Source organism: Mytilus californianus, unplaced genomic scaffold, assembly GCF_021869535.1.
Source record: "Mytilus californianus isolate M0D057914Y unplaced genomic scaffold, xbMytCali1.0.p SCAF_6, whole genome shotgun sequence".
NCBI lineage: Eukaryota > Metazoa > Mollusca > Bivalvia > Mytilida > Mytilidae > Mytilus > Mytilus californianus.
In genome coordinates this window covers 85,999,904-86,071,992 of record NW_026262712.1, presented here as the reverse complement: position 1 = coordinate 86,071,992, position 72,089 = coordinate 85,999,904, and the positions used below count along the sequence as shown (strand labels likewise).

Sequence of the window (72,089 nt, the reverse complement as noted above, 5' to 3'; positions counted from 1 at the left end):
TTAATTTTACTGCTATATATGGCAAGTAGCTCAAAATAAAGCAGAAGCTAACGACGAATGCAATCCGTGTAACCTTTTTGGATGTTTTCATTTTTGAAGCTCTCTTAGAATTTCCGTTGGATTTCTTCTGATCATTATTTTTAGGGGTTCCTGGTGTTGCAATTGTTTTAATAGCGATGCTTTTCTCGTCCAATGTTTCACTCTGATTTTTAATGAGGTTGGTGCTGTGATGTTCACATGAGGTTAATTCAGTAGCAACAGATGTCGTTGATATTGCATACCTTGTTCGATTTGAATTTTGATATTTTGCTCGTTCAAGCAATCGCAATCCAACAATTGAATACATAATCACAAGTGCAACCATGCATGAAAGGTAGACTGTTAACAGGAGAGTACTATATATCGTACCGTAATCTTTCATGCTATATCGGTCTGAAAAACTGCAATCATACCCTGTCAAGTTATAATCTAACTTTTCTAAACTTATCCCACTTAAAGCTCCTTCCGGCCAACAAAATAACACGGCAATTCCTACTGTTATTGCAATTGTTACCAAACCTTGATTCGGAGTTAATTGTTTGTTCAGTGGTTGACATACCAGTCTGAGACGATTTCCTGACATGGCAATCAAAAGTAGAGACGATGTCAAAGATAAATGTACACTTATTGCTCTGAAGATCTTACATCCTACTTCAGAATCAAATGTCAACTGGTGCGTTTGTTGGAATATTTCAAATGGTATTGCAACCGTGCACACCAGTAAGTCGGTGACGGCTAAAGCCCGGATGTACATCCAGTGTGTACCATCCCTTCGCCAGAGGGATCCAAAGTACACTATTATCACTAATAAGTTTCCAGGAATTCCCAAAATCATTACAACAGATAAATAAACGATTGCAGATGTTCTTTTTGCTATTTCTATGTTATTAAAGTCTTCTAATGTCATCTCAACACTTGTATGATTTCCTGCCATTTTGCAATATTCTACTTGACAGCTGCAACAACAGGTATTTTATACGTTCCGCAAAATGTTTTCCTTTTAGTAGTTTACATTAGATTTAGTGTTCTCATCATATTGTATGAATATCAGTCGCAAATATACAAAATCCGGCATGATTTTGATTCATTTTACATGTTCGTTTGTACAACTCACAGGATAAAACAATACTTATCTCAATAACTTCCTTCCTATTGTATATTATCCTAACGAAAATTCTGTAATAATAATTAAGAGTAATTATAACACGGAAACAGGTTAAATAACAAAACAATCGATGTTATTACAACAGTATAAAAAAAGCAGATTACTATCCTTCCATATGTTAACGTGACATGCAAACCTTTGAAGTTCTGGTGCACCAACTACACAGTGCGTAAACACTGGACACTTTTAATTTGCAAAACACTCATTTGCAAATCCGCCGCCGCCTCTCCTTAGAGCTACAGTGTCGTGTATATAACCAAAATGTGCGGAATTACATGGGATTCAATAAATTCATTGCTTTTCTGCTGTTATTATTATATCTATTTTGTAATTTGATTTAGAAAAACATGGGATTTTCAATATCCCATGGGATAGGGCAAATCCCATGGGATTGACCATTATCCCATGGGATTTTGGTTAAATCCCATAGGATTTTTTTGGGTCCCATGGGATAATTGTAGTCCCATGGGATATTTGTTGTCCCATGGGACAAAAAAAATCCCATGGGACTATAATTATCCCATGGGATTTTTAATATCCCATAGGACAAAACAAAATCCTATGATTCAAATTATAAATATACAGTAAATAAATGTGTATGTTACAATGAATTCTGTTTGGTAGTAAATTGTTTTAAGATGAATCTTTTTAGTTGAATATCTTTTTTTTCCTTGGAAATGTTAATGCAATTATATTGTTCTATAACTGTTCAAAACTAAACTTTTAAACAACAAAGCAGATAATGTAAGTATCAATATATGTTTATTTATGAATTCTAGAATACTTTTTTGAAACACAATTTTTTCCCATTTGAAATCAATGAAAACTCTATTAATAGGCTTAACAACACTTTTTACATAAATCTATTTTTTTTTCAGGATATCCCTCCACCCAAAAAATTAATAGTTTCTTATCATCCAGCATTGTGTGATCGTAATGTATAGTCCACTTTTTTGCCATTCAGCACAGAACATTGTCATTATTGTGGTTTTAATATCTTTAGATATTTAATAGAACTTCAATTCATTGGCTGAGTGATGAAAATAATAACTGATCTGACTTTTGTCTTTGAATTTATTTTGGTCATGTTTCTGTGTTTTCTCCTTTTATTCTCAGTGATGAATTTCAATCCTTCTGAAAAAGAACCAATAAAATCCGAAGTTATGGATAATAAAAAATTGTTTGCATACATGTAGCAAGAACATATGATTTTCAATGAAAATAGCTATGTGGTATGGATTTTACTGATTGTTGAAGGTTGTCCAGTGTCATCAGTTGCTAACCTCCTACATCCTTTGGTCTCTGATGGAGAGTTGTCAAATTAGCAATATACCACATCTTCCTATTCTAATATTATATAACAATCAATTTATGTATTCTTCTTTATAACAATTGGGTATTTTCCCCAGTTATATATATATAGATCAATGTTAAAACTTTAGGCAATTACAATAAAATTCCATTTTTCACAAGAATTTGCAATGTATTATACAGAAAGCCAACAATAGAAACAGCACTACTTTAAGCTTCTGAAGTTCTGAAAGAGTTCCACTTGTGTTTTATTTCAATTAGAAAATACATTGGGAACTCTTTGGACATGTTGGAAATTATAACATTGATGCAAAAAATTATATTGGTTTTTTTTTCTTATTTTTGTGTTGTTCGGTTGCTGTCTCATTTTTATATATGGTTATACATATACCCTAAATCTTCTTTTTTATATACTTAATCATTAATACACAATGTAGTAAAAATGAAATATTTTTTATTTTGATAATCTCAAAACATTATTATTCTATCAAATAACTTATTTCCAAGTTCACAAAACACCAATGTGTCAGATATTAATTTTAAGACATGTATAAACATGATCAACAAGCAGTTGACAGGATGTCATGCAAAAATCTCACTAATATTAAACTTTCACAAAAACTCCATACTCAGCGAGTACTATTAAAGTTCTTAGTACAGGACAAATTCCTAGTACAGGACACAATGCCTGGCAAACACTAGCATGTGTCAATGTCTAGTCAATCATGTAATCAGGCTCAAAATCTTAGTTTGGCACTGAATTTAAAAATTCACCACATAATGAACATGTGTATGAAATTCAACTTCATGGTAAGCTATGTACCTTAACCTAAAACTTTAACCTAAGAATGTACTATAATTTCACATTATGACATTTCTATGTTCAGTAATCCATAAAATCAGGGTAAAAACAGTAAATGTGGTGTTTAATGTATACACAAGAGTGCACACGCTGAAATGTTGCGCCTTCTTTACTAATCAATGATATCATGTTGATAGTCCTAAATATAAAGCTTTACTGCAACTATCACATAAACTCAACATGATCCAAGAAAATGAATTCAAGGTCATATAAACCTGACAAGAAATATATGTACACCTTACAATCATTCAAATTACTAAATACAGTTGACCTACCGGTATTGCTTATAGTTTCTAAGAAGCAGACTTAACCAAGAAAACTAAACACTGACCAATGAACCATGGAAATGAGGTGAAGATCAGATGAACCATGCCAGGCAGACATGTACAGCTTACAATCCTTCCATACAACACATATAGTTGACCTATTGCTTATAGATTAAGAAAAACAGACCAAAACACAAAAACTTAACACTGAGCAATGAACCGTGAAAATAAGGTCAAGGTCAAATTAAACCTGCGGGACTGACATGTACATCATAAAATGTTTCAATACCAAATATAGTTGACCTATTGCATTTAGTATTAGAAAAAAAGACCAAATTTCAAAAATTTAACTTTGACTACTGAACCATGAAAATGAGGTCATGGTTAGATGACACCTGCCAGCTAGACATGTACACCTTACAATCATTCCATACACCAAATATAGTAGACCTATTGCATACAGTATAAGAAAAAAAGACCAAAACTCAAAAATTTAACTTTGACTACTGAACCATGAAAATGAGGTCAAGGTCAGATGACACCTGCCAGTTGGTCATGTACACCTTACAGTCCTTCCATACACCGAATATACTAGACCTATTGCTTATAGTATCTGAGATATGGACCTGACTACCAAAACTTAACCTTAAATATAAAAAAAGAAGATGTGGTATGATTGCCAATGAGACAACAACTCTCCACAAGAGACCAAATGACACAGAAATTAACAACTATAGGTCACCTTACGGCCTTCAACAATGAGCAAAGCCCATACCGCACAGTCAGCTATAAAAGGCCCCGAAATGACAATGTAAAACAATTCAAACGAAAAACTAACGGCCTAATTTATGTACAAAAAATGAACGAAAAACAAATATGTAACACATAAACAAACGACAACCACTGAATAACAGGCTCCTGACTTGGGACAGGCACATACATACAGAATGTGGCGGGGTTAAACATGTTAGCAGGATCCAAACCCTCCCCCTAACCTGGGACAGTGGTGAAACAGTACAACATAAGAACGAACAATAATAAAATGCTCCGCTGGGGCGCAGCTTGATACGACCACAGAGGTCGAACCCTGAACAGTTGGGGCAAGTATGGACACAACATTCAAGCTTGATACAGCTCTGAATTTGGATTGTAATTAAATATTTGACACAGCATAGGTTTCTGACACAGAATGAATGTGGTCTAAGACCTTAAAAAATTTTAATTTACCTATTCAAACCATATCATTATTATTTGCTTTTATATATAAATCAGAAATAACCAATTTAAAATGGAAAATTTTAAAGAAAAAAAAAGGAAAAAAAAATCCCCCCCCCAAATTTTTTGAACCCCCTTATGATTTATCACCCCAAAACTCAATAACAGCCTTCCCTTTGTGGTATGGTACCTTGCAGTACAATTTCAGAGAGATTCATACACTTGAACACAAGTTATTGTCTGGAAACTAGAAAAATGCTTGTTTTTTGGTCCCTTTTTGGCCCCAAATTCCTAAACGTTTAGGGCAATTACCCCCAAACTCAAACCCAGCTTTCCCTTTGTGATATGGAACCTTGTAGTACAATTTCATAAAGATCCATACACTTACACACAAGTTATTGTCCTGAAACTAGAAAAATGCTTGTTTTTTGCCCCTTTTTGGCCCCTAATTCCTAAAATTTTGAGGCAATTACCCCCCAAACTCATTCCCAGCCTTCCCTTAGTGGTATGGTACCTTGCAGTACAATTTCAGAGAGATCCATACACTTACACACAAGTTATTGTCATGAAACTAGAAAAATTCTTGTTTTTTGCCCCTTTTTCCTAAACGTTTTGGGCAATTACCCCCAAACTCAATTCCAGCTTTCTCTTTGTGATATGGAACCTTGTAGTGCAATTTCAGAAAGATCCATACACTTACACACAAGTTATTGTCATGAAACTAGAAAAATTCTTGTTTTTTGCCCCTTTAAGTTTTGGCCCCTAATTCCTAAAACCCCCCCAAAATCAATCCCAGCATTCCCTTTGTGATAAGGAACCTTGTGGTACAATGTCAGAGAGATCCATACACTAACACACAAGTTATGTCTGGAAGTTACAAAAATGCTTATTTTTGGCCCCTTTTTGGCCCCTAATTCCTTAACTGTTGGTACCATAACCCCCAAAATCAATCCCAACCTTTCTTTTGTGGTATTGAACCTTATGGTAAAATTTCATAGAGATCCATTCACTTAAACTAAAGTTAGAGTGCGAAAACCAATGTGTCTTCGGACGACGACGATGACGACGCCAACGTCATACCAATATACAACCGCGGTCGTATAAAAATCAGTTGAAAGAGGCTTAACTCATCAGATGGATAAAAATACAAATACTACAAATACAAGTGGACGTGGCCGGGTACTTGTACATCCAAACAACAAAAAGTGGCCGGGTACTTGTACATCCAATCAACAAAAAGACACTAAGTACAGATCTGAGAGTACTCGCAGTTACTGACAGCTAGTACAAAGCCACTAACAACTAATAAAAAAAAATCATGCATCTAAGACTAAGTTTTTGTTCACTGATCTATGAAATGAGGTCTAGGTCAAGTGAAAACTCTCTGACGAGCATGAGGACCTTGCAAGGTACGCACATACCAAATATAGTTATCCTATTACTCATAATATGAGAGAAATTAACATTACAAAAAATCTGAACTTTTTTTTCAAGTAGTCACTGAACCATGAAAATGAGGTCAAGGACAATGGACATGTTTCAGACAGAATTCGTATCATGAGGCATCTATATACAAAGTATGAAGCATCCAGGTCCTCCACCTTCTAAAATATAAAGCTTTTAGGAAGTTAGCTAACGCCCACGGGGGGGTCTCAACATGGGATTTTGGGTACAGTTGTGCAGCTGGAATTTAAAAAACACCCCCCATTCATATACTGAATAATTGTGAAATCCCTACCTATACATATATTTCACAGCGAAATCATAACCCATTAAGTGAAGATCGTTGCACAACAAACTGAAAAATTATGACCCATTGATATATTTCCTTGGTAAAATTGCACCCCATTGATATATTTGATGCATCAAAAAAGGGACCCATTCCAGCGCCACATATGTATATACCTTAATATAGGAAGAGAACCCCCCCCCCCCGTGCTAACGCCACCGCCGTAGCCGCCACCGGATCACTATCCCTATGTCGAGCTTTCTGCGACAAAAGTTGCAGGCTTGACAAAAATACATGAACATTTTCAAGTACTAAATTTTGAGTATATACATGTAAAACCACAAGTTACTAACTGAAGTTCATGGTGAACTGTAACCAAAAACTTTAAGTGAATACAATTTAGAGAAAGACAGATGGATGCACAAACACTATCATAACAGAGCATAAAACTTACCAAACAAGATGTTTTACATTTATCCTTCAGAAGCAGGAAAACTGAAGTGTTTCTTTTCTTTCTCTGCCCTCCATGATATAAACTTCAAATTCATTCATGCAAAATATGAAAATCTGCAAAAGTAGGACCTTGTACCGCAGCTTATCCACATTTTGACTTTTGAAATGCATTGTTCTTTTCATCTTGCTGGCAACCTAAACATAAAAAAAAAATGATAAACACATAATTCTGGATTAACTTTGTGTATTTATTTTTGTAGGTACAAACAATTTTTTCCAACGTTACTTTAAACTAAATCTGCCTCTGCTTTAAAAAACAACTGAAAACCATGTATTTATCTTAATTGAAAACAATTTCTTGAGTTTTTCTCATTTGTATCACCCTGTTATTATATATAAATTTTATTTTTGTCCCTTTTGAAAAATAAGAATGGTTTAAATTCCTCAATAAATATGATAATTCTAGTCAGTCATTTAAAAATGTATGAATAAATTATTTAACCTGTCCTACTATCATGACTATTAATATCAATATATTTCATTTTTGATAAAAACTAGGCTCTGTGTTGAAGACCATACCTTGACCTATAATGGTTTACTTTTATAAATTGTGTGACTTGGATGGAGAGTTGTCTCATTGACACTCATACCACATCTTCCTATATCTACAAACAGATTCTATGGGCTAGCAGACATTATACCCTGGAGGTGGTTTTAAAAAAATCATACGACTTAGATGTACCATAAGCATGGAAAAACAATTCAGCAGTCAGTTTCACAAAAAAACTTACAAATAATATTGATAGTAATTAAGGGGACGACCATTTGATATTCTGGGGGGGGCCAGGAGGATTTTGAAAATAAATAACTCAGCCTTGATAATCACAAAAATAAATGGTTTGTTCTGTGGTAGTTTGAAAATAAATTACCTGACTTGCAATTTATTGAAAATAAATAACTCAGCAGGTCTAATCGAAAGTATGAGATGGCACCAGATTCTTCATAAATTCATCTTTTTTCCAAAAAAAAAATCGAGAAACACTTCCCATATCTTTTAAATTAATAATAAAAGTATAAATATTATTTAAATATACTTGCTGTGACCTATAATGGTTTACTTTTATAAATTTTGACTTGGATGGAGAGTTGTCTCATTGGCATTCATACCACATCTTCTTATATCTATTGAAATGTCAGAAAATTGGTTTCATTTAACTTGAGGTTAATTGTCTCAGGAACACTTACCTCACTTTTATTAAATCAGGGCCGTAACTACATTGAGACAAATGCCTCATGTAGGAAATTTCAAAACCAAACGCTTGTCTCCATATCAAATTGTGTTCACCGTGAGTGCCTTGCAAGAAGCAAGTTCTGTTCTCCCTCAGATGTAGCCCCTGACTTATCGGGATCAATGTTTCTTATTTATTTGTCTTTTGTTCATTGATTGCCCTTCTGTATTCTGTTAGTGTTGCATTCATTTTGTAATTTAGTAATTTTATTATTAACTTGATCATGAGTTTAAAAAAACACAGCAGCCACAGACTTAACTATGTGAATTACATTTTTGCTTTATCATGCATATTTGTCTTTTGATGTTGTTCCTAGAAACTTAAGTCTTACACTGAATCTATAACGTGATTTTGCTTTGAGACCAAAATATTGTCATAAAATTATTAAAACAGAACTTGCATTTTCAGTTTAAGAAAGGGTCTGGGGAACACCCAGAAGGCATGATTTTGCATCATTTGTTCTATAGCTTCTTGGGCCTTCAGCAGTTCAAAAACCCTTCAAAAAAATTTTGCCTCGCTCTGCTCGGCAAAACATGTTTGCCAATACTTTTAAAAGAGCCTTAGTTACAAACAAATTTTAATACTGTGTATGTATGCAATACATGTATATGCATTGGGGAATATAGGAGATTCATTTCTGCAGAGGATAATAATTAATTCTGATTAAATGGTACATAATGACTTGGCTATACATGAATTATTTATAATAAACAAATAATTTAAAAATTGTATGTTTTCGAATATAAAAATATAGTTGTGAAAATAAATAATCATGCAGTCCCTTGCTTTAATGAAAATGAAAAATCTTGCTTCAATAGTGCAGAAAATAGATAATCTGTCCTCTTAGTTTACAAAAATAAATAACCGATCCAAAACAAATCCTCCTGGCCCCCCCCAGAATATCAAATGGTCGTCCCCTAAGTCATGTACAATACAGTATACTTACGATAATTGTAAGTTTTTTTTTTTGTAAAACCGACTCAAGTATACTTATAATCAATCTTAGTCGTAAGTATTAAGTATTATTCATCTTTTGGATAATTTGTTGGTTTATTTTATGAATATACAGTGGCAGATCCAGAAATTTTCATAAGGGAGGGCCGGCTCCAGTCATGCTTCAGTGATCCCTATATAATCAACCAAATTTTTCCCAAGAAAGCCCCCCCCCCCCCCCCCCTCCCCCCCGGATCAGCCTATGAACTTTACACTAGAAAAGTAATGGATAGTTACTCATTTTGGAAACTTACAAGTTCACAGCATGCCGGTGCCTGTGACTGTGTTCAAAGTGGTGGGTTTTCACCCTCGTTGACGTTGTATTGCGGAATAACGATTTAGGCAAATTGAGAAAAACATCATGTCTGTGGTTGATAATAGTGTGTGTGCATTGATTTAATTTTCTATACCTTCTTATTTAATATTTTTCCAATTTTGAGTACTGACGGCAAGTGTTGTAACCAATGTCTTGAGACCAATGTGCTATTTACAAGTGCGATCGAGAAATGCAGGGGAAAGAAACTTATCAATTATGTTTATTCTTAACACAAAACTGAGCCGCCGTAAAAAAATGAACCGTGTCGAGGAGGTTACTGACATAGGTTACTGTAATAGGGCAGAGACATATTTACACATATGTGTATATATGTCTCTGTAATAGGGTCATCCCTCGAGAACATTAACTAGTACATTGATAGTTTACTATGCAGTCAGTATCCCGAAAAAAAACCGTAAGGATGCAAAACGCTTAGTGGTTTCGGCTGACTACTAATAGTATACGTGCACTTTGTCTAAAAATATCCCGGCAGGGGGGTCTTCTTTTTCTGTGTTCTTTATTTAATTTTTTTTATATATTTCTACAAACTTACACTTTTTGCTCATTACTCTCTATTTCAGCATTTCATTATTCTTTAATCTTTATTGTTTGCCCATTATTCTCTATTGTGTAAACCCCCATCCATACCCTGTTATGTGGACTTAAGCTTTCGGTAGTTTATTTTATCCTATTTCTGTCTAAATACATTATTTATCACAAAACAAAAACATACTAAATATTTTTTTATGAAGTCCTCACCAGTTGCGGTACCAAAAAATGTCATAAGGAGGCACTAACTGTCATGCATAAAGAGGGGGCCCGCTTCAGTAATTCTCTAAATAATCAACCAATTTTTTTCCAAAAAAGGGGCGGGCCCCCATGCCCTCACCTTAATCCACCTCTAAACCCTTCCCACCTCGTATCCTTGACTTCAGATTCAAGATCTCTCTGACTAAAGTAAGTAAGTAAGTCACATTTGCTTATATCAGGTTTTTGAATTGAACTGGCGGATAGTTGTTTCATTACCAATCGTACCACATCTCCTTATTTATATATATACGAAAGCTTTATTCATATTTTTTGGTGTATTGTTGAATGTGTAAAGATGCAGCAATTGTAATACATTTTAAAATACAGCACAAGAGATGCAGATTATATAAAACCAATCTCACTATACAAATCCTTGATAAAACTTATAAGTCGAAGACATATATACTGACAAACGCCATGGCAAAAACTTAAAAACGACCAAATGACGTACAACAGACTATAAAACTTGACTATAGCATTTAAAACACATAAGAAGCACCCAGACAGTCGAACAGAAATTAAAAGAATAAACAATTTGTAAAGATTTTCAACTAGGCCTACAGCTATATTTTCTTATCGTGTAACAGTAGGCTAAACATAGGTTCTGGTATTATGTGATAAGTCATTTTTTCATGCAGACCCAGTTTTATTGATACCTTGAACTTAAAGTGGTTATATGCATATCAGCCCAGATTATGTGTGTAATTTTATTGCACAATTCAACAATACACGTTCTAAACAGGTTAAATTCAATTTAAAAATTTACAAATTCAGATCTACTGGCATTCAACACCCAATTACTTACTTGCTGTATATTGCTAACTTTGATTGTATATTGTCAATCCCTCCAACAGACTATAAAACTTGACTATAGCATTTAAAACACATAAGAAGCACCCAGACAGTCGAACAGAAATTAAAAGAATAAACAATTTGTAAAGATTTTCAACTAGGCCTACAGCTATATTTTCTTATCGTGTAACAGTAGGCTAAACATAGGTTCTGGTATTATGTGATAAGTCATTTTTTCATGCAGACCCAGTTTTATTGATACCTTGAACTTAAAGTGGTTGTATGCATATCAGCCCAGATTATGTGTGTAATTTTATTGCACAATTCAACAATCGCGTTCTAAAAAGGTTAAATTCAATTTAAAAATTTACAAATTCAGATCTACTGGCATTCAACACCCAATTACTTACTTGCTGTATATTGCTAACTTTGATTGTATATTGTCAATCCCTCCACATCGTGAATACGCCATGCGAGGTGTTGGATAAGTTTGATACAGGGTGGCGGCTTCGAAGCGTAGAAAAAAATCCAGGTAAATGAAAGTGTAAAATTTTGTTGTTGAAAATTTTAAGTACTAAATTCCTAAATTTGTACTTAACTCCATTCTACGGGTAACATGGTTGTTTGATATGAAAATAGGATAAAAAGCATCCGGAAAAATTAATTATCACGTAATAAGTATTCGTAAATGGATATGAAATAACTTAACAAGGAATAAGTATTGGTAAACGGACAGAAAGTCGCAGGACAAAGGTTTAAATTAATTATTGTACAATTGTTTAAATATATGAGAGAAAGTTCTTGACGAATTGACTTTATTTATAGATAAATGTATTTAGTTGAGGAAATGATTAATTCGCCTTCAAATAGTTTTTTTTTATCAATAACTTATAAAAAGGAGACATTTTTGACAGCATGACTTCAGTTAATTACCAAACCACTTTGGCAGATTGTTTTCTTAACAATCATTGTTCATATTAATATTCAAAAATAAATTTTGTTTACAAGTCCGTTTCCTTTTAAAAATGTTTCAGAAAAATACTGAAACGTTTTTAAAATTAAGTTTATTCAAAGAAAAAAAATATCCGAAAACTGAATTGTGACTTTTTACTTGTTACTTTTTGTTGTACGTTCTAAGTGTCAATCCTAGCAAACACAAATTTGGAAATAAAATCGATTACAATGTAATTTTATAGAAGGAAAAAGGGGGGTTAATGAACAAATAATTACTAAACACTCACATACTTCTAAAAAGATTTGCATATGTAAGCTGTCTATAGATAATGTTAAATTATTTCAGGAGTTTCAATTAATTTAGGAGAAAAAAAGATTATAAACAGTTTAGTTTTCAACGCCTACTACTACAAAAAATAGTGATTCTTTTTGTAGATTTGGTACTTCAGTTTCGACTCAAAATTTCCTATTGTAATTGTTAGATGCTAGATATTTAGGAGAAGATTGTATTTGTACTTTATGTAATTGTGGTGATATTGGCGACGCGATTCATTATATTATAGCAAGGATTTGTAAAAATCCTTGATTATAGAATGTTCGGCAATAGACGAAAGTAGACAAACCCTATTTAAACGGGGTTTTGATCTCCAAGTCGCCACATTTTACATCGAATAAGATCTATATTTGTTAACGTTTTCAAATGAAATAACTTGAATTGAAAATTTCCCGACTATGTGAAGATTTCTTATATTTCTAAATGGCTTCAATTATTACATACAAAACGAAAAATTTATTTAACTTCTTTTGTAAAAACAATATTTCATGTATTTTTTATAATTTTTCCAAGGAAACGTTTTTTTTTTTTTTTTTTTTGCAAAGTTTACTTGTATGTGTTTATAACCATCATCAATCAGTCCTAATTATTAAAGATCAAACGTCGTAATCAAAATGATGATTGGTATTGAATATGATCATCGGTCATGCATGACGTATCCCAAATAACTTCTTTAATGTTGGTTTGATTTTATCAAAACCAAAATAATAAGATCAAATATTAAATTATCTATCGAATGTATACCCTCAACGCTCACTAAAACATATATACATGTCCTGAGTGACTTTTTATGTCCTGTCTGCACTCAGGAGGTCCTGAGCGGTTTTTAGACGTACCATTAATTTATAGCCATATATTTGAAGCTGTTCTTAATTATGTACTTGTATCAGACAAAAAGACTTTCCAATGAACTTAGTTCTAGTTATCTTAGTTTCTAGTCACAGGCACTTGTCTCAGAAAAAAAATTCCTATATACTTTTAATGTTATATTAAGCAGGGACTTTTTATACTAAGTTAGTATAGAAAGTCCCTGCATGTATTAAGGTATATAGGAAACAAAATTCTGAGACAAGTGCCTGTGGTCCTAGTGTGAAATAAATCCACTGGGAATTGGCCTTTTTAAACACATCTATATATACGTTTTCTCAAGGGTTTGTACATGTAAAGTGAAATTATGTTTACTCAATGCGTAGTTACATATGTTTATTTGCTACTTTTTTCCTCTTTATTTTATATAAATGATTTTTTTTTTTAATTTTAACATTTTATCTTCGAAAGAATTGTAGTGTTGCAATAGGGAATGGACACAGATACTTAACTACATTTAACGAAAGAAATTTTGTGTAATGTCATTAATCTGTATTACACATAGACAGGATGTTCTCTAGAAAACTATGATATTTCTAATACGTTATACACACCCCAGGGTACACGCACTGTCGTAATGGAAAATTACTGCATGCTTTAATTACCTGTAATCAGCCATGCCACGCTGACTGACCATGTCATTACAGTTTAAAAAGTTTTTCCTCAGATCAAAACGGAATATTCATTTTAACTTTAAAATTTAAAACTTTAAAAAGTATACTTTGATATAATTATGACGTAAAAGAATTTAACAATTTAATAATCGGAATTTTCCAAAGATTAAGATACAATTATATTTATTATTCTGGGACTGACAGATATATCACAGGCACTTGTCTCAGAATTTTTTCCTATATACTTTTATTAAAGTATATAGGATTTTTTTTTCTGAGACAAGTGCCTGTGAGATATATACATGCATAAGTCCCAGACATATATAATTGTAAATCAAAATGATTTACTAATTACTGGGAAATAATATAATGTTTCAGTTATGTTGATGTCACAAATACACATGAATTATTTGATGATGCATGCTGGAATTTCTTATCTAACTGCATGACTGTGAACACAGACATATATATATATCCATTTACTGATTCTATAATTTCTTGAGAAAAAAAATCAGGAGAGAAGTCAGAGGGAAGTGAAACAAACATTTTAAGCTTTTATTAAAAATTGTTGGGAAAACAATAAAATACGACACTGAGTTTTGAAAAAAAAGTTTATGATTGGTCTTAATTTTTTTTTTTTAATAAAGATAGAAACAATTTTTTGTCCCAAGAAAAAAACCCAATGCCCCCTTTTTAGCCAAACCGACACACGCCGATGAATGAAGAATTCCAAGTAGGGTCACAAGGTCACATTTTAAAACTTTTTCAGTCGCCCAGTCTCAAAAAGCAATTTTGACTGGCATTGTTTTTAATCGAATTATGTTTTTGCAGGTCAGGTTGCAAAGTGGCAGGTCGGATTTGACAATGTCAAGTTGACAACGGTCCTAAAAAATATCCGAAAAAACGTTGAATCAAACGATATGAACCTATGCAGTTTTATATTATAAGACTGACACACACCAGTGTGCTAACTGTGCTGGGTGAGGTGCTGTAACTTGATATACATGTATCATTAAGTTACAGTACTGTTAGGATTTGCCTGCCTTTTTACAGGGACTGTCTATACTAACTGTTAGTATAGACTGCCCCTGGCTTGAAAGTATGGTTCTCTGCTCATCAACGGGTGCGTGATTAGCAAATCAAATCGTATCTTGTAGCAGTAAAATACCTCCGGTGGGGGAAGGGCACTTCAATAGGTGCTAGGTAGGGGATGTCGTTGGGGTTCTGTTACCCCACCCTATTCATATAATTTAGATCTTAAAAATGTATACCTTTTCATATATTGCATGGGTAAAATTGTAACCTTTTCCCATATTGGTTGGTTTTCGTGGGGTGTGTTGGAAAAGTGGAATATTTAAGGCTAAGATTCTGTATGTAATGTTTACTTACGGCGAGACTTTCGGCTTTGAAAAAATGACAGGGCTTTTCATATACAAGTAATTGGACCTTATCATTTATTTCTGATAGTTTTCCCCACCTATTCCCATATTTTCAAGCTGGGAAAAGTGACATATTCCAGCGGCACGTCCTATCACCTTGTATATAGGAAGTGCCCCCCACCCCCACCCGAGTAAAATACACAAATGTATAATACTTTAATTCAGGAGCACAGTCTGTCTTTACCGTAAATAACTTCGAGATTAATATGTAAGTTTACTTTGTTAATCGATGTTCCTGTAATTCAGATTTAAATTTATTTGTGAGACCCCCGTCACTATTTATATTCACTCAAAGAAAGGGGTTCTCCGTTACTGGGAAAATCCAAGGACGTATTGTGTTAGTTATACGTCCTTGGAAAATCTTATCTGATTCAGGATCAATTTATCGGTTACACTCCCCTATCACCAGTGATTCTTTGTGAACTGACATTCTGAAAAAGGTATACTGTTGACTATCAATTTGCATGATTAGTTACAGATGTCAACTCGGACTACTGCAGAAGACAATAATTCAGTTCACTGATTTAGATTGAATAATATTGGTTCGGTTAATCCCCTCTTCCCCAAACAAGTAAGAATTAGGTTAGGGGACGACCATTTGATATTCTGGGGGGGGCCAGGAGGATTTTGAAAATAAATAACTCAGCCTTGATAATCACAAAAATAAATGGTTTGTTCTGTGGTAGTTTGAAAATAAATTACCTGACTTGCAATTTATTGAAAATAAATAACTCAGCAGGTCTAATCGAAAGTATGAGATGGCACCAGATTCTTCATAAATTCATCTTTTTTCCAAAAAAAAAATCGAGAAACACTTCCCATATCTTTTAAATTAATAATAAAAGTATAAATATTATTTAAATATACTTGCTGTGACCTATAATGGTTTACTTTTATAAATTTTGACTTGGATGGAGAGTTGTCTCATTGGCATTCATACCACATCTTCTTATATCTATTGAAATGTCAGAAAATTGGTTTCATTTAACTTGAGGTTAATTGTCTCAGGAACACTTACCTCACTTTTATTAAATCAGGGCCGTAACTACATTGAGACAAATGCCTCATGTAGGAAATTTCAAAACCAAACGCTTGTCTCCATATCAAATTGTGTTCACCGTGAGTGCCTTGCAAGAAGCAAGTTCTGTTCTCCCTCAGATGTAGCCCCTGACTTATCGGGATCAATGTTTCTTATTTATTTGTCTTTTGTTCATTGATTGCCCTTCTGTATTCTGTTAGTGTTGCATTCATTTTGTAATTTAGTAATTTTATTATTAACTTGATCATGAGTTTAAAAAAACACAGCAGCCACAGACTTAACTATGTGAATTACATTTTTGCTTTATCATGCATATTTGTCTTTTGATGTTGTTCCTAGAAACTTAAGTCTTACACTGAATCTATAACGTGATTTTGCTTTGAGACCAAAATATTGTCATAAAATTATTAAAACAGAACTTGCATTTTCAGTTTAAGAAAGGGTCTGGGGAACACCCAGAAGGCATGATTTTGCATCATTTGTTCTATAGCTTCTTGGGCCTTCAGCAGTTCAAAAACCCTTCAAAAAAATTTTGCCTCGCTCTGCTCGGCAAAACATGTTTGCCAATACTTTTAAAAGAGCCTTAGTTACAAACAAATTTTAATACTGTGTATGTATGCAATACATGTATATGCATTGGGGAATATAGGAGATTCATTTCTGCAGAGGATAATAATTAATTCTGATTAAATGGTACATAATGACTTGGCTATACATGAATTATTTATAATAAACAAATAATTTAAAAATTGTATGTTTTCGAATATAAAAATATAGTTGTGAAAATAAATAATCATGCAGTCCCTTGCTTTAATGAAAATGAAAAATCTTGCTTCAATAGTGCAGAAAATAGATAATCTGTCCTCTTAGTTTACAAAAATAAATAACCGATCCAAAACAAATCCTCCTGGCCCCCCCCAGAATATCAAATGGTCGTCCCCTTACATCTTTTGGTAGTCCAAATAATTATGACGTCTAGCTGAGACTACTATAACTATGTGTTATAGTAGTCTCAGCGTCTAGCAAGGCTATTTTATTTTTTTTATGCCCCCGCCGTAGCGGTGGGGGCATTAAGTTTTACCCTTGTCCGTCTGTACGTACATACGTCCGTACGTCCCAAAATTGGTTTCCGTTCTCTAACTTGAGTTTGCCTCAACCAAATGTTAAAGTAAAAACTTATACACAATGCTTATTACCACAAAACACAGATCAAATTTGAATTTTGGTGGCGTCACTTTAACCGTTCTAGAGTTATGCCCCTTTATAAATGGAAAAATTGCAAAATTTTTAGTTTCCATTCTCTAACTTGAGTTTGCCTCAACCAAATGTTATAAAACTTATACACAATGCTTATTACCACAAAAAACAGATCAAGTTTGAATTTTGGTGGCGTCACTTTAACCGTTCTAGAGTTATGCCCCTTTATAAATGGAAAAATTGCAAAATTTTTAGTTTCCATTCTCTAACTTGAGTTTGCCTCAACCAAATGTTATAAAACTTATACACAATGCTTATTACCACAAAAAACAGATCAAGTTTGAATTTTGGTGGCGTCACTTTAACCGTTCTAGAGTTATGCCCCTTTATAAATGGAAAAATTGCAAAATTTTTATTTTCTTCTAAATATCAAGTAATTTTTAAAATTGGAATTATCTTCCTTTGTCCATTATTATAGTTGAATCAACTACAATCAATGCTTTATACAATGCAATGTTTAATTTTGACTTCCACTGATAAAACACAGATCAAGTTGAATTTGGGTAGTGTCACTTTAACCATTATTGAGTTATGCCCCTTTATAAATTGAATGATTGCAAATTTTTAGTTTCCATTCTGTTACTTAAGTTTGCCCCAACCAAACATTATGAAACCTATACCCAATATTCATTACCACAAAACTAAGATCAAGTACAAATTTTTTGTTTCCGTTTTCTAACTTTAGTTTGCCTCAACCAAATGTTATGAAACTTATACACAATGCTTATTGCTACATAATACAGATTAAGTACGAAATTTGGTGGCGACACTTTTACAATTCTTGAGTAATGTCCCTTTATAAACATAAAAATTGCTGAATTTTTCGTTTCAGTTCTCTAACTTTAGTTTGTCTCAACCAAATGTTATAAAACTTATACACAACCGTTCTAGCTATAGAGTTATGCGTGTTTACAAATAGAAAAATTGCTGAATTTTTAGTTTCTGTTCTCTACTTAAGTTAGCCTCAACCAAATATTATGAGACTTGCACACAATGCTTATTACCACAAAACTCAGATCAAGTTCAAATTTGGGTAGCGTCACTTTTACCGTTCTTCAGTTATGTCCCTTTATAATTTTTCTATCTATCTATCTTCATATTTCCGCACTCAGTCACAACTTTGCCTATTACGTGCCCAGAAAAAAGTTAAAATAGCCTTGCAAGACGTCTTAATTATTTGGACTAATCTTTTGGCAAATATGGTCGTACCACAGGGGTTTGTTACAATTTGCCGGGTTTTCTATCCTTACGAACCCTGAAAAACTTACCAGGCCAGGTGATAAAAAATCTGTCTCCCCCTTTATCCCCCCAGAAAATCAAAAGGTTGTCTCCTTACACCTACATGACAAAAACATATACAAATATGGTATCACTGCCAATGTGACGGCTCTTCAACAGAAACTAAAAACGTAGAAGTTAACAACTATATAGGTCACCGTACAGATTTCAACAATGGGCTAAAAAGCCAAACTGCGTTATAAGCTACAAAAGGCTAAAATAGATAGACAATATCTGACAAGGGTAGAAATGTTCAGAATGTTGAAAAAAAAAATGTACTGTCCATTTGCATCAAAACTGGCAGCTGACTCATAGGAGTTGTTGCCTTAAATACAGATTTTCACCATTTTTTTTTTTTTTCTTCATATTTCTTGAATTTGCCTTTTTATCTCGAAAACTGTAATAATTAAAGAGAAACTTAAATCTTATTAAAAAGTTATTGCTTTTCAATGATGATTTTGATCCAGTTTTTGCAAAAACTTGGAAACTTTAAATCTTGGGTAAACTCCTTATATTATACTGCCTGGTCTCATGGTAGCGTGTTCACCTCACGTGCAGAAGGTTGTTTATTTTGAACCCAACCGGGTAAAACCAAAGACTTTAAAGTTGGTATTTGCTGCTTCTCCCCTAAGCACGCAGTATTATTAAGGAGTAAGAGCAAATACTGGTTTGTTCAGAGCCAGAATATTGTGTCAAGGTAAGGTGACATGTCTCTCTGAGAACTAGTGTAAGAGATAAATTGTCTGGTCAGACAAATATAGCTAGTATAAAAAGTCCATGGATACAGAATTTACTAGTATATTTAGTCCGATGTCAGTAATTTATGTCCCCAGCCTAATTTTCCTAGTCCATGACATCACTATTCCTAGGTAAAAATGTCCAGTTTTTCTAATACTGTATGCAACATGTCAAGTATATTTGGTGTATGAAAATTTTTAAGGATGTACATGTTAGTCTGGCATGTTTTATTCGACCTTGACCTCATTTTTATGGTTCATTGCTCAATGTTATTTTTTTGTTTTTTGGTCAGTTTTTCTATTTTCTTATTTTCAAATTAGCAATAGGTCAACTATATTTGGTGTATGGAATGATTGTAAGGTGCATATGTCTGACTGAAAAGTTTCATCTTACCTTGACTTTATTTTCATAGTACATTGGACAATGTTTAGTTTTTGTGGTTTTTTTCGGATACTGTAAGCAATAACATGAATAAGGCCCCTATATTTGGTGAATGGAATGATTGTGAGATGCACATGTCTGTCTGGCATGTTTTATATGACCTTGACCTCATTTTCATGGTTCATTGGTCAATGAAAAGTTTGCATTGTTTTGTCAGTTTATCATATGCTTTAAGCAACAGGTAAATTATATTTGGCAGATGTAACGATTGTAAGGTGTGCATGTCTGTCTGGCAGATTCATATAACCATGATCGCATTTTATGGTTCTTTGGTCAATGCTAAGTATTCTTGGTTTTTTATACGACCGCAAAAAATTTTTGCGGTCATATATTGGTATGACGTTGGCATTGTCGTCGTCCCAATACACATTGGTTTTCGCACTCTAACTTTAGTTTAAGTGAATGGATCTCTATGAAATTTTACCATAAGGATTGATTTTGGGGGTTATGGTAGCAACAGTTAAGGAATTAGGGGCCAAAAAGGGGCCAAAAATAAGCATTTTTGTAACTTCCAGACATAACTTGTGTGTTAGTGTATGGATCTCTCTGACATTGTACCACAAGGTTTCATATCACACAGGGAATGCTGGGATTGATTTTGGGGGGTAATTGCCTCAAAATATTAGGAATTAGGGGCAAAAAAAGGGGCAAAAAACAAGCATTTTTCTAGTTTCATGACAATAACTTGTGTGTAAGTGTATGGATCTTTCTAAAATTGTACTACAAGGTTCCATATTACAAAAGGAAAGCTGGAATTGAGTTTGGGGGTAATTGCCCAAAACGTTTAGGAATAAGGAGCCAAAAAGGGGCCAAAAATAAGCATTTTTCTAGTTTCCAGACAATAACGTGTGTTCAAGTTTAAGGATCTCTCTGAAATTGTACTGCAAGGTACCATGTCACAAAGGGAAGGCTGGGATTGATTTTGGGGGCAATTGCTTTAAAATTTTAGGAATTAGGGGCCAAAAAAGGGGCAAAAAACAAGAATTTTTCTAGTTTCATGACAATAACTTGTGTGTAAGTGTATGGATCTTTCTAAAATTGTACTACAAGGTTCCATATCACAAAGGGAAAGCTGGAATTGAGTTTGGGGGTAATTGCCCAAAATATTTAACAAAAAGGGGCCAAAAATAAGCATTTTTCTAGTTTCCAGACAATAACTTGTGTTCAAGTGTATGGATCTCTCTGAAATTGTACTGCAAGGTACCATACCACTAAGGGAAGGCTGGGATTGATTTTGGGGGTAAAAAATCAAAATTTAAGGAATAAGGGGCCAAAAAGGGGCAAAAAACAAGCATTTTTCTAGTTTCAGGACAATAACTTGTGTGTAAGTGAATGGATCTTTATTAAATTGTACTACAAGGTTCCATATCACAAAGGAAAAGCTGGGTTTGAGTTTGGGGGTAATTGCCCTAAACGTTTAGGAATTTGGGGCCAAAAAGGGGCAAAAAAAAAAAACAAGCATTTTTCTGTTTCCAGACAATAACTTGTGTATAAGTGTATGGATCTCTCTGAAATTGTACTGCAAGGTACCATACCACAAAGGGAAGGCTGGGATTGAGTTTGGGGTGATGAATCATAAGGGGGTTCAAAATATTTGAGGGGGGAGATTTTTTTTTCCCTTTTTTTCCTTTTTTTTTTCTTTAAAATTTTCCATTTTAAATTGGTTATTTCTGATTTATATATAAAAGCAAATAATAATGATATGGTTTGAATAGGTAAATTAAAATTTTTTAAGTTCTTAGACCACATTCATTCTGTGTCAGAAACCTATGCTGTGTCAAATATTTAATCACAATCCAAATTCAGTGCTGTATCAAGCTTGAATGTTGTGTCCATACTTGCCCCAACTATTCAGGGTTTTACCTCTACGGTCGTATCAAGCTGCACCAAGCGGAGCATTTTATCAGATATTATAAGCATATGTCTATTTGTTGGTGTATGGCATGACTGCAAGGTGTCATATAAAAATAAGAAGATGTCTGTCTGCCAAGTTTAATATTACTGTGACCTCATTTTCATAGAATATTGATAATATCAAGCAAAAATGATGAGCAAGACAAGATACAAATGATCCAAAATTGTCAGTTGCCTACTCATTATATAATAGTAGTTATTGTCATTAAATGATAATGTTTACCCTTTTATGTGTAGGGCAAGAACATTAAAGATAAAGGGAAACTATAAACAAAAGAAATTATCAACAAAAATAGATTTACAGACGTCAACAAAGCCTAAATGGTAAGTCCACTTCTATAAAAGTTATTGCCCTTGAATAATGATTATTATGAAAATAAGTGGATGTAAGCAATGCAATTACTTATTAGAGGCCAATGATGACCTGTAAATAATGACAGGCAAAATATGGCAGGGTTGATATAAAAATAAGAAGCGGTACGATTGCCAATGAGACTTTTCTCCAATAGAGATCAAATGACATTATATTTAACAAAATTAGTTCACTGTACAGCCTTCGACAATGAGCAAACCCTATACTGCATAGTAATCCATAAAAGGCCATGAAATAACAAATGGAAAACAATTCAATAAAGTCATTTAAAAAGGGCATGGTGTCTATCCATGCTAAACATGCTTGGGGGAAACACCACAAAGGTGAAAGCTAAGTGCCTGATTTTTGCACAAAACAATAAACAAAAAACAAATATGATATATAGCAACAATTGACAACCACTGAATAATAGACCCCTGACTTGGGACAGACACTTACAAAATGTGGCAAGGTTTAACATGTTTGCTGGTGCCAAATCCTCCTCTAATTAAGGACAGTGGTGTAAGTGTCAGTTCACTATAAAATCACTTGAAAAGGGTTTTTTTCTGCTCTTGGGTCAGGTTATTTTGATACATTCCCGTTTTCATTCTCAATTTTATTAACTCATTAGAATGCAACAAAGCAGAAAAACAGTTACCAAAAACACAGACCGGATGTGGCTGGAAATTTATTCTTTCCCTTTAACAAAAAACTCAACATACAGATCTATTAGTACTCACAGTTACTGACAGCTAATTCAAAGCAAATATCAACTAATAAAATAAACATTTAGTGAGCACCCAACCCACCCCTAACCTGGGACAGTGGTTTTAATAACAGCACAACATTTGAACAAACTGTTTGTTGCAATTGGCTTAACTCAAAAGACTGCAACAAGGCACAAAAAACAACTACCGGTAATATGAAAACCATAGACACAAAGCACTGAAATAAGAGTTCTTACAAATTTAAATATTCAAATGAAATTTTTATCAAAATGTACATAAACATGATAAAATAGCCATTTTATTGCTGTATTTCTCTTCATTTATAATTTTTGAGTTTTGTGTATTTGTAGGTCAGACATCTTGATTTTCATGATCATCATTCAACAGGTCAATACTGAACAGCAAACTTAAAGTTGATATTTTTCTACAAAGTGTGACTTTTTTATTAATTTGAAATGGAATGTGTTTTTTTTCCTACATAAGAAAGAGGAAATTTCAACATAATGACTATAAACAAAAAGGAGTCATATCATCATGATCATAGATGCTCAAGAACTTAATCATGTAAATGCAACAACGTAATTATCAATTGAAAGAAAGGAGGAATGAAAAAATATATTAGTATTTTGTTGTCCAAATGAACTTGCTTTGTCCACTCATTTAAATCGCTCCATCCAATAAAGATGTACGGAGGAAGATTTTTGAAGAACAGATTGCAAAAATGTTTTGTCTAAGAATTGTAGGAGTATTCTAGTGGATGAAATAATTTATTTACTTGACTCTTATTTAGTGGACTGAATAATTGTTCATAGCAAGCTGAAACAAGAAAACTAAAAATTAACAGGAAAAATGTTTATTTTATAAATTTACAAATATAAATGTAATATAATGAACACCACAAAGGAATAAGATTCAAATCGTTTGCATATTCATGTATTGCAATGGAACTATAACAAAGAAAACTTTACCTCATGAAAAGAGTAAACTATTAACTGTGCTTTGTCAATTTATTCAGTCAGAATATGAAATATTTTTTTCAGTTCTATTTTTCATAATAAAACAAAGAAGACAAAGATTTCAAATCAATATTTTTTTCTTTTATTAAGACGTCATCATTTTATTTCAGTTAAAGGATTTTATTTTTTTACTTTAAATATTATTATATTTCCAAAATAATAATAATCTTTATTGTCATATAAACAAATTCAAAACATGTTTGTGACAAAATGAAAAAAACCAAAATACACTCATATATATATTATAAACTTTTTACTACCAATCAGAATTCATTGTAACATACACATTACTGTATATTTATAATTTGAATTCCATAGGATTTTATTTTGTCCCATGGGATATTAAAAATCCCATGGGATAATTATAGTCCCATGGGATTTTTTTTGTCCCATGGGACAACAAATATCCCATGGGACTACAATTATCCCATGGGACCCAAAAAAATCCTATGGGATTTAACCAAAATCCCATGGGATAATGGTCAATCCCATGGGATTTGCCCTATCCCATGGGATATTGAAAATCCCATGTTTTTCAAAATCAAATTACAAAATATATATAATAATAACAGCAGAAAAGCAATGAAATAATTGAATCCCATGTAATTCCGCACATTTTGGTTATTTACACGACACTGTAGGTCTAAGGAGAGGCGGCGGCGGATTTGCAAATGAGTGTTTTGCAAATTAAAAGTGTCCAGTGTTCGTAGATCTACAGTAACTACTACAATTATTTTTAATATATTATAATAGGCATCATGATAGAAATACGTAACTGTCATTAATGAAAAGATAATAAGTAAATGTGAATGTGATGTACAACATGTTAGATATACGTTTTTTTCTGTGTTATGGTTTATATCATTCGTATTGTTTCGATCAAATGAACACAAAAATAAAAACGCTTCTGAATTTTTCATCGAGTTTCTTGTATGTTAAATTTAAATCATCAAGGATTTAGGTATAGAAGTCTGTATTCCCAAATATATTGGTGCAGAATAAAACGCCAATGCACCCTTTTTTAAACAATAGCTTTGTTTTTTTGTTATTTTTTCCCCGGTAGGGTAAATTTCCAATGAAATTCAATGTTTAACTTACTGACATAAACGAAATTTTAATGTTATATTTACTAAATGTCGACTAGTATTCATACTTCAAGCTGTAAAATATAATAACAAAAATTTAATTTCATCAAATTAACTCCCTCAATTTTATATTTATATATATTACCTTGCCATATTCAGGGCTCTGAAGGATAATAACCATTACATATTTAACTTTTTATTTATCAACAATATAAAAATTAAAAAAAATATATATATATAGACTACTTTGGATATTTGTCTCAATGGCAACCCTACCACGTATCTTTATCTTTATAGTCAGTTAGAATATCGTAAGTCTAGACAATCATGAGAGTAAGAACAGCTGACATTTCAAGAAATGTAAATGAACAAGACCTGGAGAGTTTACAATGAAATCATATCTTGATATACATGTGATTTGAACCGAATCATAACCAGTAAAAATTGGCACGACCAGAAACTTGACAAACCCGATATTTATATTAACTGGATGATAGTGAACATGTTGGACTTAATACGAAGTAAATTTTATAAACATACACTTGAATTTGAGACACTGTAGTGATTAACAAATTGATGTTGGTCATTGAAAAGGAAATTCCCCGTACGGAATTAAAATTATCTACACTGCACGTGTTGCATTTACGGCAAATAAAATTGTAGATAATTATACGATTATAAATTATCTACCGTATAGTGACAACAAAAGGAAATTATTACGGAAATCGATGTATAAATGTGTCCTACTTCCTGCATAATCCAACAATTGAACCGAATCATAACCAGTAGAAATTGGCACGGCCAGAAACTTGACAAACTCTATATGTATCAAATTGTGGTTAAACGTTATACCTACAACACCATAAAATTTAATTATTTACACGGTCAATTTTAAATGAATACACAGTGAAACTGTGTCATCCTCTGAAGATGTACATTCTTTTAGGGTTATGCTTGTATACATACAATCAGTTACTCCAATGTTGAAGGACGTACAGTGCCCTTCATTTGTTTTCTTCCTTGTCATACGATCGTTATACGATCTCTGGTGGATAGCCGTCTCAATGGCAATTACACATCTCCTTTTCTTTATACTTACTACCTTGAAGATGTTTCCCGCCTATCGTTAAATTTTTAATCATCCAAGGAAAGATTTAGATGAAGAAAACTGCAATAGTACAAATATATTATAACTTATTATCTAATAAAGGGGAATACATTAAATTCTCTAGAAATCAGCCCCTGCATATTAATTCCTCATGCACCATCATATGTCATAAAGTAAACTTATTGTTTTAACATGCTTTGAAATTATCTGCTGTTGTACTGTTGTTTCATAAAAGTATACCCCACATCTCCTTTTATCCGTATATAAATAAATTAAACTCATCACAGAAACCAGGATTAAAATTGTGTACGCCAGACGGGCGTTTCGAATTCAAAAGACTCTTCAATGACGCTCAAATCAAATAAAAGTCATGATAAGGACGAACACGAGTTGAACCATATTTCAATCGGCGATTCTAAACATTTCGTTAATCGGATATAGGAGAGTACTTCTAGAAAACAAAGGTTCATTCATGACTAAGAGACTAGACACTGATGTTCTACTAGTAATCTGATATATTATTGCCTAATCATACAAAAAATTAATCCATGGTCTTTCTTAAAACATACAAATTCATACAGGTTGATAAGTAAAATTCAAGGACACTCAACGATCTGCTTTTGTTGTGTTATTGACGTGTTAACATGTATGCATTTTATCTCTCATCAGCTTGTGATGCCAAGTTCTTCAGTAGTGCATCAGAGTCTTGAGGTTTGTCGTTTGTTTAGGATTTCGCTTGCAACCTTTAACTATTGAATATCTTTAAGCGGTTCTAAAGTTCTATACAGATAATCAAGACTTACAAATTTGAAGTCATGTATTATTTAAAATTTTATATTTTAAGGACACTTGCCCAAAGGCCACTTAAGCTTTGGTCGTCACTTGGTGTCATTTAGTCCGATTTTCACCTTTTGAACATCTTCTTGAGAGCCACTGTGCAGAATGAACCTTAACTGGGGATAGATGTTCTTCACAAGATCATATCTGAATGGTATGACTGGTGTTTATTCGCCCCAAAAACGTGGTCTTCATGACATTTTCTAATTTCTGCTTGGGTAACTTAGGAAAATCTCTGAACCAAATGGTACAAAACTTCACAGCTATGTTCCTTTGAAAATATTCATTTTTTGTTTTGGCTATCGGAAATTCAAAATTAACGCATGCGGAGGTCAACGTTTACATTGAAATCATATCGTCAATTTACATTCTTTTTGTTTTCAAAAATGGATGCAGTGAAGTTCAGTAAAAGAGATGCGAAAGATACCAAATGGACATTCAAATATATAAGTCGAAATTAAACTGACAACGATATGGCAAAAAAAGAAAGACCAAAATACAAAACACAAAACACAACATAAAAAAATAAAGACAAAGCAACACGAGTGCTTACTCAACCATGAGGTGATCTAAGGTGCTCCGGAAGGGTAAGCAGATCCTACCCCACAGGCGGCACTTGTCGTGTTGCTCATGTATGTACAAACCGGTCGATACGTCTAATTTAATAGGTCACATTCGAGGAAAATTGGTACTGAAAGAAAGTTCAAAATGACTTTAAGGGACAGAAAGGGTGGTCTAATTAACCAGAAACTGAAAGATCTACTCAAAGAAAGAAGTACGGAGACAATTGAAACCACACTTTCCAAATATTTTTATGTGCAGATCTCTAAGAAATATTTTTTCTTTCATTCGAAATTTAATATGTCTCCAAAGGTTACATTGAAACCCCAAGAGAAAATACACTTGATTTTCTTTTTAAAATCAAATGAAGTGAAAGAAAGGCAAGCCATGCAGAGATGGTCTCCGTATGCTGTTACGTTTTTCCTGATAAAACGTCCAAAATGAATGGATGACTACAAATGGGTCCAGTATTCTTATTTTCAAAAAAGACATCATTTAAAAACCAAAGACCCAGTTTAAAATGAAAGTTAATAGGGCTGTTCAAATGAAGGTCCGTCAAAATGATTGTTAATTTCATATTTGAAAATACTCAGTAGAATTAAAATTAACATGATTTTTTATATATTTCTTTTCAAGAACAGATCCACAAAAGCGCTTTGGACGCATGCAATTTATAAATGTTGTTTTCATTGTTAAAAGAAATTAATACAAACCATACACAACACTTCTTGAGGAGGTATTCACCATATTTAATTTCTTGGGTTCTTTACGTAGCGCCTGTATTTGCTATTTGATAAATATATATCCCAATGAGTAACTCAGGCTCATAGAAGTCTCTTCTCTCCTTCATGGTCTCTATAAAGTCTCTTCTCTTATTCAACCTTTTGCAAGTTTGTTCTCGATTCTTTTTAGCTCACAGGCAAGACAGGGCCAAGTGAGCTTTTCTCATTACTTGGCATCCGTCGTCGTCGACTGTTTACTGTTTACAAAAATCTCATCTGAAACTACCTGGACAAATTTAACCAAACTTCGGCACAATCATTATTAGGGTTGAAAAATGTGTCCGTTGACCCTGCTTGTCAACAAATATGTCTGACATGGCTAAAAATAAAACATAGGGGTAAAATGAAATTTTTATCTATTATCTTGAAAACTGTTGTGAACAGAGAAAATCTGACATGGATAGAAATGTTCAAAATGATGAGATCTACATATTGTCTATTTACATGAACACTGTCAGACGACTTAAGCTTCTTATAGGAGTTATTGACCTTAAATGATAGAATTGTACCATTGTTTTTCAATTTTGCCTATTATCTTAAAAACAATGATAGATAGAGAGCAATTTTAAAATAAAAAATTATCAGCAAGATCTACAAATAAGGTTCCATGTTGTATGGCGACTCTATATTAGAGTTATTGCCTTTTAATAACAGTGTTCACCCATTTTTTGCTTTTTTGTATAATGTCTTAAAAACAGTAATAGATAAATGGAAACTTATATTAGCAAAAATGATCAGTGAAAAAATATCTTCAAATAAGTCAAAACGGTTGAAATCATTCGACGACTCCTTATTTGAGTTATTGTTCTTTGATGACGATTCGTACCCATTTTTAGTGTTTTTGCCTTTTCTCTTGAAAACTATAGTAGATAAACAAACACTTTAAACGGCAAAAATGTTCAACAAAACGTATCTACAAATAAGCTGAAATAGCCAAACTCGTCTAACGACTTCTTATTTGAGTTATTGCCCTAAAATGACCATTTTTACCATTTATTTGGCGTTCAATAAATAGACTGTAATAGATCACACATTCCGTCGACTCTTTATTGGAGTAATTGCTCCTTAATGACAATTTGTACCCATTGTAAGAGTTTTTTGCCTATTATCTTTAAAACTATAATAGATAGATAGACACTTTAAATAGCGAGAATGATCAGCAAGATAAGATCTACAAAAAGTTAACATGACCGTTAATCGACTCCTTATTAGACTTCTTTGATGACAATATTTTATCATTTTTTTATTATTATCTGAAAAAAGTATAAAAGATAGATAGACACTTCAAGTAGCAAAAAAGGAACAGCAAGACAAGATCTACAAATTCAAATTCAGTCAAATTTTACCCAAATCGTTTGTGGACAGTTGATAGGAGTGATTGCCCTTAAATCCACAATTGTGGAAAGGGTCCATTGTTGATGATTATAGACCTAGGTATGCGACACAGGCTCTGTAGAACATCTACTTTCTTTTTGTTAAAGTTTTTCAGTATATTTTTAATATGACAATCAAATATATGTAGTTTGGGATATGTATTAGTAGAAAAATATTGCATAGTTTAATGTGTGATAGTGTGACTTTTATTAAAGAGATTTGTTTTGAAAAATTATAAGAATCTGTCAAACACATAATTATGAAAATCAGTCTAATTTATAACTGTTTCTCAACACAAAATGGAAATATAATTGTTATAAGGACCAGGACAATTTAAACAATAAACTAGTTTCAGATTCTGAAAAGTGGCATTGCACAAGGTCATGTTTTCTCTGACTTTTAATGACAACTTTACATTAAAACCATTGGATGTTGGATGTGTACTGATTGCTATTTAAGTCTTTGATACATGAAGTTTTATTAGTTGTTATTGGCTTTGAACTAGATGTCAGTAATTGGGAGTACTCTCAGATCTGTACTTAGTATCATTTTCGTTGTTAGGGATAAGGGATGGATAAATACCCTGCCACGTCCGGTCTGTGTTTTTGTTTGATGTTTGATGTTTTTCTGCTTTGTATCGATCTGATGAGTAAAGCCTTTTTCTACTGATTTTTATAGATTTGGGGGACGGTTGAGCACTCACAACATGTTTAACCCTGCCACATTCTTTGTGCCTGTCCCAAGTCAGGAACATGTAGTTCAGTGGTTTGGTTCATGTCTGTCATATTTGTTTTTCGTAAACTGTTTTGTTATAAATTAGGTCGTTAATTTCTCAATTGAATTGTTTCATATTTTTCATGTCGAGGCTTTTTATAGCAAACTAAACGGTATGGGTTTTTCTCATTGTTGAAGGCCGTATGGTTGCCTATGATTGCTTACATCCACATCATTTGAACTTTGGTGGATAGTTGTCTCATTGGCAATCATAACACATCTTTTTTTATATACAAACGCATTAAAGATTCCAGGCTTATCATTTAGTACGTAAGATGGTCGTTTTGTCTACTAAGACTCATCAGTGGACTCGAATCATACCAGTTGAAAGACGAAATCAATAATGAAGTTAAAAAACATTAAAAACCGAAAAGTTGTACCAAACTTTCCAAGGCTATGCATGCCTGGGTGTTAAAATATCTCAGTGCTTCAATTAATTCATTTTAAAAGCAACAGGTTTACAGAAAATGACGAATCAATGATACCTCATGCCAGCTAAAGTTCTGAATACAGGGCTGATGATACCCTCGAGAACGAAACGTCCACCAACAGTGGTAACCCGGAGAGCTCCTGAAAACAAACCTTATCGGAAATTTAAACTTCACTGAATCATCTGTTTTTGTTGCATTATTATGTTGAAGTTTTACCATGCATGAAAGGCAAAATTATTATTTCAACATTTAGTCTTTCGTATTAACTTTATGTAGGGCATGTGATGATACCGAGTAGGAAAATTATGGAATCTTATTTAAATCTACTTGAAAAATTTAGTTTTCTAATGTTTGCTTTGCATAGAATATCCGGATCCCGTTATACCATAGAATAAAATAATGTCGACTAGAAATTACATATATGTCGTGAAACAATTATAAAAAAGAGTATGTAAATAAACTCATAACAGATAATACGATTTAAATATTGTACGCCAGACTCGCGTTTCGTCTTCTAAATCTCATCGGTGACACTCGAATGAAAAAGGTTAAAAAGGCCAAATAAAGTACAAAGTGATGACCTACGATTTCGAAAGGTTTTGCCTAATAAAGCTAAGGTAATATATTCCTGGGGAAGAAAATTTAAAGTATTTCGAAAAATTCTAAGTTTTGTAAAATTTATAGACACATGATATTTTTAAAATGTTGTTTTAATTTTTTATTTGGTAACTATGACTATATCAATGATAATTCATGTTAACACAACAGTGCTGACAACTGGGTATTCTGGGAAGAAATTAACTTGATCAATATAGTTTTCCAATCTTTGCTTAAATTCCTGGTTTGCTTTTGATAACTTTTATTAAAGGGTAATAAAAAACTGGTCATATTCAATATACCCTACAATATATTGCAACGTTAAGTTTCAAAATACTCTGACAGATCATGCATGGACCCCTACTCATTAAAGTTTGTAACTACAATGAAAACGAGAGTTTAACCCTCTTACACAGGTAAGTTTTCGTCAATAACAAAAAGTTACCAAAAGAAAACCAGGAATTTAAGCACAAAAATTGGAAAACTATATTCAAACCACTATAGGGTGCCCTTAAAATCACTGTTGAAAACACTAGAAGGCATACATTGCTGTCTTTTTTTGCACGTGTTCTCAATTTTCAATATAAATAGTCATGACTATTTAAATTGCGTGGTAGAAATACATTTTTTAAAGTAGATCTAAAACAGCATGGTAATATCTATTGCTTGAATAGTAATTTATATAATGGTTGAAAATTAATTAAAATGTCGAAAATTTGTCAAAATAGTGCTTAAACAATTATTGATTATATACCTCTTATATAACTAACCTTTATGGAATTTGACCGTTCAAAATTTCCAAATCTTTAGACATTAAGATTTTAGAAAAAAGAAAGCCTTTTTAATGTATTTTTTGTGCCAGTAATTTAAAATTGTATCTTCCAAATATAAAATGCGATCAAGTTTATACAAAAACAAAAATGATATGAATTGATATATTGACATTTATAATACATAAATTTGGATTCCTTCCCCAAGACAGAAAAGTCCCCTGAAATTGAGAAAACAGACGCAAATATATAATTAATTCAAACCTAAACAGACGATCAGTCACTGTCTCAGTTATATATTTGTGCTAATGTAGGTAATTTGTTAGCATATTAGACTTGTACTCAGATGGTTGTTTGGATCATATCTTCTACAATATTGGCATGTGTATTTAAAGACCAATCGATAAGCACTGATTGTTCATTGTTCTATCCATGCAATGTTTTCCGTTCAATGTTCTATACCTTTCAAGATTTTATCTAAATCCTATCAAAAATCATATAATTGAAAGCTGTATTAATACATGTTTCTACATCCACATTTTAACTTTAAACTTGCACTTGAAATTGGGCATGCCTGCAGAAAACTAAATGATTAAATAGATCATTGGTGGTCGAACATTTAAAATTCCTACAAAGAATAATAAACTTATAGCTAAACCATTAAAACATACAAATCAGAATATGTTACCCTGCAGGTTGTTTGTTAACGTCATTGGTGGATTTGTTTGTACAATTGTGATGTAAGCAATTTACAATTAAACTTAGGAATAAACATTCAAAAACATTATTCGCCTATTACTGAAATATATCAGATTGTTTTAAAACTCGAGGCAACCATTGTATCAAAAAATACTGTTTATTGAAAGATAAAGAAGTACATTTTGTGTAGAAAGAAAGAGATAACATCCAAAACCATTTTAACCACAGAATTTTCCGGTACTTATGTATAATTGCCTCTTGAAAACTTTTAAACAAAAAATGTATTTTAAATATCTGTATAGATGTACTTCCAGTGATTTCTGTCCTGTTTGAAACCTATATTAATGAGAAGTTACCGACAGATCATCGTTTAAACAGATGGGAATAAAGAAAAGTTAATTCATTGAAATTTTTTTTATAATTCATAAGGATTTTCAATTCTTTCCCCATAACCCTATATTTGTTGTTGATAACCTAAGTGTTTGTTTCAAATTTTTAGAAAGTCCCTGTTTAATCATATACACCAAGCTGTCATTAAATGTACCAACTTGACATCCTGCATTTATCATGTTGGTCCATAAAATAATCCCTCCTAAGTTATTATAACTTTTCATTTATTATGAACCATAATATCTTGGTGAAAATGAGTTTATGTAAAACTAAATAAAACCTAGGAAGATGGAAACCTGCAGTATTTCATTAGCACTGCTCATTAGTGAAGGCAGTACGATAACTTCGATGTGATCTTGTGTTCGTAATGGTAACCATTATAGAGTTGTTTTGATGCCGTCTTTTAGATATTCGACCCCTATCTCTTTAAATTCAATTCAACTCAAGGATGTAATGTGTTTACACACGGAAATTCATGACTGAACTAGACGCATTTCCGAAATAGGTGAAAGACTAGCAAATAATAGCACAAGATATATGCCTATATATAAAACAGACAAAACCAAAATCTACGAATGCTTAGAAAAATCATTCGAGATTCAATAAAAGCTTCCATACTAATTGCCTATTTTGATATTGAATTCCGAATTTCGAATTTTACCCTTCCGATATTGAATCTCGACTGCTGGGTTTCCTTAATATTAGTTACTGTCATGTCGTTACTAACATATCTTTTTATTTACAAACTTTAACAATTCGAACAACTATAGATACTTGGGTGGTACCTAGTGTTTGCTAAGAGTAAGCACACTTGGAATGTCTAACTCGTATCGAATGCTCGAACAGTACTACATGTAAGACGACACACACATATAATTTTGCATAATAAGGAGATGTTCATTCTTTCATAAACATATAGAAAGTATTCCGTTTTTTAACAGTTGATTTATTAGAATAATTATTAAAAAAAAAAGTATGAAAAATAACAAAACAGTACAAATCCTAAAGTATTCACAGTTGGTCAAAGTGATATTTAAAGATCTTACTACAATGTTAAATAGACAACTTTTAACAATGACTTTATTCAAAGGACCAATAGTTTTCCATGGATCGAATATTAATTTACGAGCTTTAAAACCAACATCACCGTAAATGCAAGGATGTTATATCCCGTTTGTAATCAGATTTCTACAGATACAGCGAAACTTCTTACCCAAATATTTGTATCTGTGAAAGAGTTTAGAAACGAATTTTAGTAAACTGTGGTAACAAAATCATGACTGAAATTACTAGTTATACATATATATCGCTCAATTAAATTCAAAACAGACATGAGCATACCGAACTAGTTGGTAAAGACATTACCGTATGAAGAGACCAAAGAAACATCACCGTTTAAAAAAGGAAAAAATAACAGTAGAGCGAAAAAAGACCGTATCTTTAATCGTAACTTTTAGTATAGAGTTCCCCTTGTGAAACAGAAATATTCAATTCAAAGAAAGGGCAATTACTGCTTTTTTTATTAGTTTATTTTTATCAGTTCCTTGGGCTAAACTACGGAGTATAATAAGAAATTCTGGACTATTTACAGCAACAATATAATTGAGGAAACGATAATTTCATTTCTATTTCACGGAATTGAGACTAATCTTATGTTGAGTTTGGTCATAAACTGTGATTCATTAGAATGCAAGAATACATATGCTATTAAAAGTGACCCAATTGTAAACCTTACCTGCCGGTACATTGTATTGCCGAAACGATATCTAAGAGAGGCGAAGGCTGAAATCATTTCTTTTATGGTAAAGTTTTGTTTTCAACCGACCCTCATTGTCAATTTCTAGATGTAAGTCAAGATATGAGACAGACTTGTTCAGTGTATGTTCACTGGTGTTAATATATCTTTTGATTGAGTTAAGCCATTTCAATTGATATTTTATAGTGTGTCTTTCTATGTTGTGATGTTACACTATTGTTTCAGATAACGGTGAATGTTTGGTACCAATAAAACGTTTAAACCCGCTGCAATTGTTTGCACCTGTTCTAAGTCAGGAAGATGATGTTCAGTAGTTGTCGTTTGTTGATGTGGTTCATAAGTGTTTCTCGTTTCTCGATTTTTACATAGATTAGATCGTTGGTTTTCCCGTTTGAATGGTTTTACAATAGTAATTTTTGGGGCTCTTTATACCTTGCTGTTCGGTGTGAGCCAAGGCTCCGTGTTGAAGACCGTACTTTGACCTATAATGGTTTACTTTTATAAATTTTGACTTGGATGGAAAGTTGTCTCATTGGCACTCATACCACATCTTCTTATATCTATTAACTATATCTGTTGTATCCTTTATCTCAAGTTCGATTGAAAAGGTACAAAATTATAAGCCTGATATCCTTGATGAGTTTTCTCATTTGAACTATGCATAAAAGAGAGGCGAAAGATACCAAAGGGACATTCAAACTCATAAATCTAAAACTGACAACGCTATGGCAAAAAAAAAATTACCAACAGACAAAGAACAGTACACAAAACACAACATAGAAAACTCAAGACTGAGCAACACGAACCTTATCAAAACCTGGGGTGCTCCCAGGTGCTCCGGAAGGGTAAGCAGATCCTACTCTACATGTGGCACTCGTCGTGTTGCTCATGGTAGTACATACCCGGTGATAAGTCTAATTCGGTAGTTCACATTCGGGGAACAGGAGACGACAATTGAAACATATCCGTTGTCATCTGTGAAACGGATATTCCATAACAGTCAAACAACTCGTGATGGCGTCCGTAAAATTTACGAAGGGATGATATCAACTTCACAAATTGGAATTCTTGGTTTAATAGCTTCCTTGTGAGCAGCAATCCTTAAGAAATCATGATAGGAAATACAAGCCCTGGAATATCGTATCAACTGGGAGATATATATTCCATATGCAGGCGCTGCTGGAATGTTGCTACATAGAAAAGGAAAGTTCACAATTAGGAAGCTGAAATTATCTCTTTTGTCGTAAAGTATTGTTTTCAACCGACCCTCATTGTCAATTTCTAGAGGTAAGTCAAGATATGAGGCAGAATTAACTATATATGTTGTATCCTTTATAGAAAGTTCGATGGGATAGATGCGATCAACATAGTCACCAAAGCTTGAATTATTGAATGAGAGAACATCATCTCTATAATGAGCAAAACATAAACTGTAGTTTTATACACGACGGCTAGAGAATATCCCGACATGAGAAAATGGCAATAACTCCATACGAAAAAAAAACAACAGCGTGATTTATGGTAAAATAATAATGGAAAAACAAATATGATAGACAGCAACGACAACAACCGCTGAATTACAGGCTTCTTTCTTTGGAAAGGCACATATATTATATGGCGGGATTAAATGTGTTTGTGAGTGCTGAACCCTCTTCATGACACGGGACAGAGAAGAACAGCACAATATAAGATTAAACTGTAAAACATCAGTTCGACATGGCTAGACTCATTAAATTAGCACGAAGCAATTCTTTTTTTGCACTTAATTGCTACAAATTCATATATGTATATAAAACTTTGAGCACCTATAATTGCTAGCTCTTGGTTCCGATTCTCATTTTGACCTCGATACTGAACACATATATTTTCGTCATGATTATAGTTTGGCTGTTAAAAACATAAAAATGGTCGTTTTTTAAAGTTGAAATGACGATTTCGTGCGAAAATCAGATTGACCGCTGAAAAGAGTTAAAATATAGAGAAAACATTTTGGAGGGTCTGAAAGTGACCGTCAGAGGCAGGTGAAAGCTAAAACGAGGTGAACGTTGAGGCAAGAGCACGCTGAAACTAGGTGAACGTTGAGGCAGGTCTGACTGTAAATGTATATATATATATATATTTGTTTACGTATACTTATAGCATATGCCCTTGGTGACTCTCGCATCTAGAGATCTGCAATATGTGTTCATTTGCTCTATCTACCAAGTAGCTTTCTTCGTCTATATACCCTTGATTAAGGTTCATGTGGACCCTTTGACTAAAATGGCTGCATTCCTACCTCAAAATTTACTCTGAGTACAGACAAATATCTGTATCTTGAAAAGTTTTAAGATATAGCACGCCCTAGAAAGATAAAATTCACATATATTTTATGTTTTAGAAAATTAAAAACTTAACAAGATTTTGCAGTGCACTTTTTTCATTCCTCCAAAAGGTGCCAAAATAAACTAAGTTGTGAAAGAAGTTTGAGAACTTCCCCACAGTTAATAATTGAAGTGAACTGTATTGATTGACATGGACAAAGATGGACAATAGATACCTGACAATAATTGGTGATTTAAACTTTGTACCTTAGTGGACCATATCAAGTGAAACTCAACTGTTTGTTAATTTTATCATCTTCTGCAGGGACGAAAAAAAGTGCACTGCAAAATCCAGATAAGTTTTAAATTTTCTAAAAAATACAATGCATTTGAATTTTATTTATCAAGGGCATGCTATGCCTTAAAACTTTTCCAGATGCACAGGTTTGTCTGTACTCAGAGTAAATTTTGAGGTGAAAAAGCAGCCGTTTTAGCCGAAGGGTCCATATGAACCATAAGCTAGTAGCAATATTTGAGCAAATTATCCCATGCTCCTGATAACCTTATCACTAGAATATGTTTTATGGAACAATCACTCTCATACCATATTGTAGCATTTCTTACTTTTTCTCGCATAAGATATGACCTTGCTTCTGATTCATGCATTTGTTCAACTGTAGAACACTAAAATTATGGTATATTTTATACGTTTATTAAAAGAAAGGCGAAAGATATCAATGGGATTTTCAAACTCATACGTCGAAAACAAACTGATAATGACATGGCCAAATCTCAGGTGCGCCGGAAGGATAAGTAGATCCTGCTTTACATGTGGCATACGTCGTGTTGCTCATGTAAGGACAAACCCGGTGATAAGTCCAACGTTAACTCAGTAAGTTACTTTCGATTCGGGATTGTGGTATGGAAAATTGGAAAATATCTGTCCTCTTCTGTGAAACAGATATTCCATAATGGTCAACTAACTAATGATGGCGTCCGTAAAATTTCAACTTCACCACTTGGTAACTTATATTGTTTTCAAGATTTTTAAGCTATTTTAATTAATAACTGCTACTTATATGTATACGAGAGGCGAAAGATACCAAAGGGACATTCAAACTCATAAGTCGAAAATAAACTGACAGCGCCATGGCAAAAATAGAAAAAAAACAAAAGACAAACAACATCATACAAAACACAACATAGAAAACTAAAGACTCTATGTATCTAATCATTGTACATATATTACCCGTCAAGGGTTCTCATTGGAACCAATTGGTACTCGTTTTCCTGATAATTTTGTGCTTAAACACACGACAATAAGGGAAAATTATTGCAAAAACCAAAGGTCTTTATCTTATACCACGATATAAAGCAGCATTTTTATCATTCGAGATTTAAAATCCCAACGGTATGGGGATTTTTTGAAAAGGCGCGGTTTTTTAGTTTGTTGGTGGGAGAAACCAAAGTATAGTAAAAGTACTGAACTATCAGAAGCAAATAAAAATAGATATAACTGCAGGATCTCGATTAAGCGAATTGAAGTTATGAAGAATATTACAGATACCACTGACATAATTAATTGTATATTAACGATTTACAATTACCTTATTAACCAAAAAATGATACGTTTAGGTTGCCATAGGTTTATTCACCAATCTGTTATATCAGACCGACTGTGTTCATTTTTATTATATACAAAAAGAAATAAATATGTTTATTATATGGGTGAACTTTATAACTGCTTCCTCAATGAATTCAATAGAATTTTAAAACTGCCAGGTGCAGTGTATGTACGTTAACTGTATTAACAAATTATCCATAAAGGAATTATTCATAACCGAGATAACATTGACACTTTTTAAAATATGAATTCATAGATAAACACATGTATCAAGTACAAAAAAAGTGTTATAATATCTTGGTACCTTCAATTACACATTACAGCATCGTAAACGCAATCAACCTTGGAAATGACCTTAAATAAATATGCTCACACTTAGTGACGATTGAATCAATTGGTGGGTCTTAAAATGAAATTAATGTATAGATTACGATACAACTGTGACTTTGGAGCTTTAATAAATATTATCATTAGTCACTATCTTGAGCTGTAACCATGCTAAATGTGTCAGTTACATTATATCACGTGCAACATGTTATAGACAGCTAAAATGTACATTTTCAACACAGGCTTTGCCATAAATATATGTGGAAACCTTTAACAATAGACTCCTACAACGATTTTTAAATTCAAATTACAAATTTCTCCCACCTTAGCAGCATAATAACAACTTCACCTGCATATGGGATATACATTTCCCAACGCATTCTGTGTTCAACAGCTTACAGCTGCTACTCAGACTTTATAAGACGCCACCAGTGTCTGAGCAGAAAATTGATGAACCAGGGTTATATCAAAGAATGTCTCGTCCTTTTTCTAAAAAAATTCATCGGAAGAGACCAAGACCTTGTTGATGTCCGTTTTCTAAAAAAAAGTTTATCGGAAGATACCAAGACCTTGTTGATAAATATTCCGTATCAACTTCACAAAGAATACATGATGGTCTTGAAGTATAGATTCTAGGTACTGACGTTGTTTATCATCTTAATTACGTGTTATAGTGTTCTTTTTATTTGTCTTTGTATATTTAAAACCTTTAATGTTTAGTCTTTTTTCGGTAATACACTTTTGGCGTGGCTCGGTATTTATACATCCCGCCATTGTGTTATTGTGCTATATTTATTTTTTGTATTCTTGTCTTAATGTTTTGCTTATGTACTTTGTCTATAGAGTGTCTATATGCCATTTTTTTTCTTTGTTGAAATAGTTATTTGTTATTATAGTGATTACGATTATAACACAATGTTTACTGCTGTACCCCAATTTTTGACAATTTTACCTGTTATGTCTGTTTGTTTTGCTCACACAATGTTGTCAATATAATGGAATTCTATGCGACTGTCACACAAGTGAGAGGTTTAGCTAGCTATAAAACCAGGTTTAATCCACAATTTTCTACATACGAAAATGCCTGTACCAAGTCAGGAATATGACAGTTGTTGGGCTGATGATACCTCGGGGAATAACAGCCCACCAGCAGTGGTATCGACCCTGAGAGTTATTACGTTAATATAAACATACTGCCCTTGGATGAAGGTGTTAGGGTAGATAAACACACGAGAGAAAAAATTATCACCCAAGACGAAGTCGCGGGTGATAATTTTTTCACCGAGGGTGTTATTCCCCGAGGTATCATCAGCCAAATAATCAGCACTTCGGTACATGATCATTTACAACATACATTTCTAAAATTTTATTATACAGAATGCCTTATAATTCAAGTGTGCATTATGTTATTAGAAGGACAATTGTAAAAATATAAAGTTATAAATTAAGATCATTTACTAATAACTGTAATGACTTTAATTACGTGTAACGTAGCGTTATACTTTATTGTTTCGTATGTAACGTTACATCCTTGGTTACTTTTATGTTATGTTTTCTTATATAGATTCTAATATACGTTCCACTGTCATTTTTTGTTGTCTAAGTTATTTCAATAACAACAACAAAACGACGGAAATGATGTAGAAATAAGAATCGGTAACCTCGGCCGTAGCGGGTGTCAATTGTTCCGAACTGGGAAACCTCGGGCTCAGGCGGGTGTATATTTTAGGTATTTACACCCGTTGCTAATATTATCACTTGTTGTTATGGGTGGGCGGGGCTTATGAAAGGTTAGTGAAAATTAACAAATGCCGCGTGTCCAATGAGATGAATCAATGATATAAGAAATTTGCATAAAGTATAATAACAAAATTTACTCAGAGTAGTTATTAAGAAAATGAAGGTTATTTTCGTATGAAACTTAAATGTTATCGTCCGAAAGATGCATGTGAAAAATGCTGCTGGATGTGTTGGGCATCCATAGTTAATCAATCTATCTTCATATGACAGTTGAACATTCTCAGCAATCAATGCGTTAGTTTGTTCTAACAACAAATACAGTGATCTAAATACTTCATGTAATATCAAAGTTTTTGTTTTATTTATATACATATCATATTTAAAAATAAAATACTTTCAGTTTTGAGATTTCATGCATAGGATTTGTTTTATTGTCATTTTGCAATTTTGTAAAAACGTCGGATCGAGAAATCCGTATTATTAATTATATACGTTCTGGCTAGGATAGGAAATATGGCTTTCGTAAGCGGTGTTCTTATAAAGCGACCTTTTATGACAGATGCATTCAGTTTAACTGCTACGTATGGCAAGTAACTCAGTATAAAGCAGAAACTAATGACGAATGCAATCCGTGTAACCTTTTTCGATGGTTTCTTTTCTGAAACTGTCTTCCGCTTTCCTTTATGTTTCTTATTGTCATTATTTTCCGTTGTTCCTGGATGTTTAATTATCTCAATAGCGATGCTTTTCTCGTCCTCACATTCACTTTTATAGTCCATTGTGTCGGTGGTATGGTTGTTACTTGCGGTTGCCTCTGTGGCAGCAGATGACGGTGATATTGAATATTTTCTTCGAAGAGATTTTTGAAATTTGGTTCGTTCGATCACTTTTCGTCCAACTATTGAATACATAATAACAAGTGCAAGCATACAGGAAATATAGACTGTTAACAGAACAGTACTGTATATCATTGTGTAATTTTCCCCGCTAAATCGGTCTGAAAAGCTGCAATCATATCCTGTCAAATTGTTATCTAATTTTTCCAAGCTTATCCCACTCAACGCTCCTTCCGGCCAACAAAATAACAAGGCAATTCCAACTACGATTGCAATTGTCACATAACCTTGATTCATAGTTAGTTGTCTTTTTAGTGGTTGACATACCCGTCTAAGACGATTTCCTGACATGGCAATTAAAAGAAGAGACGATGTCAAGGATAAATGTACGCTTATTGATCTGAAGATCTTACATCCTGCTGCAGAATAAAATGTCAACTGATGCGTTTGTTGGAACAATTCAAACGGTATTGCAACCATACACACCATTAAGTCGGTAACAGCTAAAGCCCGGATGTACATCCAATGTGTCCCGTCTCGTCGCCCGAGTGACCCAAAGTATACTATGATCACTAATAAATTTCCAGGAATACCCAGGGCCATAACAACTGATAAATAAACGATTGCCGATGTTCTTTTCGTTGTTTCCTTATTATTAAAGTCGTCTAGCGACATTTCATCATTTGTATAATTTCCCGCCATTTTTGCAATCAGATATTTGAAGGAACAAGAATGTTATATCTTTGTTTCTCCTTGTTGTTAAATTAGAATTCGTGTTGAGTAGATATCAATATCAACTCAAAATAGAAAAATTCTGGAGGTTCTGTGTACACATTAAGTATAAATAAATCACAGTAAAAACAACAATCCTATCTCAAAAGAACTTCCTTCCAACTTCATGTTGTTTCAGTAGCCAACTCTACAATATCAATTAAAAGTAATTTAAACAATAACAAAATCACCGGTGTTCTAAATGCGATTGTGATCTTCTGAAATTTTAAGTCTAGTCATTGTATGCAGAAAGGCTTAAACATCAACAAAATTGCAACAGACTCTACCCGAGTGTTTGTGTGTCCTGAATGTCATCATATTTTATATACTAAAAGTCAACCAAATAATTAGCGGTGAAAATACACGAGGTTTTGTTAAAAACATTGCTTTTGTTTTTATAAACGACAACGAAAACTGATAAATTTTAATAATATATATGTTATTGAAGAAGCATCACCTTTTGCTCCAATATAACTCTTTTTCAAACATCATAAACATGGCTGTATTAGAAAACTGAAAAAATATCATGACCAGAAATTGGAAGTCCGAGGCAAAAACTAAGATTTTATCATACACATGTACAATCTCCGAAGATAGGAAACCGGAACATTTATCAATTGTAACAATTTATTAAATACGACAAACTTGATTTTGTACGAAAACTGACAAAATTTCATGACCAAAAATTATTATTTTGAGTAAATAAACTATGAGGTTTATCATGAAAATTCGAAAACAGGAAACAGGAACATTTGTCAAATGTAACGCAAATATATTTTGTCAATTTTCCAAAATATATACTTTTTCTTGCTTTTTTTTATCATACTTACACTTTTGTTCGTGAAATTATCAAATCTACATGTACTTGGATAACTTATTAAATTAGTGTCCATATAAAGGTAAAAATACGATGGTATGGGAATCATGTTTCGATAATATTCTTATTATAAATAAGAAACAGCGGATTCCCTTTGCATTGTCGTCAAAGATGAGTGGAACAGAGAACTAATGTAGAGGCTTAAAAGTCAAGATTGAAACAGTATATTCATGTAGGATTGTCTAAATATATTTGATGTATCAAAATGCCAAAAGGAATAAACACAAAGGTACACGTACAATACAAACACAACAAAATGAAGATGATTTCAATGGAATACTCGAAGTAGTTGAAGAACTAATTCTGCAGGTTAAAAACATATATAATCTCTTCAATGACAAATCAAAATTTATATTTCTTCTAATTTTTTTATCAACCTGTTGTGTAACCAAAAGATATTTAAGATATTATGTTTAAAAATAGAACTAAATGAAGGTAAGTTAAGGATGTTCGCTACTCTGTTTCAAAGTAACAAGCTTTTTAAAAGACAGTTATAAATTGATAGTACTATTTAAATGACGGAATTTAAAAAGCAGAAAAAACTAAGGGTCCGTATCCTTGTTTTCGAGATATAAGCCATTGAAAAATTGACGGGAAATGATTCTCTCTAGATTTTTCATACATTTAACATTGGCACCATTTTCTTTCAAAAACTATGAAAAAATAACAAGGATTTTATATGATTTTCAAGTATGGCTTTTTAAGCTATATTTAATAAAATTATGAAAAAAAGTCGGGGTTAGCGGCCAAAATTATTCATGGTTCTACGTGTATAAAACCAGAGGATTCCGAATATCTGACAAAAAATCAAAAACAAGAGGATCTTTATTCGGAAACCCTATTAACTGGACGATATCAGTATGAGATTAGCCTTTGGTTATCAAAGATGTAAAGAAAAACAAACATTTACTGTAGCATATGTGACATAAATTGTCAGAAATAGAGATGTTCACAAAACAAGCTGACACAATTAACCAAATCAAATCGCCCAATATATATGGAAAATGTACGGAATGCAAGGACTGTAATTATGTGTAGAAATATTGAGGATGAAGTAGCATTACTACTCTAGACGATTTCGATGCTTAACACGGCTAACGAAAAAAATACTCATCTAATTATAATTGTCAGGTTGCATTGAACTAAGGAAATTACACAATCCACAAAAACATAATAAAACCAGAAACAACATATCGAATCGTGTTTTTGAATTCGACACCTTATAATAATTCGTTTATATTAATTATAATAAACATTGACATTAATTATAAAAAACATTGACATTAACCTCAAGAAGTAATAAACACCAATACACATTTATATTCATATACCTAAATGAAATTTTAAAATATTGGACTAAATCTAAATAAAAATTCTATAGAACGTTAACAAGGCACTACAAGAAAGTCATGTTACAAACTACACAACAAGTACTTTAATTTCACTAAATAGAAAAGTAACAAACCGCTTCATTTTCAAATCAAAGCAAGGTTGGGTAGGATATCACACGAGGATTTGATTGATGGCTGCTTAACGCAAATATTAAATTAATATTAAGGAAGACTGTTGTACTAATGGGATCAGATCTGTTTGAATCAAGACCAACAGACTATCAGGAAAAGTAACAGTCTGAGGGAGCCATGTTATCTTACTCGGACCAATTATTCTGCCGCAGAGCCGCTTTTCATTTCACATACTCTAAAATATCGCGTCTGGGGCAGGAGAAGCAGCAAATACCAATTTTAAAGCCAATCAAATTCGCGCATTGTATGCGAATGTAGCATGAGCCCACAGAGTGGTTTAGGATGCCACGAATTCATGGGAATCTAAGGGTAACGAAACAAAAGCCAATTATACTTGACGAAGCCGTTCGTCATATTATTTTCAATCGTTAATGACACTACTTACTCAGTTGCGTGCGAAAATTAAAACAAAATACACACAACTACTAGAATATCGAATTTAAGTGCAAGCAATTTCGATGGTGTTCGATAATGTTTATGATTACAGCAAAGAAATGCTTGGCGAGACATTTTTGGCTTGATTAAACTCGCATAATATATATTTATCCAGTAATACCTTTCATTCACCAATAACAAATTAAATAATTGCAGGTTATATTTATCATATAGATTGATAATATACTTCATGCTTGACCCTACTTAAAGTTTCTATACTATTTAAAGGTAAAAAGATGTTATCGAAAGAATATGTGTGTGGTTGTTTTTTGTTATTGGTTTCTGTTTGTATGATTTTTTTTTACTTTTTTGTCTTCAATAGTACTGTCGTTATGACAATAGTTAGTGCATCTATTTCAATGAAAACATTGGAATTTCCATATCAGAATCAGAATTTTTCATATCTCGCTTTACTTATACTGGCAAAATGCAAGTACATTAATTTTCGTTTATTTTTTCCAGCAATAATCAGGCTGTTTGTTTGTTGAACTGTTTTACATTTCGTTATGCCGGGGATATGTATAACTTACTATACGGTATTGGCTTTGTCCATTGTTAAAAAACGATACATACGGCGACCCATAGTTGTTAACATCCCCTTCTTTTGGTCTCTAGTCATGTATACATGTAGTTGTCTTTATGACAATCATACAACATATTCGTATTCGTACAACATCTCCTCATTTCTATATTGAGGTCTTTATATTTCGTAAAATATATCGAGTTATCTTAAAAAATTATACAAAAAAAAATAAAAGAGAATTTAATGATCGATTATTATTCAAATTCGCTCTCATACAAATAAAAGGATCTATGGAGTATCAACTGAGAAATATTTAACGGATGGCTGCCAGCATTAAACATTGATTTACGGGCTCAGCATATCTAATTTATGCAAAAAAAGTGTGCAGGAACAGATCACAAATACAGCTTTTGTTGGTCTGTGAACCTACTAGTTACCCGAAACACAAACAAACAAGAGACATACAGTTGGGATCAGTTCTAACCTATTTTAAAATCTGGCATGGACTGTCATGAGAACTGTTCTAGAACAATTCCTAGAACAGTTCTATTGACACCTTGAGGACAGTTTCTAACATAAGCAGTTCTACATTACTTGGTCTACTACATTTCGCATTTTTTTTTTATTTCAATGGACTTCAACGTCGTATTTGATTTGATCTTTCAACTATCGTGATTCGAGCGTCACTAATGAGCCTGGTGTAGACAAAATGCGCGTCTTTTATAATAAATTATATGGCTGCTATTTTTAATTATTTAAAGACATTTCGAACCTAGAACAGTTTTGGACAGTTATATCTTGAACAGATTCTGATAGTTTTATCACTAAAACAGTGTTGCCATAGAACTGATTCTGACAGTTCTACCTAGTAGGAACAAATCCCGACAGTTTTTTGTGTATCATTTTTATTCATTTATTTATCTATTTTTTTTATATTATTTTGTTTATTTTTTTTTTTATTCTTTAATACTTCAACTACAATAATTTGGGATATCATAATTATATAGTATTGCTCATCTTTAAAAATAAATTTATTTTTTTTATTTTTTTATTTTTCGTTTATTAGCTCTATGGGCTATTTTATAATGGTTTACTTAAATTTATCTTATGATATTAAAACTCTTAAGTATCATTACATTAGGTTGTATAATCATCCTACAAGCCACAATCTGGTAAACTCGAGTATTAAAGGGTTCCCCAAAAAATGAAACGATCAAATTGTAATCCGTATGTTGATTGATTGATTGATTGATTGATTGTCTTTATTTCCTCCAATATATGAAGATTGACATATAGTTAATACATACAAATGGAAATTAACAAGCTATATACAACATATTATGAACACAATATGACAATAAATTCATTACACTACATGATGTTTATAATGTCCAACACATAATAAATACAAAAAAGAGAGAACAAATGCACATACAACTTTGCCTATTTAGTGACCAAAATTAAAATTATGGTAAAATAAAACACTTTTGAAGTGATTGTACAATTTCAACATATGACCCGCTAAGCACAGCATCAGTTGTTTCCACACATCAGAGTTCAGTTGTTTTACATAATCATTTACTCCACCAAGTAATGTCACAAGCATTTCGTCTTCGTCCTGCTGAAATAGTTTTACAGAATCTTGTACCGACAATAAGTTGACTATTGCATAGAACATTTCATTTCGAATATCAACAACATGTTCACAGTTTAGAATCAAGTGTTTTACAATATCATCAGTATAATGGTTACACATAGTACATTGTCCACTCTTAATGGCAACGGAACCTAAACGAATAAGTAGTAAAAGACCTCTTTTGAAAAAAGGGTCCGTAGCTGAAAGTCTGACAAGTCTATGATCTGTAAGACAAGAATGTATTTTAAAATAACGGTTGAGTTCCGGTCGACGTTGAACAGACAGTATCCATCTATTTTCTTCAAAAATTGTTATTGACTGACTAACTATTTTGGACCAGAGTCGTTTATCTGGAATATATGCCTCCTCTATATAACTTTCAAGGAATGATAACATATCATATTTCGCTAAAGTTTGTATAAGATCATAAGTTATTGCTGATTTCGCCAAGTCTTCACTGAGTATTTGACCAAGTCGTAAATTAAACAGTTGCTTATGAGTAGTAGTAACAGACGCTCTACATAATCTACCCAGAAATAAAATCTTAAATTTGTCAATTAGACCTTCTATTGTCCAAAGACCTAAATTACTTATACAAGAGTCATTTGGTGACCTTTTATCAAAACATAGGATAAATCGTGTGAAATATCTCTGAGCTTGTTCTAACATTCCAATCTCCGTTGAATTTAAATGTCCCCAAAGTTCACAGGCATAAAGTGCACAAGGAAGGATAACTCTTTTCCATATAACGGTATTTGCGACCGGAGACATGCCATTTGGATTCACACCAATATTATACAGCGAATGCAAATTTCGCTTTAATTTCTTACAAGCCATATCTGTCCTTCCGAAAGTTCTTCTCGAACAGTCTAGCAGAGTTCCAGCATAAATAACTGTAGCATTCATCAAAATTGTAGCATCACCGAATGAAAACACGTAATCAGGTTTTTGCATATACTTTTTGGGACTGAACAGTAAAAATTTACTTTTCAAAGCATTATATTTAAGTCTCCATCTTTGTGCATATTCATGAACAATATTTAAAAGTATTTGTAACCCGTTTTTTGAGCTACTCAACAAGGTAGTGTCATCTGCTAAAAGGACGCATGGAATATGTAAATGTTCAATGATCAATCCACTCTTAGATTCTATAAGCTGGTAAATCAAATCGTTAATAAAAAGTGAAAAAAGCCAAGCAGACATTACACGGCCTTGACCGACTCCTTGTTCGATCTTAAACCCCTTGCTAGTAATTGTTTTGTACTGAACATGAGCCGTTGCAGTTTTGTACCACAAATATATAATTCTCCACATTTTCCCTTTTATTCCAATATTCATAAGTTTGTATAATAGACCATCCTGCCATATTCGGTCAAAAGCCTTTTCATTATCTAAAAATATCGCAAAAACTGGTGAATTGTGTTCATTATAAAAGTTTATCGATTCCTTTAAAGTATAAATCGCAGGAATGGAACCATGTTCTTTGACAAATCCAAATTGTAGGGGATGAGGCATAACTGTTCCCATTTGTTCTAAAAGAGCTTGAACACGACACAAAATAATCTTTTCCAATAGTTTACTCAAAACCGAAGTTAATGTCACTGCACGGTAATTGTTCGGTAATGATTTATCTTTGTTATTGCCTTTATATAGAGTTATAATAATTCCATGACGAAAACATAAGGGTAAATATTCGGTTTTAAGAATAATATCATAGAGTTTGCATACATATGTTAAGATAGCCTTTCCACCATAAAGTAAATGTTCATTGCATAAATAATCCGGACCTGGTGCTTTACCACATTTTAGGCTACGTAATTGTTCACTAACTTCATCGATCGTGATCTTTCGTTCAAGATATGGTATCACACAATCATCATTACTATCAATATATGTTTGAATAATATCCTTTATTTTCATAAAGAAACTTGTATCAAAAAGGTTATCAGAGTCACCGTTATCGGAATATAAATCATGAAAGTAGTCACTCCACATTTCGCATACATTTACATCGTCTGTTGCAACGTTTCCATTATAGACTAATTTATTTATGGAGGAACTCGGTTTTCTCATTCGCCTTACACGTTTATAAAATTGCTCAATATCTAATTCGGCAGCAGACTTGATTTCCTCATATCTTTCCTCTTGCCATTGTTTTTCGGCTTGACGTTTATGTTTGCGGAATTCGCGTTTATGAAGTTTATAGTTATGATAACTCGGATCACTTTTGACTCTTGGTCGATCATTGTAAATCCACTTTCGACGCGCCTCTCTCTGTTTAAAATGATATTCTTTCAAGTTTTTATTTTTCCAGTATGGTTTTAAATATGGTCGAAATTGACCAGTTGGTATACATAATTTGGATGCCATATGACATGCATTCACTAAAACAGTCGTATAAAATTCAACATCATTGTTACTTAGGTTTTCGGACTTTATTTCAAAACTCAGAAGTTTGCACAGTTCAGTTTCGTACATTCTTTTTTCAAAAGCATCCGCATGTGACCATTTCAACATATGTCTACAAAATTTATACTTTTCTGATGATGTGCTTAGTAAGTCTAGGTTTATATGCACAAAAACAGGAAAATGGTCTGAAACACTATAAGGGCAGTCTGAACTCACTTTTAAAAAAGGAATGTCATTAGAAATAAATTCAGGTATACATACATAATCTAATAAAGTTCTTATACTATCATCTTTCGACCTAAAGGTGTACAAAGGGCCAAGGCAACCTTGTTTTAATGGAGCGGGGCATAAATTTCTATCTTTCAAAAAATCAATATAATTTACCGCTTTACCACTGGTGTTTGGATTAGTAATATCTATGTTAAAATCTCCACCTATTAGTATAACATTGTCTTCACAATACATATCATAATATTTACATAAATCATCTAAATATTTTAAATACACTTCTTGGGTGTAGTTTGTGGATGGTAAAAGTACACATAAAACACAAATATCTTGATACTCATTTGAGCACAATTTTATACCACAGATTCTATCATTTTTTAAATTCAAATTATATGTCTTATAACCGGGTGATTTTCTAACAAGTATTGCCGTTCCACCAGAACCTTTTGTATAACTACTACAATTCATACCGATACTATATACAGTATCAAATCTGCTATCAAAATTTTCTAAAAAAGAAATATTGGTTTTATTTAACCAATGTTCTGTTAAAAGACAAATATCAGACTTTTCTAATATTGATTGAAAATATGAGGTGCCATACATTGCACCTCTCATGTTCCATGTACAAAAACGTATCATTAAAATCAATAAATTAAATATAAGAAGTTGAAATACTGTCACTCTACCCATTATGATTCTGATTGGTGATTGTTATAAGGTATGTAATCTCTACAGTAAACGCCATTCGGCCAAAAGTTTTCAGTATTCTCTATTTTGTCTTTGTAGTCATCTTCATTCATATTAACACGCATAATAAATGTTGGACTTCCTCTGTTTTCGCGTCGCTTTAACAGCTTAGTGAACGTTACATGGACACCTTTTTGTTCAGCATACAACTTAACTGCGTTATTTACTAGTTCATATGGCCTATCGGCAAGTACATTGTACAATACTATCCGTTTTGTACGTCTACGCACAACTCCTCGGAAAACCGACATATCGTTTTCACTAACCAACGGCTCAATTGGACGCGCTTGTTGGTCATCAGTATTAGCTGAATGTGTATTGGTATTATTATTTAAGGTCATAAAGTCAATGTAATTATGCCTAGACGAACTGTGCACATTTGTCGGGAAATCCATTTTATCGGTGTTTATTGAGTCTCTAAAAGTATGCGTATCAATAACCGGAATATTTCTAGGCTCCACCGTCAGATCTTCTGCTACTACATCGCTGTACAACGTTTTCTTCTGAACTGTTTGACTTTTTAGTCTGTTATCGAGAGCATCCAATCTACTTGCAATTTTGTCCGTGATTTTCTTCTGTACTTTACCACGATCAAGTTCATCATCGCGCTCTTTTAACTCTTGGGTCTTCAACTTAACATCTGCTTGTAACTGTGTTATTCGCTGTTTGTATTCAGAAATCTGTGTCTGTAAATTGATAATTTCGTTGTCCTTATTACGAAGAGAATTTTTCAATAGTTTGATATCGTTTTCAAAGTTACAAGAAAGTTTATCAACCTTCGCCGTAATTGGTTTAAGTCCGTCGTTTATCATCTGTTTCACCTCCATTAACATAGAAATCACGACCGAGTTGCCAGTTCCTTGACTTGTGTATCTGGCTTTGTTTGATAGTTTATTAAAGATATCGGTAAGGAGTCCATCATTTTCATCTGGAACAGTCGTAAGTCTTCTACTCCTAGATATACACTGTCGTAATTCGGACATATTATTAGCCCCTTCAAGATATTGAAAAATAACGAATATATCTTCTGCCATCTTGTCTCCAGCTGACTGACCATTATCCCTGTTTGTTCGCTCAACAAGTTTTGTGTCTGTTAATGTATTATCTCGTTTTCTTACCAGATCAAACAGTGAAGTTCGTATTGGTTTAAGATCATTTAAATCTGTGTGTTGCAATAAATCATGTTTAAATGTTTTTCTATCCAGTTGACCAAATTCCGTTTTAATTAAATTGAACATATCTTCATCATTAAACTGGCTGTCTGTAACATCATTTTGTATATTTTGACTCGGATCATTAAACAAGTCAATATCATTATGATCCGTTAGAGAATCGTTATCACCCATATCACTCATTGTCGGACTGTTGTAATTTTGAGCTCTATTCACAGTATACAATTTATAATGTCAACATTAAAGTCATCAAAAACTGTTCGAAATTTACTATTAGTACTATAATGAAAAACATTCCTCGCGAGCTAAGTACAAATTATGCTACTATGTCGAATCTTGAACTTTATCACTGTGTATTTATTCGATAATTTACAAAAACTTACAGAGACTTTTTTCAACACAGCCTTCTTTCAAGGGACACAACCCCAGTCCTGGAAAGTTACTACGTTTGCGCGGATTATTAAAATATGAAAATTTAAAAAAAAAATCGTAGAATTTTTATATTTAAATTATGATTTCTGAAATTAAACAAAAACGATTAACACTATAAAAAGATGAACTGAAATGAATATAATCTCGCCGCCCATCTTTCACATGTGACGAATTTATCCCTACTTACCAACTCGTCGCATGAGAATTATACTGTACTTTTTCCTATCTCAAGCACACAGTATTATTGAGCTATGTTCTGTCTGTATGATGCCTTATATATAGCATCACCTCCTTTGTTATCCTTATTTTCAGTATTTAACTGTTTTAACTCAAGTCTTGTACTCGGCTTTATAATGTCTCCATGACCAATATGAAATCTCGGTTTAGGTCACATGGACAATGTTGACAAATTGCCATTTTATATACCATGTCAATTCTCTGGTGATGTAAAAATCATTATGTCTTCCTTTTTTAATTTCAGATAACTATTGAATTTTCTAGGGAAGGATGTGTTAAAAAGTGGATATGATGTAATTGGATATTTCAACTGACACCCACTTCAGTAAGGATATATTTCATAGTAAAATTATAACAAAATCTAGTATCCCAGTCAACAACTTAGTCTTTAGTTTTCTATGTTGTGTCATCTGTACTATCATTTGTCTGTTTGTCTTTTTATTTTTGGCCATGGCGTTGTCAGTTTGTTTTCGATTTATGAGTTTGACTGTCCCTCTGGTATCTTTCGTCCCTCTTTTACATGGGATCTCAAAATATATCTGTCTCAAAATGAAAATATTCCATCTGCATTGGATTAAAAATTGGTAATATTCTGACTTTATTATAATTTGGTGAAGTGTCCACTGAGGAACACCCCATGCCTAATCACGGGAATATGTTTTATGAGACAATCACTCCCATACCATATTGTAGCATTTCTTTTTTTTCCCTCGCATATCATATGATGCTGTTTCTGATACATGTATATGGTCAATTATAGAATACTCAAAATTATGGTATATTTTATATGTATGTTAACTCATGTTGTTTTCCAGATTTTTGAGTATCTCAATTAATAATAATTTTTACTTGAATGTATCTAATCAGTGTACTGATTTTGCCCGTCATGAGTCCTTATTGGAAAATATGTTTTATCTTTCTCTTTATGAATTATCATTTTATACACACGGAAAAGAAAAAAATTATTGCAAAAAACAGAGGTAGTACAAAATGTATCTGATACGACGATATAAACCAGCGTTTAGTGAAAAGGTGCGTTTTCTTTCGTACGTTGGTGGGCGAAAATATAGAAATATGTTTACTTAATGAACAGAATCGGAGCAGAGATAAATAAACATAACTGCAGGATTCCGATTCAGCGGATTGACGTTAGGAAGATTGTTACAGATATCACAATAACAATAACTGTATATAAACAATTTGCATTTATCTGATAATCAAATACTAGTAATGATAAGTTGCTATAGGTTTATAAGCCAATCTGTCATACCAGACAGACTATCTGTTCGTTTATATTGTATACAAAGAATTTAATTTTATTATTATATGGGTGAAGTATAGCTGTTTGCGTTATGAATTAAACAGAAATTCAAAACTTCCAAGTGCACTGTATTAAAGAACTATGCATCACTGAGGTAACAATGACATTTTATGTTGGTATGAATTCATAGATTAACAGGTATCTGATACTAAATTGATACCTTGGTATCCGGCCTAGGACGCATTGTAGTGACATAGTAAACCAAGTCAACACTGAGTTCACTTCTTGTAATGCCTTAGAAGAAGAATAAACATACTCAGTAAAAGAAGGCTAATGACCAAAGGGATATTCAAACTCATAAGTCGAAAATAAACAAATGTCATGGCAAAATACGAAAAACGACCTAAAGCCAAACAACAGTACATAGAACACAACATAGAAAAACTAAAGACTGATCATCACGAACCCCGCCAAAAGATAGATCTAACGGATTGGTTAGATTATATAATTTCGTGTGAAATTAGAAATAACTATGGCTTTGTAGCTTGACTAAATATTATTACTAATAGTCAACTTCAGCTGAAATCATACTAAAAGTGGCAGTTACATTAAATCACATGCACCATGTTGTTGTACAGCTAGCATGTACGGTTTGTCAACGCAGATCTTTGCCAATAATATATGTGTAAACTTTTAACAATTGATGCACTCACTGCTACTGAGCCTATTTAAGTTGGATAAAACTTTAATTTCTGTTTTCTTATCGCATTAATTCAACTTCTGAAATCGTTTGATATTGAAACGACTAGTTGGCTCACAAGGAATAATTTATACGGGAAGAGCGACTTGTCTTCTTGTAAACTGTTATATGAAAAATAACACTTCATACATTTAGTGCGTCAGAAACGCTTTTCTAAAGTTTTCAAAAACTCTAAAACCTAAACAATAGAAAAGTAAGGAAAGTATAAATATGTAGAAACGTTAGAAGCTAAGTGAACGGGCACTAAAAAGAATAGTCACATTTATCTAAGGTCAAATTGCCTGATGGTACAGGAAACTTACTTTCTTAATATTATTTTTATTCTCAAAGGGGTATGTTGTAAATCATATAAGTACCGAAGCACGGGTTATTGATTAAAAGTCCTCCAGCAGTGGTATCGACCCAGTGAGATATAACGTTAACAAATTAACTTTAAGGAAAAATGAAAGATATTATAATCATATGAAATTGAAATGTTATAGTCATATGAAATTTAAAATGTTATAGTTCTGAATGTACATGTAATATTTGCTGTTGCGCGTTAGTCATTCATCCTTTATATTTAATAGCTGGTTAATCATAGTCAGCAATCAATATATTGGGTTGATCTAACAACAGTGAACTAAGTACATTCTAAACAATTATATCAAAATGTTTGTATGATTTATGTTCACATCATATTTCAAATAAAATACCTTTAGTTTTGACATTTGGTGCATAGGATATATCTAATTGTCATTTTGCAATGCTGTAAAAACGTAGGATCGAGAAAGCCGTATATGACAGGATTTATGATATTATTGATGATAAACGTTCTGGCTAGGATAGGAAATATGGCTTTCGTAAGCGGTGTTTGTGTAAACCGACCTTTTACAACAGATGCATTTAGTTTTACTGCTACATATGGCAAGTAACTCAGTATAAAACAGAAACTAATGGCAAATGCAATCCGTGTAACCTTTTTCGATGTTTTCTTTTTTGTCTTGCACTTTCCTTTATGTTTCTTATGATCGATATTTTCAGTTATTCCTGGATGTTTAATTATCTGAATGGTGATTCTTTTATCGTCTACATATTCACTTTTATCATCAATTGTGTCGGTGCTATGGTGTTCATATGAGGTTACCTCTGTAGCACCAGAGGTTGGTGGTATTGAACAACTTGCTCGATGAGAGTTTTGGAATTTGGTTCGTTTAAGCACTTGCCGTCCAACTATTGAATACATAATAACAAGTGCAAGCATACACGAAATGTAGACTGTTAACAGGAGAGTACTGTATATCGTAGTGTAATCTTTCCCGCTAAATCTGTCTGAAAAGCTGCAATCATATCCTGTCAAATTGTTATCTAACTTTTCTAAGCTTATTCCACTCAGCGCTCCTTCCGGCCAACAAAATAACAAGGCAATTCCGACTACGATTGCAATTGTCACATAACCTTGATTCGTAGTTAGTTGTTTTTTAAGTGGTTGGCATACCCGTCTTAGACGATTACCTGACATGGCAATTAAAAGAAGAGATGATGTCAAGGATAAATGTACGCTTATTGATCTGAAGACACTACACCCTGCTGCAGAATAAAATGTCAACTGGTGCGTTTGTTGGAACAATTCAAATGGTATTGCGACCGTGCACACCAGTAAATCGGTAATGGCTAAAGCCCGGATGTACATCCAGTGAGTGCCATCTCTTCGCCGGAGTGATCCAAAGTACACTATAATCACTAATAAATTTCCTGGAATACCCAAGGCCATAACAACTGATAAATAAACGATTGCAGATGTTCTTTTTGCTGTTTCCTTATCATTAAAATCGTCTAATGTCATATCACTATTTGTATAGTTTCCCGCCATTTTGCGATAAGTTTTTTGAAGGTTTGCACAACAGGAATTTTATACCTCAAAACTTTCTCCTTTTTGTTGATTAGAATTATTGTCCACAATATATTAATATCAATCCAAAATAGCAAAATCCTCCACGATCTTTGTTCCTTTTTGCGTATTTAGTATTTATAAAACATAGGATAAAACAATCCCTGTCTCAAAATAACTTCCTTCCTGTTTCATATCATTCCAGTAGCAAACTCTGTAATAGTAATTAAGAGTAATTAAAACAATAAAAAGAATACCAAAACATGTCATTATCACCGGTGTTCTAAATGCCGATTGTTATCTTTTGAAATATTTCCATAAGTTAGTGTGATATGCAAACCTTTGGAGCTTGTGTACATATTATTGTAAGCTACCTATATCTACACAATGCGTATAAATGTTTACTACGACTATAACATTATGATAGATAAATACGTTATGACCGGAAATATATAACTGTCATTGATGAAAGGATAACACGTATGTGTGATATACTACATGTTAGATATACGTGTTTGTGAGTTTTTGGAATACAACATTTATATTGTTAGCATTCCTGTTTAACATTAAGTGAAAGCCTCTTAAAATTTTCAAAAGCATGTTTCTAATATATCCAAAAAAATCACTACCCTGAAATTTATGTAATTGATACCTGCTATCGCTGTAGAGAGAAACGACAATGCACCTTTCCTTTCTGGTATGCTTTTTGCATTTTTTTTTTTTAGGTATACTAGAACGGCCGATTTCAAGAAAGTTAAGAATGATGTTAGAGCTTATCTATCGAAATAAAATCTCCTTTCGGTAAATGTAGAGTTCCATTCATTTTTTCCGCAAATAATTGCTTAAATCTTTAAATATGACGAAAAATATGACATTTAGTAAGGTTTTGTCTCTCTCTTCTATATCAACGTAGATCACACATATCTCCGAAAGACATTCCAACCAATGAACACACTATATTTAGATTCATCAACAATTTAGAAACCACAAAAGAAGCATAAAACCTTCGGTAAAAATTCTAAATCCAATCATTTATTTAAAAAGACAAACAAGATAGCAAAAAATTTAGAATATATATTATGAACTCAAAAAACACCAAAGTGTGTCAAGTACTGTAAGGTATTTCCTGCTAGACATGCATTACCAGTCATGCGTAAACATCTGTAATATCCAAGGTTAGAACAATATCAGATATTTAACATATGAGATCTGTGACAAAATACATTGTCTCCAAAATGTTTAAATTGATTTATTGGTGTTGCTTATTTAATGTCCAGTTGCAAGTATTTCATGCATATTCAGGATGAGGAACTATTATCATTAAATATACTAGGTCTGTTCTGCAAACATATTCAGAAACTGATTATGTTAATTATAACGATTAACATATATTTGATTATTCTAAATAATATAGCAAAAGATCATGGGAACTTAATTCTTAAATCATCTACACGCACCTGTTGCATTTAAGACGATTAAATGACAGATAATTATATGTATAAGATGGTAAATAATCCAGCAAATAGCAATACAACAAGGAAATAATTTATAAGACACTTTCTAATAAAGTATCTCATTTTTGGAATAAATCATAAGAAATTATGTCAAACGTCAACAGTTTATGCAAGGTAATAAATTTAACACTATAACATTTTAATTTAATATGGAAATCTTTGAACCAAAATGAAATCCGAGGAAAATATGTTTAAACCTCTTTCATTTCACTTTCTATAGTTAAGAATATGATTGTGTACAACACGTTACTACATGTAGACGTGAATATCTCGCAAATTTTAATAGATACACATTTTGATCAAAGTTTAAATGAAGGACATAATACCATAGAACAAAGTACAGTGTGTTAGAAAAGGCGACTATATTAATGTCTCTATTAACAGCTGTGATTGGGACGTAAACCTAAGTACGTGCAATCTGCGGGATTATGCCAGGCTCTCTGGATGTACAAAGCCCTTGTAGCTACTCTTATTGTGTAGACTAAGTGTTCGTTTGCCTGTGCGGAACATAATGAACTAGAATTCATACTAGTAAATGTATATCTCGACAGTGCCGTTTTAGAATATATCATAAATTTTATTGCATCTGTTACATGATTATCCCATTCTTACTCGAAATTACTCTTTTGGAAGATTACTTTTACTAAGGGGTTACGCATATGTTGTTTTTTTTCAAATAAAATTGGCTAGATTGTAATAACCAAATACTGATGATGCATTGTCATTACTTCATAAGAACGCTAAATACTAGTACTAGTAAAGCAGAAATCTTTACTCTGATAGCCTTAAGTATGTTCGCTACTCTGATTCAAAATAACAAGCTTTTTAAAAGACTTTTATAAATGAAGAAACTAAAAAGGCAGAAAAAAATGAAGGGTCCGCGTGCTTGTTTTCGAGATGTAAACCATTGAAAATTTGGCGGGAAATGATTCTCTCTAGATTTTTCATACATTTAACATTGGCACCTTCTTTCTTTCAAAAACAATGAACAAATAACAAGAATTTTATAAGATTTTCAGGCTTTTTAAACTAGATGTAACAAAATTATGAAAAGAAAAGAAGGGGTTAGCGGGCAAAATTTTTAATGGCACTACATGGATAAAACCAGAGGATTCCGAATATCTGGCAAAAAAACAAAAACAAGAAGAGTGAACATCCTTAAACAATATTATATTATTACATGTATCCTCAGGTAAGGATTCATGATATGTTTCTGTACGACTCAAACAATAGTATAAGGGTAAACAAGTTTAATATTTTGAACAATGCAGTCCTAAATAATGTTAAAAAAACCGCAAAAACTGCAGTCCCTGGAGCATTGTCTAATCGTCACACACTTTTTATAACATGAAACGCACGTATGCTAACAACACATTAAAATAATCAATGTCTTTCAAATGAAACTACAAGTATTTAAAAAACGGTGCTGAAAATCACACCGAACAAATACACGTTGTCGTGCAAGTAAAATATTTTTAATGCAAAATCGTACATACTGTAAATGTTAGAAAGTTGAACAATCTTATTGTATATAATCATTAACTTTCAAGCATTTTAGCAATATCAGCTTCGAACATTCGACATATTTATAAAGAAGACAATCGTGATTTACCTCAAAAATGAACACAGTCCTTTCACTTTTTTTTAGACCTCAAAAATGAACACAGTCCTTTCACCTATTTTTAGACCTCAAAAATGAACACAGTCCTTTCACTTTTTTTTAAATTAAATAATATGATATTCCAACACAATATAGTCAAACACGATTAAACTTAGTTATTAATTGGCATTCTATTCGTGTTGTACGAGTCTCAGCTACATACGCATAAATCAAGCATATTTTCAACTTGATGCATATCTAATGCAAAATGATAATTCAAAATTGAGTTCATAATTCCGTAAGATTATAATTAGCATTAAGAAATGTATCGCAGGAAATAATGTCATTCTGTTCCAAGTAGAAACCCCAAATATAAAACATATCCTTCTACCTGAATAGATAAAGTCTAGCTCTACTTCAAGCAGAGACATATATATTTGTCTCTGCTTAAAGTAATACATTACATGTTAATTATAGCTTCATAAATTAAACCGAAAACAACTTATATATATATCACTATGATTATTACCATTGACACTATATGCATTCGGTACACATAATTGGTATGTTATTAGCTACATGTGTATTTAAAATTTTATAAAGTATATAATATTTTAATTAGATTTACCTTGTATTTCATAGGAAAGAAAAATGTCGAATTATAACCCACTATGTATTATATTTCCGTACTAACATGTGAAGAGGAACTGAACAGATGTTATCTGACAAGACACAAGTATAATACATAACATGGCTATTAAAAGAAAATTCAATTTAACCTTTCAATAACAGAGGTAATTAAAATGTAACTATTTGAATGTTGGGACAAAGAAAATGTCATTTATTTGAAAATCTTCAATTTTACATTACTTAAAAATTTGAGAATAAATTTATTGAAACATATCAAATTGACAAGACTGCCTTTATTGATAAATATCAACTCTCTTTAACATACTGCCTTTGGGATATGTACATTGTAGTAATACATACAGCACATGGTGTACAATTAAAAGTTTTTAACATATACATACATACATTATGTGCAAAAAATGTAAAGCAAGTTTTTTTTCCAGTTTATTTAGCCAAGGAATTGTATTTTTAAAAGGAATGGAAAGCGGCTCGGAATCGATTGTCTTTTTCGGTCGGAAGTATGATAAATAATATAAAAAATCATGACGGATGTCCATTTCCTGTTATAAATCATATATATCGGTCATCTAAATTCACTGGATCATCAGTGCTCGAGAAGGAGGATAAAAACCAAGACAAGTATAATTTTAAACTACTCTTCCATGTAAAAGATAAGGCCTTATGTATCCTTTTAATGCCTTTTCGATCTATGTTTGCAATAAACTTTGAATAAAAAGTCTGATTAAAAAAGACCTCGGTTGTCAAATTTGCGAGAGTTTCATCCGGATTACAAAAACAAAAATCAGAGAGTTTTGATTTTTTTCTCTAAAGGCTCGACAACCATGATAGGCAAAACAAATAAGTTGATATCATTATGAAGGTGAAACCTTATTCTAACATTAGGACTCTTTTTTATGTTTTTATTTTTGCAAGTACTTTACCATACAGAAGTGTTCTATTGTTTTGTTTTTGTCTTTTTTTTTTTTAGATTCATATTTGAATTACTACAATATAGTTTTGCAAGTATTTAACTGTTTTTTCTAATTCTAAAGGAGTAATCTTTAACGCTTTCAGCAACTGCATAATGTACAAATATGACATATATGTAGGACTCTAAAGTGCGATGGGGACGCTAAAGTACGATGGTCACGCTAAAGTGCGATGGTCTGCGCTAAAGTGCGATGCCTCCATACGCTAAAGTGCGATGGTCCGCGAAAGTATATAGACGTAAGAAACGTAGTTGGATTATGACGTTAGCAATCGTTTATACAAACCAAAAATGAATGTGCTAGAAGATAAATGTCCATGACTTAATTTCAGACTCAACAGTGCTTTGTCGGCTGAAGCAAATGTGTTTTTTTTCGGCTGCTGGAAGAAGGACTTGTGTCCTGCAGTCGACCATTTTACTATATAGATACAAAAAAGTATACTCATAGGTATCCTGTATCCTGCTCCTATTGGATACAGGATACCTAGGTACATGTTTTTAAGCGTAAATTATAAACTGTCGGCTAAAACATAGTTTGTACATTGTAGGAAAATAAAACATGTATTTGTACTCGCTACGAAAAAGGAGAAAGCTCGGTGAATATCGCATTTTTCTCGCATTTATATTAAAGCTTGTACAAATAAAGTAACTTATTCCGACAATGAACGCATTTTGTATTTGTTATTTACAATGACGAATGTACAAAAAGGAGGGGGGGGGGGGGGGGGTGTTCAGATTATTGATAAACTGTGTGAACGGCAAGCTACACCAATTATTCAAATATTTAATACGCCCGAATTGGTAAAAATTACTTAACAGGAAATACAGTATTTTGTTACACCTAAATTACCTTTTCAGCAATTATTACGTGGTCGGTCTTCTGAATTAAGAAAGGATCACTCAAGCCTCCCGGTAAATTATAAAGCCTATCACGTATGTTATACCTTAGCATACCAGCTTTTGCAAAAAGGCTATTTTCAAAATCCATGTACATTAACGTTTTAATCCCTCGAAGCTTACTCTATTGGTCCATTGCACTTAAGCGTGATATACCATCGTACTTCAGCAAACAAACAACCATCGCACTTTAGCGTGAGACACCATCGTACTTTAGCGTAGACCGTCGCACTTTAGCGTGACCATCGCACATTAGAGTACCATCGCACTTTAGAGTCCTACATATATAATGCTTGAATTATTTAATATCATTGTTCAATTTAATTGTTCTCGTCCTGAATGTGATGAAATATTTGCCACTAGACGTCACGCAAACAATCAATCAATCAATAATTGAAATGAATGTAGCCGTTCCTGTCACTTCGAAGTCATCGCTTTGTAAATGAAAATCTATCCTTGTATAATTACATATAAAAATAAATTGCTTTGCCGAGCGCAGCTGGGTACGACCGCAGAGGTCCAACCCTGAACAGTTTTGGTAAAAATGGACGCAATATTCGCGCTTGATACAGGTCTGAATTTGTATTGTAATTAAATATTTGACACATAAAATGTTTCTGACAGAATAACTGTAGTCAAAGAACTTAGAATTGGTTATATGATTTGAATTTATATTCATTTTTTTGCTTTTGTGCAATACACTTTGCTGTTGCGAATTGTTTGCTGTTGCGAATTGACCCCCCCCCCCCCTTTTCCCGCCACAAAAAAAAATTAAAAATTACCCCCCTTTTTTTTTCTTTTGTGCAATACACTATGCTGTTGCGTATTAACCCCCCCCCCCCCCCTTTACACACACTTTTTTTTTTGCAAAAAAAATAATATTTGATTTTTCTTTTTAATTTCTGAAATCTGAAATGAGAAAAATTGAGTTTGCAACCATAATTACCCATTTAAATTTACCATGTACTAACTTAATCTATTTCATAATAGAATTTAAAATATGGTGTCAAATCTTCCATATGTATTTACAAAAAAAAAAGATGCAACATTTGCAGATATTTTTACTGGTCTTCCTTTATAAATATGCATTTCTTTAAACATAATTTAAAAGCAGTGTAAGGGAGGTAATCTAAACGTTTTATTTGGATTACCTCCCTTACACTGCTTTAAATTATGTTTTGTACTAAAGTATTTGTCCATTAACCAGGACACCCTTGTTTTTCCTCCTTTTTTTCCCCTCATTCCTAAACGGTTTGAGCCATAACCCCCCAAAGCAAATCCTAATCATCCCTTTGTGGTATGGAAACTTGTGGTATAATTTCAGAGAGATCCATACACCGTTCCACAAGTTATTGTCTGGAAACTAGAAAAATGCTTATTTTTGGCCCCTAATTCCTTAACTGTTGGTACCATAATCCCCAAAATCAATCCCAACCTTCCTTTTGTGGTATTGAACCTTATGGTAAAATTTCATAGAGATCCATTCACTTAAACTAAAGGTATTGTGCGAAAACCAATGTGTCTTTGGACGACGACGACGACGCCAAAGTCATACCAATATACGACCGCAAAAATTTGTTTGCGGTCGTATAATAAGATGATGTAGTATGATTGCCAATGAGACAACTCGCCACAAGAGACTAAAATGACACAGAAATTAACAACTATAGGTAACCGTACAGCCTTCAACAATGAGTAAAACCGATACCGCATAGTCGAAATGACAAATGTAAAAAAATTCAAACGAGAAAACTAACGGCCTGATTTATGTACAAAGAAATGAATGAAAAACAAATAAGATATACAGCAACAAACGGCAACCACTGAATTACAAGCTCTTGACTAGGGACAGGCACCTACAGAATGTGGCGGGGTTAAACTAGTTATAAGCCGCCAAACCCTCCACCTAACTTGGGACAGTGGTGCAACAGCACAAAACAAGAACACGCTATATACAAAACAATAAACGACATATAAATATGATTAAGAACAACAACCACTCAATTACAGGCTCCTGACTTGAGACAGGCGCATAAAGAATGTGGGGGGTTTAAACTAGTTTGAAGGCACCAATCATCCCCTAACCTGGGACAGTGGTGTAACAATACAACATAAGAACAAACTATAAAAATCAGTTGAAAAGGGCTTAACTCATCAGATATATAAAAAGCAGAAATACATACAACAAAAACACAGAGTAGACGTGGCAGGGTACTTATACATCCCCATAACAAAAAGACACTAAGTACATATCTGAGAGTACTCGCAGTTACTGACAGGTAGTCCAAAGCCAATAACAACTAGTAACAAAAATTATGCATATAAGACTAAAATATCAATCAGTACACATCCAACATCTAATGGATTTAGTGTAAAGACGTCATTAATAGTCAGAGAAAAACATGACCTTGCCAAGATACAGGATTCGACAGATTGTAGAGCCATCAATGTGTATATGTATATAAAAATAATAAATTAGTTTGATTTTAATTTACTGATAACAAAATGATGTATATGTAGAAACCATCCCTGTACATCTATAACATTTGACCGAGCAAATGAACTGGTAAAATAAATGCATACAATCTTGTGTACATACCTTTTTTTCTAGTCAACAATTATGGTAGAAGTCACTGTGATTGACTTTCCTTTCAATGTTTGGTATTTTTAAATAGTTTAAATACTGTATACTTTAAACCGTTATGGTAACATACGAATGATTTATAGTCTCTATTTCATTCATCTCATTCACGTAATTATCAATATATAATGATTCAGTTAATAGTCTATATGACACAACAAATGATTTATAATTTTATATATATTTTAAATTCGGTTGAATGCTTTATATAAATAGTAAAGATTTTTAAAATTCAACGACAATGAAATGTTTAGTAGAACATTTTAAAAGCATTTCTGTGTCAAAGCTCATCTTGTTGTTTAAACTACATTCTTTTAAAACAAACATTTCCTTGTGTTCATGCGAACTTATTAAATTTGATAATTTTAAGAATTTGATAAACATATATAAATTTCTCGTTAAACCCCAACCTACCATGCACATTTTCACAACAAAAATAGCATCGATGTATATGACACTTCTTCTTTTTTTCTTTTTTTTTTGCAAATAGTAAAAAATACAGTTTACTGCGGTACAGAATAAAATTTGCACTGGCGATATGTAGTACATGTCATCAAAAAACATAACAATGGATATATTATTGTCTTATAAATATACCGCGTTGACTCTTTCGTAAGATATATGAACATGGATTCACATTAAAGACCCTTCTTAAAACATCTATAGAATTTAGTATTGCATATTCTTTAAGGTTTCTTTGCATTATTGTTTTTATCAAAAACAACACAAAAAAAATTCATAATGACATGACATGTGTACACCTACTGTACTAAGTTCACCTTAATAATTAGTCCACATATAAAGATATGAATAGAATGAATGTAAAATATAGATATTTAAGAAACATGTTACGGTATCTTTAATATTAAGATTCATAATAAGAAACAGCAATGTCCTCGCACGGACACTAACGATTGGCATATACGTAGAACTGATAAAGGTGCTGAAATGTCCAGAATGAAAGACTAAAAGATAAGCGTTGCCAAAAATCTATGTAATGAATCAGAATACCAAAAGGTAGAACCACGAAAGAACGAAGGTGCAAAACGAATACAATGAGATAAAGACTTGTTGAGTTACTAAATGAACAGTGCATTAAGTATATCAATAGAATCTTCAAAGGTGATGAAGGACTCATTCTGCAGGTACAAGATAATAATTTCCTCAATTAAGATTTGCACGTCTTTGAATTTGTTATCAACCTGTGGTGTAACCAAGATTTATGATTTTTAAGGTCTAAGTGTGCAAAACTATAGAAAATAACGTCATCGTACTTCTTAACCGTCAATATGATCTTTATTCGAAAAATCCCATTGACCGGACGATTTCAATATAAGTTATGAAACTGCTATGACATTATTATTATACGGGATGCAAGGACTGTACTACACCATTATATTATAAATATTGAGGATTCAGTAGTTTAGTTTAAACATATTGTATTTGCTAAATATCAGCAAAATGGATGAGACACAAGTAAATCATACTTATAAAGTCTTCTCCATATTACAATACAAGTATATATACAATTATAATAACATTATGAGCATGCATGTAAAGCTAACAAATTCATTAAATATTATACGAACTATAAATAAAAAGAAAAAAAGAACAAGAAGAATGGAAAAGGAGGAAAAGAAAAAGAAGCAAATTATATTTTCTGTGATGTTGACTTAGGTTTGATGGTGATGATCATCCGTGCCAGTAGCAATAATATTTTATGAAGGTACTAGAAATCTGTTAGACCTTTTAATAAAATCTTGAACATGTTTGAAAATTAGGAGATTTTTGTTCATTCGAAAGTTCAAGATCTCCGCAAGTTAATAGTTTAGTATCAATAATAAAGTTTTCAGTAAGCCAATTAAGATTGTTAAGTAAAATTTCTCTACATGTAGTGTATTTTGGGTAAACTAAAAGAAAATGATGAACATCCTCAATATCAGACCCACACTGACACGAAGGATCCAGTATAATGTTAGCTTTGAAAAGGTCAGAGTTTCAAAAATGAAGCGGAACATCGCAATTGAGTTAAAATAATATTCAGTTTCCTCGGACCGTACATATAATACGGCGCAACTCTACTCTGAACACTTTCATTTTTCAATTCTTTCTAAATTTAGATATAGAGTCGGTGTTTCGAATTTTTAAGTCAAGCTTATTCCATTCTCGTATTGTGGATGGAATAAAAGATTCAGTGGTAAGGGAAAATCTACAAAATGGAACAATGATATTTTGACCGTTTCGCAACGGATATTTGGTTGTGCTTTGTATACATTGGGGGACAAGATTACACAGGTACTCAGGTGCATGTTTTTTTATTTACATTATAAAACATCTGTAATTTTCTTCTTCTTCGTCTTTCTTTTAAAGATTCCCAGCCAACCTCAGAGTACAGAGTATCAGTTTTAGTGAAGATTGGTAGACCTGTTACAATTCTTGCGGCTTCCAATTGCAAATTTTCTAATTTATTTGAATAACATATCCCACAATTATCCCACACTTCCGTGGCATATTCAAAAATGGGTCTAATAAAAACTACATAAAGTTTTTTCTAAATTATTACGAGACAGTCGATATTTAAGTTTACGCAGAACATTAAGGTGTTTCTTTACACTTGTAATTATACTTTAAATATGATTGTTCCATTTTGCGTCACAACTAAAGGTAACTCCCAGGTGCTTATGCGATGTATTTATAGGGATAGTTTTATCATTTAGGGAAAAGTTGAGATCTGGTATCTCAATATTTGAAAATATCATAATTTCTGTTTTATCAGGATTAAATGACATAAGCCATTTAGTTGACCAAACATTCAGCTCTTTCAGGTCGCGGTCGATCACAGATTTAATATGTTCACCATCGCTACCGGAATAACTGAATGAAGTGTCGTCTGCAAATAGCCTACACAGCGATGTAAGCTTATCAGCAATATCATTAATATATAAAACAAAGAGAAGAGGGCCCAAAACAGATCCCTGGGGTACACCTGCTGACACATTACAAAAAGGGGGGGACGAATTATTCAGTACTACTCTTTGTTTCCTGTCATGCAGATAATCTTCAAACCACTGTAATAAGGTTCCATCAATACCATAGGCTTTCAGTTTGTGAATAAGACCTCTATGCCAAACTTTGTCAAACGCTTTAGAGAAATAACAGAATACAAAACAGTTTATTTCTTTTTTTTCCAAAGAGTTTAAGATGCAGTTGTATATTTCTAAAAGTTGATGGACAGTTGAATTTTTGGGAAGAAATCCGGATTGATATTCATAAATTAATTTGTTAGCGTGTAGATGGTTATACAAGTGCTTAAAAACAACTCTTTACATTACTTTTCCAACACAACTAATAAGAGAAATTGGTCTGTAATTTTAAGGCAAGGATGAATCCCCCTTTTTGAAAATAGGTATTAAATTAGCTATCTTCCAACTGGTTGGATATTTGCCTTCTCTTAAAGATTTATTGAATATAATGTTTAGCGGAACTGCAACCTTTTCCGGACATAACTTAAGCATTTTATGGCTGATCACATCTGGGCCTGATGCCTTGTTTGGATCTAATATCTGGATAATATCTATGATTTCTTGTGTATTTATTTTGATTTCCGAAAATTTACTATCAGTTTTTGTTTTAAATTCGGGTAAATTTACATGTTCTTCATCAAGTTTTGAAATCATACTAAAATATTTGTTTAATAAGCTGCATTTTTCCTCATCTTCATATACGACATCGTTTAGTCCATTATCATTTATAATATTTTGGAGAGGGGGTATGTTGTCCGAATTTTTATTTGATTTAATCAACATTTTCATAAGTTTCCAATACGTTTTTGAGTTCGGGGAATTTTCTAGTATAATACTGTCCAAATTTGTTTCAAACTTTTCTTTGGCTATTTTTTTCATATTATTTACTTTATTTCTCTGTTGCTTGTACCTCAAAATGTCATTTTCAGTCTTGGATTCAGTAGCTTTACTACTGTCGACAATTTTGAGGTTTTACATAGCTTACAAAAAGTATAATTCTCAAATTGCTTTACACTAAGAAGATTACACAAACCACCAAACATTTTGTACGGATTTAGTGACTGTTTCGTAGTTTTCGTAGTTTTTTTTTAAATAAATATATAGTGAAATTTATTATATTATTATGTAATCTGATGCGGCGCAAAACAAACATCAATCAATCAGACTTTAACTGTAAATACTGTTGGCACGTCATATTGGTCTCTATATATGTATAATTTTTCGGGAGACGGATTTATAAAAGTTTTTCAAAACTTGTTTCCGAATCCCATATTTGACTTATATGTTACAGTATAGTAATGTAATATTCTTTTGTTATTATCTCGTTTTTCCATAATAAAGGCTATTTAACATCAACTAACTAAAAATTTAATAAAACCAGAAAAGACATAGAAGTTTTTTTCGGGCTCCGCTTTTGACGTCGGCTCTTTACAAACATACATCTTTATAAATTATAATAAGATTTGACTTAAAAGAAAAAAAAATTCAAAACAATATGCACATGAAGGTTCAAGTACCTAATACAAATAAAATTTGACCAAAGACAACCAAAATTTTCTATACGGTCATACTGCGAAACAAGTACTTTAATTTTAGTAAATCATGCAAAGTCTTCATAAAAAAGCTGATACGCTTTCAAACTAAATAAAGGTTGAGAAGAATGACACGATTGATTGAATGATGGCTACATAACTTACAAAGGCAAACAACGCATGCATATTCAGGACGATAACGTGATTTGATGATACCATGCTTTGAACTAAACCGATAGACCTTTTTTTAACGTGCTTAGTCACAAGGTAACAGTCCGAAAGAAGACATGTCACCATACTCGGACACATTAATCTGGCTTCAATTCGAGTTGTCTGTTACCTCGCTTTAAACGGCGTGCTTTGATGGAGTGGGGAGGTAACAAATGGAAATTTTAAATTCATTGAGAATTGCTATGTCATTCCCGTAGCAATCAAATCCATTTAACCCCACAATAACTAGTAATTATACTTACTCAGTTGACATGCAAATATTGAAAATAGACCTACACACTAGTATATAAAATTTACGTGCGGATGAATTCGGGGGTGTACGTTAATATTTATAACAGCAAGATTACAGCAAAGAAATGTTTGACGAGACATTCTTGACTTGATGAAACCGACATAATGTATAAATAATCAGTCATACCTTTCATTCACCAATTACAAATCATAATTAAGAGCAGGTTATATTTATGATATGGAATGGTAGTAATATACTTAATGCTTGACCTCACTTTATTCCGACCCTGATATATGTCAAATTTCTGTACTTTATGTGATGAATAAAAGTAACTATTGAAAGAATATTTGTGTGTCTTTTCATGTTTTTTGGGTTTTTTTTTTAGTTTTTTCAGTTTTCAACATTGCGGTCGTTTTGAAAATACGTGTACATGTAGCTAGTGTTCTATCTATATCAATAAAAACACATGGAAATTCCCATCACAAAATTAGAATTTCGTTTTACTCATACTGGCAAAATGCAATTAAATTTCGTTAACCGTTTTTAGCATAAATCGGATCGTTAATTTCAAGAAATTTGAATTGAAAAACATTGACACAATGGACGATTGTTCCGACTGGGTCCAGAGGGGGGTTGGGACACGACAATATGGCGTAATTTAATAAAAAAATATGTCTATTTAGGATGTTCGCTCCTCTTGTTTTTGATTTTTTGCCAGATATTCGGAATCCTCTGATTTTATCCATGTAATGCCATTAAAAATTTTGCCCGCTAACCCCTACTTTTCTTTTCATTATTTTATTACATATATTTTAAAAAGCCATATTTGAAAATCTTATTAAATCCTTTTTATTTTTTCATTGTTTTTGAAAGAAAAAAGGTGCCAATGTTAAGTGTATGAAAAATCTAGAGAGAATCATTTCCCGCCAAATTTTAAATGGTTTATATCTAGAAAACAAGCCCACGGACCCTTCATTTTTTTCTGCTTTTTCAGTTCCTTCATTTATATACTATCAATTTATAACAATCTTTTAAAAAGCTTGTTATTTTGAAACAGAGTAGCGAACATCCTTAACAGTGACAACGTTTTCTTGTGGAGGGGGACGATCATCTGTCACTATACGCGAATGAGCGTCAGTCCTGCGACTCGTTTCACAAAAAAATCTTACGAGCAAAAATTCTCGTTAGTCATGAACATTTAAGTATAACTTACGATCAGTATTTGTCGTAAGAAATTTTGTGAAAAGAGCCCCAGAGTTGGGGGATGGCTGACTATAAGGTCAAAAGAAGCGAAACTATAGCGTAAGTAAACACAACATTAATGCTTTTATAATTATGCTCCAAATTTGGTTAACTCCTGTATACCGGAAAAAGATCTGATAAATAACTCAAACCGCCGCCCATTACACAATCATTACATTTATGTCGATTCTTAAGAAAAGTATAAATGATGTCGCTTCTCCAGCAGTTTCTATTTAAAAAAATCTTTGGAATCACTATTTGTTGAAAACCGAAACAAATTATATCAGTTCATATACAAAGAATATTTACAACAAAACTCGACATTAAATAGTGTAAAATTGCTATCCCAATAGTTCCCAAAAATAATTGTAGTATTAAGCAAATGTTAAACTTTTGTCACATTGAAAAACACAAAATGCAACACGTGATTGATCCTGGCCGGTCTCTTATATTGTTTAGGGACAAAATTT

At 32.6% G+C, this 72,089-nt stretch overlaps 2 protein-coding genes and 2 long non-coding RNA genes across 5 annotated transcripts in view; 1 reads left to right on the top strand and 3 right to left on the bottom strand.

Moving 5' to 3' along the window:
- LOC127706508 (melanopsin-B-like) overlaps positions 1 to 1,299 on the bottom strand; it is a 1,905-nt gene extending 606 nt beyond the window's left edge. Inside the window, exon 1 of the mRNA XM_052211171.1 lies at positions 1 to 1,299. This exon is cut by the window's left edge and continues 606 nt beyond it. Within this exon, the coding sequence (XP_052067131.1) occupies positions 1 to 973 (973 nt within the window). The 5' untranslated portion in view covers positions 974 to 1,299.
- A 648-nt stretch (positions 1,300 to 1,947) lies between these two features.
- On the bottom strand, positions 1,948 to 9,868 carry LOC127706533 (uncharacterized). Of its 2 annotated transcripts, XR_007984527.1 has the most exons (3): positions 9,733 to 9,868; positions 7,042 to 7,235; positions 1,948 to 2,338 (listed from the first exon to the last, which is right to left on the bottom strand). It is a non-coding gene; the product is annotated as an uncharacterized LOC127706533 (long non-coding RNA). The 2 variants fall into 2 exon arrangements; XR_007984525.1 differs by lacking the exon at positions 9,733 to 9,868 and having other exon boundaries at positions 7,042 to 7,475.
- Positions 9,869 to 15,600: 5,732 nt separating this feature from the next.
- LOC127706536 (uncharacterized) lies at positions 15,601 to 24,037 on the top strand. Its single transcript, XR_007984530.1, has 3 exons — positions 15,601 to 15,888; positions 22,353 to 22,439; positions 23,546 to 24,037. It is a non-coding gene; the product is annotated as an uncharacterized LOC127706536 (long non-coding RNA).
- Positions 24,038 to 41,803: 17,766 nt separating this feature from the next.
- Positions 41,804 to 65,495, bottom strand: LOC127706648 (neuromedin-U receptor 1-like). The gene is made up of 3 exons (XM_052211304.1): positions 65,318 to 65,495; positions 56,657 to 57,303; positions 41,804 to 42,492 (listed from the first exon to the last, which is right to left on the bottom strand). Exons 2-3 carry the CDS (start codon positions 57,069 to 57,071, stop codon positions 41,804 to 41,806), a joined length of 1,104 nt encoding a protein of 367 aa, XP_052067264.1. The 5' UTR covers positions 57,072 to 57,303; positions 65,318 to 65,495.
- Positions 65,496 to 72,089: the final 6,594 nt, after the last annotated feature.

What these genes read in the sequence shown, in the direction of transcription:
- LOC127706648 (XM_052211304.1), bottom strand. Translation starts at nt 57,071, where the DNA reads ATGGCGGGAAACTATACAAATAGTGATATGACATTAGACGATTTTAAT. An exon ending in ACAACTAACTACGAATCAAG is followed by an intron (nt 42,493 to 56,656) that starts GTTATGTGACAA and finishes CTATGAATCAAG; the next exon opens with GTTATGTGACAATTGCAATC.